The following is a 68031-nucleotide window of genomic DNA, read 5'->3' as shown; positions in this document are numbered from 1 at the left end:
GGCAGAGAGTGGCAAAGCCTCAGACCCATCCTCTGTGCCATTCTGGAGGCCTCCAGGACATGAAATGAACACCCTTATGCTGCCTCCTTGCAAACCTCAAACTCCCCTCCTGGTCTGGTTCTTCTACATCCCAATCCCCAAGATAGGACTTACTCCCCAATCTTCTGAAGATCACCCCCACGGCCAGTGTACAGCGTCAGACAACCCTTGAACACTGAAGCGTACCTGTTGGGGGCAAAAAAAGCAGGATTCAGAATTACAGACTGTTAATCCCACCCCCTTGACTGTTGTTGCCGTTGGATAGCCAAAAGTCACCACCTGGCTTACCCTTTGGTGAGCCGGATAATGTCCCCAGGCTGGATCAGGTTGCCCACGTCGTCCCAGACAGAGATGTTGATGCTGCCAGTTTTGTCTGCCACTTTGCAGGTCCGAACCTCGTGCCCGTCCTTTGTCTTGGTCACTCGGCCTGGAGGGAGCAGATCAGTGGGGGTAGGGGGATGCTCAAATAAGTGGGGGCGTGGTCAGAGGGATGAGGTTTAGATACCGGTGGAGTGAGGAAAAAGGTGGACAAATAGGGCAAAGCCAAATCTCTGGGGCAGGTACGGGGGCCGGGGGGCAGCGGGGGAGGAGGGGCAGCACCATGGAGAGGGCCCTGAGTGGGAAGAGGCCCAAGTGGCATTGGAGGCTTGGATCTGGCCAGAGTTCCATCTACCCTACATTCTGGGAGGGGGCTAGGGGAGAGACTGGGTGTGCGCAGTATCCTGGGGTGCGCCCTGCATCCCAGGTGCAAGCTAAGAATGGAGATGATGTTCTCCCCCTCCTGGCCCCCAACTCCGAGAACCCGCGCAGGGGGCCCACCACCCCAGCATAGCCACCTGTCTCCAGCACAATGAAGATGAGGTTCAGGTTCTTGAGCCCGGGCTTGATATCCTTCACGAAGGTCTCCGTCGTCATGCTGCCCGAGCCTCAGCACCCCACTAGAAGGGGGAAAGGGGGATGAAGTTTCAACGCTTGGAGTCTTTGCCCCCATGTTCACTTCGCAAGGCCTATCTACTACACTAAGCTGGGGTCAGGCAGCCTCACACCCTCTAACTCCTCTAAAAGGTTAAAAACGAACTTCCCCTGGGGTCTCCAACTTAAGATCAGAATTTGACGACCTCCGGATAGGCTGCTGCGGGGCTGGAAGCCCCCCTCACGGCATGCTCTTTCAGTCTCAGACCCCGAGGTGGGAGAGACAACGGAGACCTGATTAGGGAACCTGGTGCAGAGCCAGGGAATGGAATCTTACTCATCAAACCTTCCCGAACCCTTATCTGGACAACCGGGGGCTCGATCCATCCCCTCCCCCACCCACAGCCCACCACCCACCAGCCAACCGGCCGGACAGTGTACGCCGCTGAGCCGCCTGCAGGGGGAGCCAAAAGCCCGGCTACCGCCGGATGCGGACCAATGAAACGCAGCAGGGCGAACATTCCCGGAAGTTTCCCCCGGCGGGCCCCCTCCAGCCAATCAGCACCGCCCTGGCTCGTCCCCGCCACCCCGCGTCCTGCCGCCCGTACCCGCTCAACCAATCGGGATTTGAGATTCACGCGCCCCCAAGGGGGTGGGATTTCAGGCATTAAAGGAGCCTCGGAGAGGGTTGACTCCGCAAGGAAAAAGATAGACCACGAGGGGGCGCATCAGATCCCAATTTTCCTCTACTTGAGTGGGAGAAAGCACTTAGACTAAGATTTTCTCTCCGAGACGTGACACAGTAGAAAAAGGGCCAAAGGTTTTTGGAATCCGGCGGACAAAAGCATGAAACCTGGCTCATCACTTCACTTCTTTTCTCGACAGTTCTTAAATTTGTGATTCCGTTTTGCAGAGAAGAAAACGAAGTTATATAAAAAGCAGTGCCTACCACGCAGCAGGCAGTTTCCTCCTCTTCTGCAACTGCTCTAACCCTCATCTTTATTCCTGATTTGGGGTCTTCATCTTTAATGCACTATCCAGCTTGGTCAAGGTCTCTAGAGAAAGTAGCATTCACACCAGAGACAGACGATAGGCTAACTCCCCTCCCCCTGCAACACACACACCTTTGGAAGTAATGGAATTAGAGGCCCAAAGAGCAACATTCGCATTAGTCTCTCTCACAGTTCGAAAGCCACCTGTTCCTAATGCACTTATCTCACTAGATCTCAGGGTCCCCCCGAGGAGTGAAAAGAGGCCTGAACCTTTAGTTTCCTTTGAGATTTGTTACATAGTCAACAAAAGGTAGCTAGCTCTGTAATGCTGTGTGTAAACCAATTACATACAAACAATGTATATACACGTCCATTACCATTTGCTTAGTGAATATCCATAACAAACAGTGCTTAATATTAGATTAACCTAAGAGGTCATGTAAATGTAATGTCTTGTTTTGGTCAATCAATCCCTTACCTTCTCCTAGAGCGCTTTAGGCTCCACCTGGACTTTTCCTCGAAGATCAGGTTCTCTCCCTCCCACACTCCCAGCCACGGTGTTGTACCCCAAGGAAATCAAACCACAACCCAGGAAGAAGGACATTTTATCTCCCTTCTCTCTCCTTAAGTGTTTCAGGGAGCTGTACGAGTGTTCGGAGAGCCGCCTAAGTATGCCATGAGTGCAGCTAGGAGAGAGGCGGACAACCCATAGGGCACCCTAGATCAAAGTTTTCCGGTCAGACACTCCCGCATTCCCCACCCCTTGATCGCCTTGTTGACTACAGTATCCACTCCCACGACTATGCGTCATAAGATCGGGAGGCTCTGGGATGCTGACCGCGGCTCTGGAAACGGGCGAGGGGCCGGACAGACGGCAGGTCACACTGCAGGCCAGCCTCCTAGCGACGATCTCGCACCAAGCCGCATCAGCCTTAGGGCATGGAACACGTGCACCCCTCCAAAGCCAAGTCTTGCGCCCGGGGGGGAAAGTCGGCCTCCAGCTCTGCCCCTGACGTTCACGCTGAGAAGAACACAGAGTTCGCCCTCCCAAATGACTACACAGCTCTCGCTGGGACCATAAAGATTTCCTGTCTAGAGCGGAGGTCTGGCTAGCCTTCCACTCTCCTCGTTGGCCGCTCGTGGTTTCTAGTCCAGGGCTGAGTTAAACAAAGAGGCGGGGTTTGGTGACGAGCTTCCGCCGGGTTGCGTAGCAGCGGTGGGCGGGGCCAAGGCTCTGTCTCACACCGCGACGAGTGGTCGGAGCTTTCTCCCCTTTCCTTCCCCTTCCCCTTCCCCTCCCAGGAAAGGCTGGGACCCGGCGCCCGGGCTATCCCGCGGCCGCTGCGGCTTCAGCTCCAGCCAGGCCAGGGTACGGAGAGTCCAGACCGCTTCCAGGGCGGTGCGTACGGCGCCTGCGCGGGCTCCCACCTTTAAAGAGGGTGTGGGAGGGGAGGGGGCGATGTCCCAGGGGGATTGGGGCGGGGGTTTGAGATACTGGAGGTCGGGAACAGGAATGGGAGTAAAGATGAAAAATGGAGGAAGGGAGCAGCGATAGGGAGAAGTCCAGAAGTGATAAAGAGGCGCTGGAGGGTGGGTTATTCGGGAGGTTCTGTGGAGTGGGGGAGCCTTAAGAAGTGCAGGAGAGGGCCTGAGCTGGCTGGAGGACTGGGAGGAGGGGACTCAGGCGAACAACGTGGTGTTTAAATGGGCAGTGACTGACGGGCTGGGAAGGGAGGAAGGGAACATTCTGGGGGCCAGCCTGGGCAGGGGCGGCGGAACCTGAACCCCCGCCCTCGAAACGCCATAGCTTGGCTCCTCTCCCATGCCTTGTCTTTGGCAGCCTTGTCTTCCTCCTCCGTTCCTTCCTCCTCCCCCTCCCCCCCTCCATGAAGGAATCTCACATTCCTTACATCCCTGCCCAGGGTTTGCAGCCAGTCCCTCTTCGCAGGCTTCACACACCGGAAAGCCTTCTCCAAACCAGAACGCAGGGGAAATTGAGGAGTGGGAGGAGGGGGCTGGAGGAGTAGAAAGCTGAGAAAGGGGGGGGGGGTGTTTTGCCTGAGGCACTGACAGACATCTTCCCCATTCAGAAACTGATTTCATTCCACATCGTAGCGAATGTGGTCGTTAAATGAGACTACTGAGCCACTGTTCTTGTAGACTGGGCTGTGAGTGATAGTCTAATCCCTTCCTATACAGGTGGTTTTAGTCTGACAATAGAGCAAGAAGCTGATAGTGTTGCAGGCTGATAGTTTCCCCCCAGATAGGTATGGGGTAGACTCGTGGTAGGGAATCTGAGTGATGCAATAATGTTACTACTCTCTGTGTCCCGCCGACTTTGTGGCTGCGTCTGGTTCCCAGTAATGGAAAAGAAGGAACAAGCTTCTTTCAAGCATTTCTTCATGGGTCCTCAGTACTCTAAATTTACTTTACATTGTATTACTACAAATACCTTACCTGAGAACAACAGTATTTGGTATGTTTTCACGTTTATCATGTCATTTGACTTTTCTTAATAATATGGGTAGGTAAGGCAGGTTGTCATTTTCCCTACTTGACAGGTGAAGGAATTGGAAAGTACATAAGGGTTACATGGCATGATAAAAGTCATACAGTTGACAGAGCTGGGACCAGAACCCATGTCTTCTGGTCCTCTCAGTTGAAAAATCCTGTTTTGTTCTGATCAAGGAAGCACTGATGTAGGATTGGTTTTCCTAGGATGGACAACTGTTTGCTTTTTGAGTCTGGAACATTTCACTAGAAGAAGACAACGTAGCCAACAACACTGGTTCCTGAAAGCATTTCTTGAGGTGCAGGTGCATATGCCAGAAGTAGGGTTGGGAAGTAGGGTGTTGTCAGAATGGAAGAAGTATTATACCTTCCTGTGTATTATGGATGAGGGAGAGCCATATCAATTTCCACCCTACCTTCCTTCCCAACCACGGGGAAGAGAAAGTGTATCTGGCATTGCACCGTTATCTCTGATTAGTTTTAGAATACCACACTAACGTGTCGTGGCTGCTGAGCACAGTAAACTTATGAGCATGTATACCAGACTCAAGATGAAATGGTCTCTGTTTTATGTGTAAAGATCATCGTCATCCTATTCCTTCCTAACATAGCCCTTAATCTTGATGGATGTGAAGGTGAGGAAAGGAATTTGAATAGTTTCTATTCTGCATTTGAAGCCTTGTCTCCCTCTTCTTGATTTCATCCTTTTAGTACTGAGAATCTGAGCAGCCTAATCATACTGCTACCTCCAGTCTTCCCAGTTGCCTACCCTGGAATAACTTCCTGATCCATTGCCTCTTCATTTTTTTTTTTTTCTAAACCCAATCCCCTCAGGAATATTTCCTGACTTGGGAAGTAGTACTGCACCTGTACCAACATTCTTGAGTATCCTCTCCTTATGAAATAGTGTTTTCCAAGTGGAGGGTAGGACAGAATTCTTTTTGTACGAAATACTTTATGTGAAAGCACTTTGGAAACCTTAAAGCCTCATCTTGTGCACACAGGGTATGTGGGTCACTGCATTGTATAGCTACAGATGTGGACTCACTGATGTTACTTACAGTTGTGTGCACTGAAGAAAAGACACTTTTTCTATCTCAAACAGCTCCTCCTCACTGCCTCTCTTCTTGTCCCTTTCTTTCCCCCTCTCAGCTATGTTTGAATCTCCTGGCTGGTGTGTATGTGATTCCTTAGCCAATGATCGCACTCCTTAGGGGGTCGTCCTGGATGCCTAGCCCTGAAACCTGTAGTACTTATGGAGTTGTTCATCCTCCTTAGCCGACCTCCAGATCCAAGTCTGTCTAGTCTCACTGCCAAGTGCAGGTGGTTCTCCTGACTCACCTTTTTCTTCCTTGTTCTTATTAATAGAGTGCTCCTGATTGTGACATCACATCCATCCCCTTGGCGATGGAGCTTGTCACTAGGAAGGAAGACTCAGTCGGAGAATAGCCAACAAGATGGGTCACTGGGAGCGTCTCCTGAGTGGCACTGAGTGGAGGCATCAGGGGGTTGGAGCCTTGTGAACAGGGAACCTGCCCCCCAACACTTGGAAGGTAAAGAGCCTTGATTTAGAATCTCATGCCAGGCTTCAGCCCCCTTCTCTGCCAGTCTGGGTTCCTTCTGCTCTTGAAAACCTGATTCTGAAAACTTGTATCATAAAACTTTCTGTGATTAACCCACTTCAGTCTGTTCTTCTTTGCATTTTTATGTGTTACATGAACTATGAACTTTTATTTGTTGGTAAATTGCTTAGTACACTTATGTCTTTTTATGTGTTTTATATCCTGTATACTCACGTATTGGGCTCAAGCCTATAGCTTAGTTTGAGAATAAGGATTATGTTTCTGTTTCTTTTACATGTCTCTACTGGCAAGGGGACTGTGTATATAGGGCGAAGACGAGGTTTGGGGTGAGCGTACAGATAGCGCTGGCGACCAAGTGGGAGGCCCTTGCTGGTAGGCCTCACTTACAGTGTCAGATGACTTCGTGAAGAATCATGTGCCCTCTGGATTCTTTTTTAAGTTGAACCAATTAAAGTTTGCTAAAGAAGCCTAACTTAAAAGACCCCCTGGGGCAAATCCCATATGGGTCACAACATTCTAGACTCAACCTTAGAGGCTATGTACCCCACCTCCTCATCTTAGAAGGGAGGAAGCTGAGTTCTGAGAGCTCAGTTCTCTAAGAGGGGGAGTGGCTTTAAGGACTCTGCTAATTAAATGAAAAAGACCACTTTCTTTCACTTAGAAAGTCGAGTTGCCTAAAGAGAATAAGGTCACACTTTGCTCTGGTTAAGCCAGGGTACCTTTTATAACATAATTATCCCCTAACATAACCTTTTATTGTTTTATATGCTGAATCTTAGAATCATGGAACTTGTATTAGTATTAGAATTAGTAAAAGGGAGACTGTTTACCTGCATTTTAACCTTATGCTTTTTCCAAGAATTGGTGACAGCATGCCCAGTTACCCTAAAATGGGTTGGAGTGGCTTCTCTAATGTTTCTCTTCCTCTTGTGTGTGTGTGTGTGTGTGTGTGTGTGTGTGTATGTGTGTGTGTGTGTGTGTGTGTGTGTGTGTGTGTGTGAATGTGAATATGCATGGTTTGCACATCTGTACATGGGTTCAAGAAGCCCTGAGTAAAGGAGGCTAAATGTTCGGGCTCCTTTAGGAACAGTCTGTTTTGAATTCCTCGCTGTCTCTAGTAGAAGATCAGAGAAAACAACTGCAGCAGTAAGTTAAAAGGGCATAGGAAAGGGTCTAGTAAAGTTCTTGCACTTTTATAATAATGCTGACAAGGAACAGAGAGAGACACCCTAGTGTAACATTACGGAAGTATAGCAACATAATTACCTGGTTATGTTCTGGCCTGCAGAATAGAAGGCTGGGAATACAGTTTCCAGTTTGGGTTCAGGATGTTCAAATCAGGGAAGTTGGCTGAACTATAAGCCTGAAGGGGCACCTCAGTGCTACTTTAGTTCAGCTCCTTAACTTAAGTGAAACCTTCCAAGGCCTTTTCCTTTTCCACAACTCAAGGAGAATATCTAGGAAACTGCTTCCAGTGGTTGTGGTGACTGGCTATCTCTTGAGGTCCCTGGGGTTTCAGTTTTATTAAGGCTTCTGTCCCCAGGGCAGTGAGCAGTTGAGTTCTCATGAGACATCCCCCTTGGAATGATAACACATCCCTATGACAGCCCCGCAGCAGTGTTGAGAGTCCCAGAGAGTGGAAGGAATAGTCAAGGAGCCTAGCCTGTCAGCTGGACTGTCTGCCTAGGGGCAGGGCGAGACAGGGCAAGGAGCTGGCTTCCAAGGTTGTGTATAACCCACGTCAGCTTTTGTTTCCCATAGATGACAAATGGGAAATACCCTGACCAGATTACAAATCTAAATTTCTCCTTAGCTCTTTTTCAGCACCTCTAAAAGGATGTAGTTATAGGAGGGTGGACAAAACAGGAGCATCTCTAAGCAGATAAAGGAGAGGTTTTGATTTAGGAAGAATAATGCCCAGCATCTCTGCAGAGTTTTGGAAACCCTGACTTTACGGTGGGAACCTTGCAACTCCTAACCCTGACTGGTGGCTTCCCACACCCTCTGGCTGTCTCTGCCCCAACTGAGACAAGTTCTTTGCTGTTTCTTTTGGGGACATGGGATCTCCTGAGACCTCATTAAGATAAGTTTTCAGAATTTGTATGCCTCCTTAAGATAACATTATTAGCACTGTTTTAAAACGAAAGTGCAGTGAAACACAGTGCAGACTTACAGCCTGCTTTCTACATTGCCCTACAGCAACAAGGGAGAGAAGGGTAATGTTTGTTTGTTTTTTGAGAAGGGTAATGTTTTCATTTTTGCCCCTTGCTTTAAGAATAACTGATTTTTTAAAATTAAATCTTGCAGAAACATATAACCTAGATCAAAAGTATAATCTCAGCATCTATATTTTTAAAATATCCACACTACATACACTACTTGGAAAAAAAAGTTCTTCTAAAAACAGGACCATAATATTCATACTGTTTTTGCAACTTGCGTTTTTCAGTTTGAGAGGCAGTTTAGCATAGCAGTTAACGGCTTGGGCTCTGGGGCTGGTCTGCCTGGGTTGGAGTCTGGCTCTACCACCTGTTAGCTGTATGATTTTGGACAAGCTTTTTAACCTTTACACATGTTTCTCATCTGTAAAATGTTGATCATATAGTCCCAACCCCACAGAGCAACTCATAAGAGTTGTAAGAATTAGTTAATATACGAGAAACGCTTGGAATAGTGCCTAGCATATAGAAATATTCAATAAATACTGACTTCATTGTTATTTAGTTGTATAAGTAAAACATGATCATTGTTAAAGAAAGGAGAAAAATTAATGAAGCAAAGCTGTGAGTGAAATTACAAGTACTAAAAATTTACATTTAGAGACAGCTTCTCTTGTATGTATCCTTCAGTGTGTGTACACACACTTTTTTAGAACACAAATGGCACTATAATATAATATGTATAATAGTATGTATAGTGAATGTTATTTTACTTACTATGTAAATAATGAATACATTTAAGTAATATAAATATTAACAAGAATCAAAAAAAAAAAGTCATACTGGTGCTACATTGTGTCCCATTTTATGGATACAAGGAATTCTACTGGATGTTTATATTATTTCTGATTTTATTTTTCTTGTATAAACAATCCTTAAACAATCTAGTATATTGTTTTACACCCTTGTGTAATTATTTCATTAGGCTAAGTTACTGGAATTAGGATTGCTAGGTTAAAGGATATATATATATTTTTTAGGACATTTACTGTTTTTTTTTCTTGGTTATGATTCACCTGATCACCTTGATCAACTTTTTCTTGCAAGAGGACATTTTTCCAGACCTTGGTATAGTATATGACATGTTATATGTGTATGTCATCTATGTTTTATTACATAAATGACAGGTATAGTCGGTGACACATTGAGTACTTTGGACATGTTTTTTGATTTAACCTTAATATTCCTTCATAACAGGATAATTATAGCCTCATTTCTTTATTTGAATATTGAATATACACACAGAGAAAAACTTTTTGAAAGGTACCAAGGAATTTTTAATTTCCTTAATTATTTCCCCCACTCCTCTTCCTTAATTACCCCTCCTCAGCAGCAACTACTGTTGGCAGTTTCGTGCGTCTCCTTCTGGAGAGTTCCATGCATATGAAAGGATATACATATACATACTTTTTTTTTGCACTCATGGTGGCATACCTTACATATACTATTATATACCTTAGTTTTTTTCTCTTAACAGTGTGTCTTAGAAGACTGCATACCTGGTGCATTTTAAGGCAGCAATAATTTTTTCCCCTGTGATTAGTTTTATAGATGTTGTAGAGAAACCAACTTACAATTTATTTAATTGAGGTAGATATTGTAAAGTAAGCAGTTCAACAGTTCAGTTATGGCTGTTTGGGGATATTTTTGCAATCGTGTAGAAGCTGTCTCAGGTAGCTCCTCTTCCTGACTAAGCAGTCTAAGGTTGTATTAACTGAAGGAGAGGAGAGGTGGTGATAGTCCCATTATGTCCATGTAGGCCAGCCCACAGGTGGCGCTCTGGGTGCCTTGTTTTAGGGGCCATGGGCATCCTAGAACACTGTGGGAGAACAGAGTCTGGGCTCGGTGTTTCTCCTCTGTGCTCTTGCTGCACCCTATCTTGACCTTTCCCAGGACTGTCTGAGTGCAGGGTGACTGCTGTTGGGTACTGTGGAGAGGATTCTTGCTCTGGGTTGTTAAACCAGATTGACTCTTACGGTCCATTCTAATTCTGAAGGCAAAAATAAAACTCACTTAACAGGGTCAATGGGAAAAACTTCTAGCCATGATCAAATTCTGTCATCTTTTATTCCTGTACTTCAAAGTAAAAGCATTCTTGTATTTTTTTATTCTCAAGTAACTTCTAAATTTAAATTTATATTTTTTCCATATTTGTGGAAGACAGATGTTTAAATTTGAATTATGACTTTTGGGGGATGGTTGGAGGTAATTAGGTTTATTCATTTAATTATTTTTGATTGTGGTACTGGGGATTGAACCCAGAGCCTCATGCATGCTAGGCGTGCACTCTACCACTTGAGCTATAACCTCCCCACTGAATTATGACTTTTAAAAAAAAGTATACTAATTAAAACTTTCGGTAGTTAAAAATAGAAGAAGAACATTATACTCAGTCTTACATCCAAATGAAACCATTGTTAATATTTTGATAATTCTTTCTGGTCTCTTTGTGTATGGATTGTTTATAAATACATGCTTTTAAACAGATCTGTATGTAAATTTGTGTCCTACTTTTTTCACCAATTATTATATCATGTTACTGAATATTCCTCATAAGCATCATTTAAAAGATATGTTATTCCATTAAATGAATTTGCATTACCATAATTGTTTAACTACCTTTACTGTTCATTTAAATGAATAAGTGATTATCTGATTTTTTTAAGTTTACTGGTATGATTTTTGCAAATCTATTTGGACCTCTTTTACTACTATTCTTTCTTCCTTCCTCCTTTAGCGGTGTCCCTCTTCCTATTTAACATAATTCCAGATCTCCTCCCTACCTCTCCCTCAGTGACCAGATTCTTTCCTGTCATTATTTTTCCTTCTTTACTAGTGTTTTCCTCTCAGTACATAAACATCTTCAAGCCTTTCTCATCCTGAGGGAAAACATCCCACACAAGCTACTTCCTCACGCTCCTGTCCTCCTTTAGCTAGTCCTCTCTTCTCCCTTGGAGATCAGCCTTTTGACAGGGTTCTCCTCAGTCCCTGTTTCTCTGTGTCATTTGTTCATTTTGAACTGCTGCAGCCTGGCTTCCACTGGCCACGCGGCACAAAACTGCTCTCCGTGGCGCCACCCAGCTCCCCGGAACCACGGAACCACTCTCTGCTGTGGTCTCCACAGTTCCATGTCCTGACAATTTTCACTTTTTTTTAATCTGACTTGTATTTGCAGTTTTTGACACCTCTTTTCCCTCTAAGCACTCCACTTCCTTAGCATTTTTTTGTGGTAAAAAAAAAAATTCACCATCTTAAACCATTTTTGAGTGTAAAGTTCAGTGCTGTTAAGTATCTTCGCATTGTTGTGAAGCAGATCTCCAGAACTTTTTCATCTTGCAAAACTGAAAACTACTCATGAAAGAAAAATTCCCCTTCCTCCTCCTCCCTCTGCAACTCCCTTGACTTTTGTGAGTGATTTTCTCTTATCTCTAGCCAATCTTTCTCAGTCTTTTTTGCAAGCTCCTTATTGTTTTTTCCCTTTTTTGTCATTGTTAAAGTATCCTCATGCACTGTTAGTGGTAGTGTAAGTTGAAAAGGCTTTCCCAAAGTCCAGTATGGAAGTGTCTAGGGAAAGAAATAGTAGGCACACCATTCAGCCCAGCAGTCCCACCTCTGCGTATCTGTCCTAGGAGAGAGATTTGTCCTTGTGCTCCCAAAAAATCGTATTACAAAGATGTGAATTGCAACATGAGTTGTTCCAGGGGAAAAGTTGGCAGTCAGGTAAACTTTAGTCATGAGGGGAATGGCAGAATACATTGTAATCAAAGTATAGACTGGTGGATTGGAAATTCTTACAATTAGAATGTAAATTACATGAGGGCAAGGACCTTACGTGTCTTGCTCATACATGAATCTTTGTAGAGCAAAGAAGAGCAACTGAAAGAATGAATGTTCACCAAGCAATGGATGGGGAGAGAAAGGTGGGAAGAGAGGCCATCTTCTTTTCAATGAGAATATAGTCATATGTATTTCTTGTGGAAAAGGAAAGACTGAAAAATAAAGCAAGGGTACTATAGTCTTCAGACCCACCTTCATTTTCTGTTTCCATTCTGTGCACTTTCCCTGTGTGGCTTCTCAGAAGTCATCAGCTAGATCCTACAGTAAAACACAATTAAATATAATTCACCATAGCAAAAGTTAAAAAAAATAAAAGAGAAATCATAAGCTATCACCTTTAGGATTCCTACTTGGAATCTTTTTCTTTTTTTAATAGACTTTATTTTTTTTAAGAGCAGTTTCAGGTTTATAGCAGAATTGAGGAAAATACAGAGTTTGCACATATATACTCCCCTACCCTCAACATCCCTCATCAGTGTGGCATATTTGGTACAACTGATGAACCAACATGGACACATTATTATCAACCAAATTCCATAGTTTACGTTAGGGTTCACTCTTGATGTTGCCTACTTGAAATCTTAAACTCTGTATGTCCAAAATTAAGATCATTATCTTTTTACCCCAATCCTGATCTTTTTTTTTTTTTTTTTTTTTTGAAATTCTTATTTTGGTCAATAAGAATTCACCACTTGTTATCCGAGGCAGAAACAAAGGACTCATCATCTTTTTATTGCTTTCTGAACCAATATAGATTCTTAAATGCCTTGGTTTGAGCCTTTATACTTTTTTAAAATCTGAATTTTTACAACAACCTCCTAAAAAGGTCTAACTTTCTCTAATCTTCCCTATCCCCTGTATTTTCTGCATAGGTGCCAGAATCATTTGTGTAAAACAGAAAACTGATCGTGTCAATTTCTTAAAAATCCTTCAGGTGTACACACACTCAGAGAATTGTCCCTCACAAGATTCTCATTAATTACAAAGGAAAAAAGTAGTAACTCTACAGTAGAGAAACCTGACGGACAGCATTTAACCAAAGGGTCAAAGTTAGTATCACCAGGAACAGTACAAATCAACATGTGCTCCGTGGTATTTTTGCCCAAAATGAAACCTGCACTTAATCATGAGGAAACATAAGACAAATCCAAATTGAGAGGACCTTTTTTTAAAAAATTGAAGTGTAGTTGATTTACAGTGTTGTGTTAGTTTCTGGTGTACAGCACAGTGATTCAGTTATACATATATATATGTATATATTCTTTGTCATTATAGGTTATTACAAAATATTGGATATAGTTCCCTGTGCTGTACAGTAGGACCTTGTTGTTTATCTATTTTATGTATAGTAGTTTGTATCTGCTAATCCCAAACACCTAATTTATCCCTCCCCCTACCCTTTTCCTCTTTGGTAATCGTAAAGTTTGTTTTCTACGTTTGTGAGTCTGTTTCTGCTTTGTAAATAAGTTCATTTGTATCATTATTTTTTAGATTCCACATATAAGTGATAACATATTTGTCTTTCTCCTAACTTACTTCACTTAGTATAGTAATCTCTAAGTCCATCCATGTTGCTGCAAATGGCATTATTTTATCCTTTTTTATGGCTGAGTAGTATTCCATTATATATATATAAGTGTGTGTGTGTATATATATGTATATATAATTGTACATATACACACCACATCTTCTTTATGCAGTCATCTGTTGATGGACATTTAGGTTGCTTCCATGTCTTGGCTATTGTAAATAGGGCTGCTATGAACATTGGGGTGCATGTATCTTTTTGAGTCAGAGTTTTCTTCAGATACATGCCCAGGAATGGGATTCCTGGATCATATGGTAACTCTGTTTTTAGTTTTTAAGGAATCTCCATACTATTTTCCACAGTGGTTGCACCAAACTACATTCCCACCAACAGTGTAGGAGGGTTCCCTTTTCTCCACATCCTCTCCAGCATTTATTGTTTGTGGATTTTTAAATAATGACCCTTCTTACTGGTGTGAGGTGATAAACCGCATTGTGGTTTTGATTTGCATTTCTCTAATAATTAGCAATGTGGAGCATCTTTTCACATGCCTGTTGGCCATCTGTATGTCTTTGGAGAAATGTCTATTTAGATCTTCCGCCCAGTTTTGATTGGGTTTGTTTTTTTGTTATTGAGTTATATGAGGTATTTGTATATTCTGGAAATTAAGCCCTTGTCAGTCACATCATTTGCAAATATTTTCTCCTAGTCTGTAGGTTGTCTTTTCGTTTTGTTTATGGTTTCCATTGCTGCGTAAAAGCTTATAAGTTTGATTAGGTCCCATTTGTTTTGTTTTTGTTTTTGTTTTTGTTTTTGTTTTTTGCTATTATTTCTGTTGTCTTGGGAGACTGACTTAGGATAACATTGCCAAGATTTATGTCAGAGAATGTTTTGCCTATGTTCTCTTCTAGGAGATTTATGGTATCCTGTCTTACGATTAGGTCTTTAAGCCGTTTTGAGTTTATTTTTGTGTATAGTATGGAGTATTCTAACTTCATTGATCTACATGCAGCTGTCCAGCTTTCCCAACACCACTTGCTGAAGAGACTGTCTTTTCTAAATTGAGAGACATTCTCATTTAATTGGTGTGTATTCTTAAAACATGTTAAATTTATGAAAGACAAAGATTTAGTAACTTTTTCAGATTGAAGAATTAAGGAAGCTTGACAACTTAGTGCAACACAGACTTGAATGTTCTTTTGCTAAAGGAGATTATTGGGACAATAGGCAAAATTGGAAAAAGGTAGATACAGTATTACATCAGTATTAATTTCCGGATTTGCATAGTTTTACTATCATTATGTAAAATAATGTTCTTCTTTTTAGGAAATACAGTACACATTAAAGTTATCTAGGGTTAAAGGCAGCAAGTCTACAATTTACTCTCAAGCAGTTCAGAAAATTTTTATTCATCTGTTTATGTATATGTATAGAAATTATAAAGTAAATGTGGTAAAATGTTAACATTTAAGGAATCTGGATGAAGTATATATGGGATGTTTCTAAGTCTGAAATTGTCAAAATAAAAAATTAAAACCTACAGGTTTATATCAACAAAAAGAATCCTTCAGGTATTCCTGTAGTTTTCAGGTTAATTCTAGTGCTGGTGTAGTGTCCCAGGGCCTTCCTTACTCTTAATTTATCCATCCCTTTCCGAACCTCTGGTGCTAGTATGCTATTTCTTTGCTGTTGATTGAGCCAGGATTCTTTTGGTTGTAAGATACAGAAAACCAATTTAAAGTAGCTTAAGCAAAAAGAGGATACACAGGGTGGTGTCTCACAGAAACCAAAGGTTGGAAGACAGCAGGGTCTTGGGAACAAATCCAGCCCTCTGAAGCCTCAGGACTTTCCAGCTCTCATCCAGGCCTTTCTCACTGTGTCTGTTTCAGTCTTGTCTTTCGCTCTGTAGATTTGTCTTCCTCAGTCCACATAACAGGTAGAGAAAGAACAACTTCTCTTTCTTGGTGTCAAGCTCAAATTCTCAGAGATAGGATCCTTTGACCCTGCTTGGCTTGCACGCTCACCCGTGGCCCAGTCAGCTGTAGCTTAGGGTCAGGTCTTACTGGTGAGCCATGTGGCTGAGAGAGAAAAGGAGATTTCCTAGTGAAGCACGCCATCGGTACGCACTGCAGCTCTCAATGACGGAGGCACACAGGGCAGTGACACTGTGGGCTGCTCTTGGCTCTCTTTCCACCATCCTCATTGTTCATTTCAGTGAGTTGCAATAAGGAAAATCACAAGGGGCCTTAGTTCTGGGTTTTACATTTCACTTTATGTCTTTAATATCATCCTTCACGTTCTCATCCTAATCCATCACTGTTGACGGATTATTCAAGGGAATGTTGGCATAGGAACTGAAGGTCAGCAGTCTAATGAGAGACACATATATGGATATCCCCATTTTATATGAAGATAGCCAGACGAGGGTGGTTTACAGTAGCAATTTTGGAGGGATTGTTAGTAAGCCCAAGGCCCTGAATTTAGGCCCTTGAGATGGAGGAATAAGCATGCAGAGAAATGGTGGTGACGGAGGTCAGTGTAATTGTAGCAGTGGCATCGGGTATCATTGTCTCTTATAAAACAGGTAAAGAAAGATAAGTGGTTCCAAAGTGAGCCTTGTAATTTCTTGTATCCATCAGCCTTGTGTGTTAATCAGGATTTTTGTCAGGTTAAAGAGATAAACTAGTAAACATACTAGGGAATTTACTGGCTCGTGTAACTTATGTTTGGAAAGTGATTGTGGCTTCATGCGTGGCTAAGTCCAGGACCTCGAGTGATTTCATCTGAATTTGAGTTCTCAGCTCTGCTTTCTGCATTATAGCTGCATTCTATAAGCAGCCTTTCCTCAGTAATGGCAGAGATGGTCACTGACTACTCTTGAGCTGAGCATCCTACCAGCTGTGCACCCCCAGGGGAAAGAGCACCCCTTGAGAGCTCCAGTAGAGTCCTAGGCATCTCTCACTGACCCGGGTTGGGTCACATGTCCACTAGGAACCAGGGTGTGATTCCTGAGGGAAAACTGGTGCTGTTTGCAGACAATAGGGTGTTAAGTAGATAAAATACATGTCCACTCTACCCTGCTTGCTGGGAAGCTTCCAGTTAAAGCAACATTTAATTACACCAAACATTTTATTGTTTTGTAAAGAACTGTGCTTGCTGCAAAATTGGATGTAGAATATGAGTTCCTACTCCTGAGAAATTTTTAATCAAGTAATAGAAATTAGATGTGTACATAAATAATGGTTACTCTCATGTACTGAGTGCCTAGTATGTGCCAGCAGGCACTTTGCTAAATGTTTCATATGCCTTGTCTCTTTGAGGACAACTCTGTGAGAGTCACTTCTATTATTACTTATACCCATTTTATCTATTTAAAAAACCATTTAGGCTTTGGAAATGTGCAGCGCCTACCCAAGTCACACAGCTAATCAGTAGTAGACTTGGGGATGTCACAACCGTCAGTTTTGATTCAATCCAGTGCTGTACTTTGGCTTGCACTTGACCTGTCGAGGCCCTCAGCATCCATCCCATCCTCACCGCCCGCCCCGCCCCTACTGGACAGAGTGATTCTAAATTCCTGAGAACAATGTGATTGACTCAGCTCATCTTTTTCAGGACATCACAGCTGATGGCTGATCTGTAGATTGTCTGCTCATCCTTGATCCAATTAGCCCACTGGTTGGATGTCCACAGGGGAGTTTCAGTTACTGTTAAGTGACCTCTTCATTAGGTTTGGCCTTTAGGAGCCCAAAGAAGGGCACGGCAGCCTCACTGCCCTTTGAGTCTTTGTTCTCCTGAATTTCCCTCCCATTCAGACTCTCACCATTCTCTCCTGCCTAGATGTTCTTCCTGTCTCAGATCTTGCCCCTGTTCACAGACTGATTCTTAAAGGGGACTTTTATCACATCATTCCTTGTATGTCTTTCAGATGCTCCCCATAGCCCTCAGGATGAAGTCCAAACTCCTTATATAAGACTTCTCAGGGCCTGGCCCTTGCTGGACTCTCCAGCCTTATGTTCTGACACTCCCTTTCTGGCACCCTTCATATCAGCCTTTTTCTGAACCGTTTATAATTCCCTGAACTCATCGTATCCCTTCCTGCTCTGGGCCATTAAATATACTATGTCATGTGCCTAAAACTCTTATGTCCCACCCTGGTCTGCCTCCCCCTGCCCCCCTACCCAGCCTAGCTAAGTCTTGTGTGTCTTGCTGGTGACACCTAGTTCTGGAAAACTTCTCAAAACCTCCTTCTCCTTTCAGCCTGGGTTAGGTATCCACATCTCTTGCCCTCATAACGCCCTGTGCTTATCCTAAAAGCATTTATCATTTCATATTCTAAGTGTATACTTATATAATATCTTCTCCCATTAGAATTAAATTTGAGTCAGCTTTATCTACCCCCCCCCCAAATGACTGGCACATAGTAAGCTCTCAGTAAATATTTATTGGACAAATGAATGGATCTTGGCAATGAGAGAAGTTGGCACATATCTGATCTTCTGAACTGGCCTCTTTTTCCTCTGTTGTTCCTTCCAGGACCTGGGTTTCAGTGATGAGACATGGGGTATGATGTAACCCGTTTCCAGGGGGATGTTGACGAAGACCTTATCTGTCCTATTTGCAGTGGAGTCTTGGAGGAGCCAGTCCAGGTGAGTCTGACGGCAGCTTTGGTGAGGCAATAGGTGGCAGTGGAGCTAGTAGGAGATATTCATAGGTGATGGGGCCAATGGGGAAGTCAGTGTGTCCTGGCTCCCGTCCCCACTCCCCACACTCCTGACACACACAGAGGTTTGGTGCAGAGGAGCAGTGGCAGCTACAAGAGGAATGGGGCCTCCCAGAGTCTGTCTAGAGGTGGACGCCGCAGGAGTGCAGCGGTTCAGATTTCCTTCTGAGGTCACTGTGAGACTGCTGTGCTGTGAAGCATTTGTTTGTTTCTGTCCTCTGACAGTAGCTTGGTAGCTTCTTTTCCTCTTCAGGGTCTCTAACTAGGTTCTATCTTCCTACCCATGACTGAACTTCAGGACTCTCCCAAGAAGTTCTCTGCATTTTCATGATGTAGTATTTCGGGTAATCAGCCAGTCTCCCCTCAGGCCTCTTCTGTCTGCCTACTATTTAACAAATAGGAAATAGGGGAACTGTATGTACTGACCTAGTTTCTTCCTGGGATTTATTGAAAAAAAAACAATTTTTGATGTAGCCATATACTCTGCATTTCGGTATGAAAGCTGCCATTTTCATTAGGTCATTTCTCTACCAGCCTTGCCAGACCAGAGTCAGTTGTGTCTTCCTGGGGCAGGTATGAGAAGAAGCTCATGATTAACCAGGCAAGTATAATGAGTGAGATGAATTCTTAACAGTTGTATTCATGGGACATCATCCTGTATGGTCCTTATTGCCCACACTCTGTAAATACCAGTTGATCCTCCATCACTCCTGCCTGGCTGGAAATAATCCCATTTTCCAAACCAGGACACCAGTCAGTGAGGTCTCTTGGCCCTTCGCCTACTCACTGCTTATACAGCTCCCTGGAGCTCTCCTCGATCCTTGAAGTTTATTCTTACTGTCCAGTTTTCAACTCCCCAGAGCACAGATGCCTAAGCTGGATGAAAATCAGACTGCATCAATGACAGCTAGCCCTGGACCTATCCCCTGCCTAGGCCTTTGCCGCCTACTGCCGTTAGAAGCAGATTGGCTGGGTGTGGAGCAAGCTCTCCTGGCAATGTCAAGAGGTCATGGGGTGTGTCAGTTCCCTCCCCACCCTGGCAGGGCCTTGTCTGTTTTCTGGCACTATCATTTGAGGTAAGTCACACGTGGAGAAGTGACTGTCTAAGGCAGAAACCACCCCCAGCCCCCAGGCTTTACCTTCTGAGGTTACCAGATACATTTCCAAGGGTAGAAGGGCCCCTGATAGGGATGCTGATTTCCCTACATGGTATTTATTTATTTATTGAATAGACGAATTCATACGGTTCAGAAATCAAAACAGTATAAAAAGATACATGGTGAAAACTTTTGCGTCCATTCTTGTCCCAGTTTAGCTAATCCCCCCATGGATAACCATGTTTATTGGTTTATTTGGTATCCTTCCAGTGTGTATATGGGCAGAGATAAGCAAGTATGAATGTTTATATATATATTTGCCCACCTTTCTTGCACAAAATGTAGCACATTCTGTATACTTCCACAGAGGTGACAGGTTTAGAGAAGAAGGTCACTAAAGAGGTGCCTTTGAGCTGGAATCTGAATGCCAGGAGGCATTCTGGCAGAGGGGAGCAGCAAAAGCAAGAGCAGGCATGAGTAGGGTGTGGACAAGGAACAGAGAGAAAGCCCAAATGGCCTGAACTCGGTGCTGGGAGCATGGTGTGAGGCGAGGAGAGGCCAGAGGCACAGGGCCAGATCAAGCAGAATTTTATGGGTCCTGAGCAGGAGTTTGGATTTATTTTAAGTGCAATGGGAAACCATTGTAAAGTTCCAAGCAGGCAAGGGATATGATCTAGTTTGCATTTTTAAATGAGTACTCCGGCTGCTGAATGTGGAATGGATTATAAAGGGGCAAGGCAGAAGTAGGAAGACCAGTTAGAAGACATATTTAATAATGTAGATGTGTACACCTGAAACTGACACAACATTGTAAATCAACTATACGTCAATAAAATTTAAAAAAAATAATATAGATGAGAGAAGATAGCTTGAACTGGGTTAGTTGGGGAAAGTGGACAAATTTAGGATTTTTTTGGAAATAGGGTCTATAAGATTTTGGAAAGGATAAAATATGTCTTTAAGTGAAAAATACAATGTACTGACAGTTGGATTAGCGATACTGAGAATGACTTCTTTCGTTATGAAACCTTTCTGTTACAGACTTTGGTGTTTGTGAGCATCTTGAGGGTAGAAACTGTCTTTCTTTTTTTATCTCAAGGACCTCGTGAACTGCAGGGACAGAATAGGCACTCCAGTTACTCATTCATTCATCCACATCTACTGAGTGCCTGCTGTGTTTGTCCCACTGGAGGCCAGATAGTGTCTCCCCAAAGGCCAGGGAATCCTCGCACTTTGAATTATCAGGGAAGCAGGCTGAAATACCTTTATGAAACTGAAAAGAATGTGATTCTACAAAAAAAAAAAAAAGCTTGCCCTGTTTTGGAGCATAGGCCTGCTCACTGGGTCTCAGAGCAACGCCTTAGATGGGCCCTCATGAAATAAGAGCTTGGGCCCACCAAGAGAGGACCCTTAACCCCTCACCAGAAGTTCAAGGTTTTTGTTTTGTTTTACTTTCTTATATTGAACTTTAGCCAGTAAATCTTTGCCCCCCTCATCTCTACTCATCCCTCAAGACCTGTATCAAATTCTATCCTCTTCAAAAAGTTCAAGTAGAAAAATAGACAGTATGAGGTGGTAGAGGAATACCTTCCAGGCCAAGGTACAAGATAAAATCCCAGATGAAGTAAGTGATGAAGATTTAGGCAATCTATCCAAGAAAGAGTTTAGAGTAATGGTGGCAAAGATGTTCAGAGAACTCAAGAGGAGTATAGATCCACAGAGCGAAGTTTTTAGCAAAGAGTTGGAAATAACCAAACAGAGTTGAAGAATAAAATTACTGAAATGAATAACACACTAGAAGGAACCAAGAATAGACTAAGTGAGGCAGAAGAATGGATCAGTGAGCAAGAAGACAGATGAGTGGAAATCACTACTGCAGAACAGAAAAAATTAAAAAAGAATGAAAAGAAATGAGGATAGTTTAAGAGAACTCTGGGACAACATGAAATGCACTAATTGCATTATAGGGGTCCCCGAAAGAGAAGAGAGAGAAAAGACCTGAGAAAATTTTTGAGGAGATAATAACTGAAAACTTCCCTAACTTGGGAAAGGAAACAGTCACCCCAAGTCCAGGAAGCACAGAGTACCACACAGGATCAACCCAAAGAGGGACATGCCAAGGCACACAGTCATCAAATTGACAAAAATTAAGGATAAGGAGAAAACATTAAAATCAGTAAGAGAAAAGCCACAAATGACATATAAGGGAACTCCCATAAGGTTATCAGCTGATTTTTCAGCAGAAACTGTACAGGCCAGAAGGGAGCGGCACAATGTATTTAGAGTGATGCAAGAGGGAAACTTAAAACCAAGAATACTCTATCCATCAAGGCCCTTGTTCAGACTTGATGGAGGATTCAAAAGCTTCACAGATAAATAAAAGCTAAAAGAATTCACCATCAAACCAGCTTTACAACAAATGTTAAAGGAACTTCTCTACTCATCAAACCACAAGAAAAGAGAACAAAAAGAAGAAAGAAAAAAAAGACCTACAAAAACAAACCCAAAACAATTAACAAAATGGCAATAAGAACATTATTACCTTAAACGTAAATGGATTAAACACTCCAACCAAAACACATAGACCGGCTGAACGGATACAAAAACAAGACCAACTGACAGGTATGCTGTCTGCAAGAGACCCACTTCAGAGCTAGAGACACATGCAGGCTGAAAGTAAGGGGCTGGAAGAAGATTCCATGCAAACGGAAACCAAAAGAAAGCTGGAGTAGCAATACTTATATCAGACAAAATCGATTTTAAAATGAAGAGTGTTAGATTTTCTCAAAAACTTTGTGTGGCATCTACTGAGATGATCATATAATTTTGTGTTTTTCACAAAATTAATTTAATTTGGTGTATGTAATTTAATATGGTGTACTATGCTGATTGATTTTCTAATGTTAAACCAACATTGCGTTTCTGGGATGAACCCCATTTGGTCATAATGTATTATCTTTTTATAAACTGAGTTATATTTGCTGAAGTTTGTTAATGTTTATATTTATGTTCATGAAGGATATGGGTTTGTAGTTTTCTTTTTTTATAACGTCTTTTCATGATATTGGTATCAGTGTAATACTAGTCTCGTAGGATACGTTGGGAAGTGTTCCTTCTTCTACAGTTTCCTGGGAAAGATTGTGTGGAATTGGTATTACTTCCTCCTTAAATGTTCAGAAGATCTTATTAGTGAGCTCATCTGTGGCTGAGGTTTACCCTGTTGAAAGACTTTGGGGTATTGTTTTTTGAGTTTTGGGTATTTTTCAACAGCTGTATTGAGATATAATTTATATACTATTAAAAGTACGATTTTATGTGGAAAAAAAAAATCCTGTCCTCTTCAGAAATATCTGCCGTGATTGACCTAGACTGGAAAGATCTCACCCTCTGGATTTCTTTGGCAATTATTGTGTATATAATCCAGTTAGCAATTAATAATTGCCTTATGTCATCTCTCCCATTGTCTTGGAATATTATTTATATCTTTTGTTGTTAAATAACTTTGTTTTTCTTGTGTCACAATCCATTTGGAATCTTGAGCACAGGAAACACATCTGAAGCCTGTCGCCCACAATGCTTGGCCCATAGTAGATCCGTACTTTGCTGTGACCCCGGGGACCTCTGGTCCTAGAAGCTGCTCAGAGGCTTGATTGGCTTTGCAGAGTTAGTGTACCCAGGCTCTTAGCTCCCGCTAATTCTCTTGTGCCCCTTTTGCCCTACTCCCCCTTCTAGGCGCCTCACTGCGAGCATGCTTTCTGCAACGCCTGCATCACCCAGTGGTTCTCTCAGCAGCAGACGTGTCCGGTGGACCGTAGCGTTGTGACGGTCGCCCACCTGCGCCCAGTACCTCGGATCATGCGGAACATGTTGTCAAAGCTGCAGATTGCCTGCGACAACGCTGTGTTTGGCTGCAGTGCTGTTGTCCGGCTTGACAACCTCATGTCTCACCTCAGTGACTGTGAGCACAACCCAAAACGGCCTGTGACCTGTGAACAGGGATGTGGGTAAGATTCCTACCCTCCTCCTGCCCACACAGATAAGGGCCTTCCCATTTATACCCCATCTCTGGATCCCCTGCTCACTCGCTGAGGAGTTTCCTGTGCATGTCGGCAAAGAGTGTTCTTGGCCCCCCTGGCTCCCTGCTCCAGGATCTCACTTTTGTGCTGCTTTCCCAGCTATGGTCTTTTTGCTCTTGCTTTAATAAAAGGAGAGAGACAGCAATTCAGCAATCTGTGTGATAGCACTAAAAACTCGCTTACTTTAGTCCTCCCTTTTGTCCATTACTACTTTTTCTTTGTCAGATTGACTGCTCTAATTTCCAGCCTTCTCATATTCCCTCTGGACCTATTTTTTTCTTTCTTTGGGGTGTGAAATATTTGATTAAGTGCTGATAGCTAGGCCATGAATCTAGGGCTTCTCAGAAGGAATGAGTGCACAGGCAGAATCTAGGGGGGGAAGGAGAGGCACGTGGGAGATGAGCCACTTTCAGAGAGGGAAGGAGCCCCAGAGAAAGTAGACAGCAAAGGGACGGAGGGGAGTGGGGCAGAAGGTGGTGAAGGAAATAAACAAGAGGGAGCCTGAATGTTAGAAATGACTGCATGTTAGAAATTTGGGGTAGGAGAGAGCGCTCTCAGCAGTTGTGCACCTTTGGCCACATGTATCATTGAATGCTCCTGTTGTCCTATTCTTTTCCCACCCTGGGGGGCAGCCTGGAGATGCCCAAAGATGAGCTGCCAAACCACAACTGCATTAAGCACCTGCGCTCAGTGGTCCAGCAGCAGCAGACACGCATTGCAGAGCTGGAGAAGACCTCAGCGGAACACAAACACCAGCTGGCGGAGCAGGTAGGGCCCAGAGGACACAGGGCAGAACATGTCCTCTGTAGGCAGCTGTAACCTTGTGCCTGTGGGTGACAGGCTCCGATGTGAGTGGCAGGTCGGTGCCTGTGCTTGCGAGCCTCGGTTAGTACATACTCTGTGCTTAGCAGCCAATCAGACTGGAGCTCTTCTTGCTTCCCTTCTTCCCATCAGTGACATTCATTAACCTACTGTTTATCAAATGCCTTCCTTTGAAGGCACTTTGCTAAGCACTGGGGCTAGAGCTGTGAATGACAGTCGTATCCCTGTCTTCATGAAGCCTCCAGTCTGGTTGTTCCTCAGATCTCTTGATTTCCCTCATTCTCAGACAAACTTTTGTCTTTAGTCTGTTGTCTGTCATAACCATTATCCCTCATCTTCCTTCCCTCTAACAGAAGCGAGACATCCAGCTGCTAAAGGCATACATGCGTGCAATCCGCAGTGTCAACCCCAACCTTCAGAACCTGGAGGAGACAATTGAGTACAACGAGATCCTAGAGTGAGTGTCGTTCAGGACGTGGAGTCACTCCACATGCTGGCACTGAGCCCTGCGGGGGAGGAGCAGGGCAGTGGCAGAAGGAGGGTAATAAGAGGGCTGGGCTGGGGCCACCGCCTCTCAGATGTTGGGGTGAAGAACAAGGCCAGAGGAGAAAGGGATAATCTTGAGGATCTCATTCTTTTGGGTGGATGGAAGGGGAAACTTACCCAAGAATTAGGTGGGTACCCACATGTACAGAGCCGTCTGTTAAAGGCCTGTGGAGCGCTAGGAGGACCAAAAAGAAATAGAAGATATTGTTCATGCCTTCAGGGGGCTTACAATTCAGAGAAGAAGGTGCAAATCCAGGAAAGAGATGTAAAATGTAGCAAGAATAAGCAAAGTAAACAAGCAAAATCTAAGATCCCTTTCAGTTCTGGGGTTCTGTACAGTTCATAGACTAAACTGTTAAGTGTGAGTCAGTATATACAGCACACAGTGCTGCACGGGACACAGCAGAGGGGGATAGCTGCTCTTTCAGTACATGTTTGTGGAGCGCTTCCTGCATGCCAGGTACCATGTGCTAATAAGTATTGAAATTTTTAAGAAAAATAACAGGGACCCTATAGTCGTGGAGTTTAATCTGGTGAGAAACATGTAGTGACTTAGATGGGACCAACCAGGGAATTGTTTGAAGTTTCTGAGCCAATGATGGAAGGAAAGAAGGACGAATCGGGTTAGGCTGAGTGCAGAGCAGGTGGTCGTTCCTATTTGGAGGAAAAGCCAATGCAGAGAAAGGGGATGAGCTGGAATGACCACCTCCAACTCCCTCCACACAGGTGGGTGAACTCCCTGCAGCCAGCAAGAGTGACCCGCTGGGGAGGGATGATCTCGACCCCGGACGCTGTGCTCCAGGCGGTAATCAAGCGCTCCCTGGTGGAGAGTGGCTGTCCTGCCTCCATTGTCAACGAGCTGATTGAAAATGCCCATGAGCGGAGCTGGCCCCAGGGTCTGGCCACATTAGAGACAAGGCAGATGAACCGGCGTTACTATGAGAACTACGTGGCCAAGCGCATCCCTGGCAAGCAGGCTGTCGTCGTCATGGCCTGTGAGAACCAGCACATGGGTGACGACATGGTGCAGGAGCCGGGGCTTGTCATGATATTTGCGCATGGTGTGGAAGAGATATAGGAGATCTCGACGGGCTATGAGGAGGAGATGAAAATCAGAAAATCCTGTCACTCCAGCAGCGGGGCCCTGAGTCCTCCCCACTTCCCTTAATACCGTGGCTTACACCTGAGCCACACATCTCCCTGCTCTTCTGGCACTGAAGGGGGGCCCCGGGGCACTCTGCTCAGCTTTTCAGGTGGGGAACCCAGATTCCCTTCTTTTGCTTCATTTCTTCTCCTAAGATGTCTGTAAATTTTCCATCTGGTTGGGAAAGCCCCCACCTCTATATCTATTTTCCTGCCTAGGGTCCCTGGTTCCAGTTATTTTCAGAAAGCACAAGGATACTCATTTTCTCCAGAGGATCAGGGTGGAGTGAGGAATCTCTAACGGTTCCCCTCCTCCAAAACCAAGGAATCAGAACAGGCAGGACTATTGACTCTAAACAGCATTTAGAGGGCAGCTCTGGGGAGAAATGGTAAGGGTGGAACAAAACCCTAGAAATGAATAAGGAGGCCAGCCGGTCATTGTTGGTGGCCCTTAGGGGAAGACTGGACCTCTGTGCCAAGCAATACCCCATTCAGCCCACCTTAAAGGTGTGGGCCCCCGCTGGGTCTGCAGGTGTGCAGGTTAGGATGCTGAAAATTTCCAGATGAGCTCTTCTTTCCTACACTTCCTCGTGGTTAGGGAATGACAGGGGTGGGGGTGAGGGGTTAGTCTACTGGGGTGAATATGCTCAGCAGGAAGCAGCTCTCTGGCGTTTGCTGGAATCGGGTAGGCGCTGCCTCTGTGGCACAGGCCCGAATGGTTCCGTAGACCCTTCTCCAGCCCTGTGATTGTAACTAGTTATTTTGATAATTTCCTTTGGCCGTTGTTACTTGTTTATATTTCACTCCCTCCCTCCCCCTTTTTTTTTTTTTTTTTTAAGAATGGCCTGATTATGGCTACCCCACTTTTCCAGCCCAGCCACATTGTTGGCAATTTAATTTATTTACTTTTTTTTTTTTTTAAGAAAGGAAAAAGAAAAAAAATTAACAAAACTTAAAACTTTTGCTCTTCCTATTGTGGGGATTCTGGATAGGGTGGGACAGGGATGGGATCTGTTTTATATTTTTCCTTTTCAGCACAACCTTTGGCTTTAATATAGGAGGGCCAAGGGAGTCCTTGGCTGAACTTATGTCTGTCCCAGTCCTCCATAACCCATCCGAGATGAGGAGCTTCCTCTATTCCAGTGATGGATGTGACAGTCCAGCATCGATGCCTGTGCCCTCTGGAGAACTCTGCTCCCAGCCTATCCAGGGTCTCATTGTAAAACTCTGGACTTAGAGTATTAATTTTGAAGAAATCCTGCCCACTACGCGCCTCCCCCACCCCCCTGGTTTCCTTGGAGATAAACAGCTGGGTTCTAAGCTTCACCAGGCAAAGTGGGATAGAAAGTATGCCCCTGAGTACAGGCTGTACTCTGCCTCACCCAGGCCCCCAAGGACTTGAGCTCCACTTCAGGCTGCCCAGGGCATGCTGTGATCCCTAGGGTGACTGGCAGAGTAAGAGGAGAGGAGATGGTGGGTGTGGGGTAGTGGGTAGTGGGTCTTAATAAGCAGGTGGGAGGTGGGGTTAGAGAGATGGCCGTGTAACAGCTGCTGCTCTTTTTGGAGTTGCTCTCCTGGCCAGCTTGCTGTAGGTCTGGGTAGTTGGGTCATGGCCCCAGTGGGACTGTGGGCAGGAGAGGGATACAGCTTGGAGGGCGTGCGGAACAGTCGTCATATGTTCCAGCTCCAGGACGTTGTGCTCAGGAATTTGAAAACGCTGCTATACTTAGTCTGGTTACGACATTTCTTCCACCCCCACTGCCCCGGCCCGCCTTACCAAGGCCCATACCCTCCTGTCGTCACCCTCAGATGGAGCCAGGAAGCTCAGTAAAGGCTTCCCTACCCTTTGCACTAGTGTCTCTGCAGGTTGCTGGTTGTGTTTTATGTGCTGTTCCACGGTGTTGACTGCACTAATAAACCTTTTACTCAACTCTAAATTCTTAATTCACATCACTCCCCTCTTGAAGGTTCTCCTCTGCCTTGTCCTTTCTCTCGCCTTAATTCCCCTTGCTTCCTCCCCACTTTGTAACCCACTCTTGTCTCAGAGCCTCTGTTTTAGGAGGATGTCTGTCTGGGAGGAGTGCACTTCGTATCTTCTTTGCCCTGCGTGCCCTCCTTTGTCCTTCCCTCCTGTCCCCTGTTTTGTACAACCAAAGCTCTCACTAGTGATCTGAACTGTATTCTTTTCAGGGTTTACCTTTGCTCCAAATCCACATCTTCTTAGGTGCTCTGGGATTTCAGGACACTTTCTATGATGATATGCTAGTAACTTTCTCCCTTGTCCCCCAAGCACCTTTGCTTTGGAGTCTGGGATTCCATCACAGGCAGGAACCCTCCACCCTTGTGTCCTAACCAAGAAGGTAAACACAAGGGAAAGAACCTGGAACACCTGCACCTGCTGTGGTTGCTAAGTCTTGCTAAGCCCTTTTGTAGGCATCTGCTGCCATCTTCCTATCATGAGAAAATAATCTTTTACCGCAGTGCTATATTTTAAATTTCTTCAGCATTTATCATGCACCTAATATAAACTTGGTAGTACTCTAGCTACTCTAGTGGGGCAAAAAAAAAAAAAAAACCCACAAAACACCCACATATGGGCATTCCTGTGCCCACTGGATCTACTACACTTTCATAAATACAAGGTCTGATTTAAAAATGCCAATGAACAAATCACAACCTAGAGCACAAGCAGTAATATTTGTACCCTAGTGATACCAGTAGTGTTTAAAAAAAAAAGCTTCAAAATTACTTTCAGAAGCTGCTGTTCATTCTTTTGAATGTCATGAATGATGCAAAATCTTTTGAGGGTAGATTTGGTTTTTGCAAACTATTCATTGAGTGCCTATTCTACAAGAACTCACTAGAGTGGGACTGAGGGGGCAGTGGTTCATGTAGCAAAATGGCACCTATGTGAGCAGAGGGAAGAGAAAGCCACAATTCTGATGGGTTCCAGGAAAGACTTTTCCAGGAGATACAGTGTTTGCTCTAGATCAGAGTTTGGCAAACTACAGCTTGTATCCTGCTGCCTGATTTTGTAAAAAAAAGTTTTATTGGAACATAGCCATGCCCGTTTCTGTTTACATATATTGTCTATGGATGCTTTTAGATTACAGCAGTAGAGCTGAGTAGTTCCCATAGAACTATGGCCACAAAGCCTAAAAGGTTTGCTATTTGATCCTTTATAGAAAAGTTGCCAACCTATTCTGGACTTTTAAGGTCAGGAGAATGGGCAGGGAAGTGCAGAGAGGGTTGGTTGTTTTGATTTTTCACTTCAGTATACATTTGAAAAGTCAGAACATTTTCCTACCAAAATAACAAATGCTTAAAATTAATATTAAATTAATATTCACAATTCCTCAATTGTCCTAAGAAAAGTACTTTTGGAGCTAGTTTTTGTCCAACCCTGGATCCAGTCCAGGAACCCTGCCATTACACCAGTTAAGTGTTTTAACCCTCTTAGTCTGGATTCCTGGAACAATCTTTTTTTGGTGACACTAATTGAAGAAATTGGGCCAGTTGTCTGGAGAGTGGCCTTTTGGATTTGATGGATTGCCTCTTGACAGTGTCCTTTAACTTGTTTTTCTAACCCCTGTTTCTACTAAACAGAACTAGGTCTAGAGTCAGAGAGATTCAAGTTAAACAGTTCTGGGGATAAAAGACATCACGGGAGAGGTGTTCTTTACGTTGTGAAACATCAGGACGTAGGCCCAGCCGTCCCACCATTACTCTGATCTCTCCACTGTACGCTTGAGAGATGTTTTTAAAGCTGGCAAGGTGACAGACACGTGCCCTGAGACAAGGGGCAGCTGGCAGTGCAGCTCCGCCTGGTTACTGCTATACGAGAACAGGGCCCAACATTGCCCCTATTTTTCAAGAACTTTTGGACACCCTAATGTTTATACTAAATGTCACAACTTTTAAATATTAGCTCAATTTTTTAAAAAATGTGGGCCAAAAAAAGAACAAAACAAAAACATCGGGTCCACCAGTTTGCAACCCCTGTTTTAGGCTAAGATCATAGCATGAATAAGAACAAATAGAGGTGAAAGATTTGTTGAAGGAAGAGACTAGTTAATCAGAATCTGAATTTGTTGAAGGAACTCATGGAAGATAAGACTAGAAATAATTTGGGGTCGATTCTCGGAAGGCCTTGAATACAGGGCAGGGAGTTTGGACTTCAATTTTATAGGTAGTTTTTGAGAAGAGTGACTTCCAACTTGTGAGTCTGATGGCGATATTATTAAGCTTTGCAGTAATTCATGCAAAAGAGAATTAGAGCCTGAAACAGAGCAGGAAAGGGGACAAGAGACATCAGAGGAGAAAAGTCAACGGCTTTAGTAACTGACTAGATTCACTCAGCAAACATTGATACCTGTCTTATGCCAGATGTGGTTCTAGGCATTTGAGATATACAAGTAATTGAGAAGCCTTGAAAGGAATGTGCAGCTTAGTAGTTGACATACACTTGAACAAATAATGGAAAACACAGAATACCATGTTGCTAATAGGTAAGAACTAAGTACAAAGGGACAACAAGGAGGAAGGGGGTCAGCTACATACCTGGTGGGATGCAGGAGAGAAGGTTTCTCAGAGGAATCATTGGAGTTGAGTTCTGAATAGAATCAGATCCTAGCAGTGAGGAAAGGGGCCAACAGCCAGACTCAGCATTTACTGTGAGTCACGCACTAAGTATTAAACATCTAGTCATCCCAACAGCTTCATAAAAAGATGCCATTATCATGTCCATTTTCTATGTGGGAAGACCAAAACAAAGGACAAAATTAGCACAGCTAATACTCAGAACTGGGACTTGAAAGTCATGCCAGAGCCTGAGCTCCCAACCACTGCACATAACACAGGGCAGGTAACCAAAGATGAGTCACAGCTAAAGACGGATTTCTAGTCTGAATGAGAAGATAGGTTCATTAATCTGAATAGGGAGAAGAGGATGAGCAGGTTTTGGGGGTGAAGTAATGAGCTAATTTGGGGGCCAATGGGTTGGAAGTGCTTCCACACAGAGGGGTTTAGCCAGAAAATGGAAATGTGGGTCTAGAGCTCAAGAGCAAGAAGTTAGGATTACAGAGGTGGATTTGCAAGTTATCTGCCCAAAGATGATGAAGAAATTCTAAGAATGAATGCAACCACTAAAGGAAAGAACAGCAAGAAGGCTAAGAATGTGACCTTGGGGAATTCCAGAAGTAATCTGCAACAAAATCTGGAAAATAGATGAGAGATAAAGGTGGCTAGTGCTTCAGCTTTTTTTTAAAAAGAAATTTTGAAGTAATGAATCATTTAAATCTGGCTAATGAACTAGTTGTGAAGGATTTCCAGAAATGTTTTGTGCAATGACAGCATTCCTGAAATAAGCGTAGGTTGAGATCATTTCAGCTGAAGTCCTCTAATTTGCTTTACTGGATAAACTGCAGAGATCCAAGCCTCTTAACATTTGGAACAAGTCAACAACTTGGAAGGGGATAGTGAGTTCCTATGTGTTAGATTTCCCCACTTTAGCTTTTTACTCAGGTAAAAGCAAATTTGATTAAAATCTAAGAAATTGTAGCTGAAAAAAATCAGTATAGGGTGGCATTAGCTAGTCATTGGTTATAAGGTGGAGACAGAAGGAACTTCACGAGAGAAGGAAGGAATTAGGCTGTGACGTGGAGGCGCCTAGCCTGATTAGATTGGTGGTATCTTACTGGGAAGAATTAAGGATTAAAAATGGGTGATTTAGGCAGAGTGTATCGAGAATAGGAGCATGTGTTTGAACAGATGGGGCTCTGAAATTCCTAGACGGGATTAATACGATGAAAGTTGTGTTTTAGAGATTTAAATGGTGAAACTGGGGCACCTGAAAGGCCATTGTAACAAAAGCGTGAATTAGATGATGTGATGGAAGAGGCAATGATTGATGAATGATGGGCACGGGAAAAGAAAATGTCTAGTAATTCTTAAGGCTGAAACTAGACGAAATTAAGGTAATCGTATTAAATGGGAAAAATTGAGAACGTGATTCTGGGAAAGAGAGTTTTGTTTGTGTTTTAGGAGACATTAGCTCAGCCATGCAGATGAACACGCAGACATATAGGCAGAGGGAGATACAGGACCACAGTTTGCCTGAGAGGCCATGTCCGGGATGGTGGCATGGGGTTTTTGTCTTGGGAGGAGAGAGAAGAATGCAGCTTTCATACAAAGCCACAGAGGAAGGGAGAAAACAAATGAGATGGAGAAATAGTGTTCTAAGAGAAAAACAAGAAAGTACAGAGTCTCTGAAGCCCGATAATAAATCAATGGTTTTCAACATAGCAAAGTTTTCTGCCACAGTGTTATTAAAGATAGCATGAAGCTGAGGTAGAAGGTATACATTTTATTTTAAAAAAAAAAGAAGTAGAATACAACATGGTGATTTGGAAGTGTCGGGTGAAGGTGTAGTTCTGTTTGTCCTGAATTAACGAAGGATTGAACCAGTGGGACAGGAGCATCTTAACTTGTTATGGAAGAATATTTATGGACGGTTCCTTAGGTGGTTGAAATGAGTGAGACTGCAAGCACAGGTGGAGAAGGTAACATCAGGGCAGATGGATGAGCAAGGACAAATACTGAGCCAGAAACTAAAGAATGCCCGTGAGTAGAACGTAGTAAATATGTAAGAAGGGGGCGTGTGTGTGTGTGTGTGTGTGTGTGTGTGTGTGTGTGTGTGTTGATTATGCAACACAAAGATACAAGGATAGAGAGACAGGATTTGTTGGGATGGAAGAGTGAAAGGATTGTGGAGTTGTGGGCTTTGAGGATGATAAAAATTTGAAGTTCTCTCTCATACACGAAGGTTCGAAGTCTTAGCCCCTCACCCCGAAAGTTACAAGGGAGGTATTTGAGAGTGAAAGGTAGGATCCCAAGTACCGAATAACCTCAGCCCACTATTCTCGGTCCAGATCCTCCATTTTGTAAACCATGGGGGTGGGGGGAGTGCTTCTTCTCTTCACAACATAGTTGTCGGTTGCCCTCTGCTGGTCAGTTTTGGTCTTGGCTCTCTAGGTGTTTAAATTTGAGAGCATGCGCAAAGTGGGATTTGGTAGGAAGTCCAGTACTGAGCCCATTAGATTCCATCCATTCAGTACGTTTTTGATCACATCTATGTCTAAGGCCTAGTAGTGGAGATGCAAACAAAATACACAGTCTATCTCTCAAGAAGCTTACAGTCCAGTCTTAGTAAAGATTAAAACATGTACACATAACCATGTGAAAAAACAACCATCTCACATAGTAAGATTAGGGTGTAGGATATGGTGGGTGACAGGTGGTCAGAGAAGACTTTCAGGAGAACCAACATGTAAGTGAAGACTGAGAAGGTGAGGATGAGAAAGATTATTTCAAGCAGAGAACAGCATGAACACAGATAAATACTACAGCAGGAACTAAAAGAATACCAGTGGATGAAACACAGTGAATATGGAAGAGTAGGGAGAAAAAAAGGAACCAGGTCGTGGAACACAGAAAGCAGCCATGGTAGGGTTTACAGTCTCTGCTACAGTGTGGATGCTTTATTGCAGCTTTACGTAGAGCAACTCATTAGTCCTCACAAGTACCCCTACCCTCCAAATGAAAGCTCTGGCAGGTTGTAGGTCCATCCTGTACTCACCCCTGAGAAAAGTGGACACAGTTGAGACTATCTATATAGGAAGTAGACACAACATTGTAAACTGGCTATAACTCAATTTTTTAAAATGTTAAAAATAAATAAATAGGAAGTAGAATAAATATAACTTGTTTTTATTTTAATTAATTTTTGCAGAAGCATGTCAAAGGAGATGCCTTGCATGCAACCTAGTGGATGGTGGTGGTAGACTGATCGGTTCCAGCTTTTGTAATCAAGAGCCTTACAGAGGAAGAGTAAACAGACCTGCAGGATGGAAAGTGAGAATGGGAGGTGGAGGGGAGGCAGTGAGGGTGATCTTGGAAAATACAGCATGAGGAATGGTAGGAAAGGGGGAAACTCCAAAGTGTAAATGTGTAAAAAGCTCTATGAACCCCTGCCCTCTGTGGATCCTACTTGGAATTGAAGCTGTGCAAGAAATTAAATACAAAAAGAACATCGTCAACTAGTATCCTAGATATTCCCCACAGTCAGAAATTGGAGATAGTAAAAACTAGCTGAGGTGAGTACAGGAGGGTTAGAGGTTAGAGAAGATAAATTCCCTAGCTAGGAATTTGGAACCCGGAGAACGTAGAACAGTACTGGCACACAATGAGCACTCAATAAAAAGTAAGTTATCTTCCCACACTCTAGCTCCAGCTAGATTGGCAGTGTTGGTATTTCAATAGGCCACTCCTCTCTAGCCCTGTGATACCTGAGGAGGTGCATCTCCTCAAGGAAATGCCGGTGAGACAATGTCTTGTTTCCTGGGTCTTCATTGTAATCAGACCTACAATATGTGACATCTGGTCATGAAAGCCAGCGTGCCCTTTTTCCCCAGGGAACTCCAGTTTTGACTATTGTGGCACAAGAGGCATTCATGTTCCCAATCAACAGTTAACCCTTTCACCAAATCCTTTGCTGTGCCCTCCCAAAATAATGAAACATGCCGAAACTCTGCCTGCAAACCTGAAGTTACAGAATTCTTAAAGTGCTTTGTGTCCTAGCAGCCAATACAGTTGTGCATAATTAAGCTTCCCGTGATCACTCTCATCCCCCTCCCCCAAATCCGGGGGTGAGACCTGGCTTCTATTTCCTAGACAGAAAGGGAGGTGCACGAAAGGCGTGTGAAGACAAGGGATTTCCTTTAACACATCCTGATGGGAAAAAAACGGCCGTCACGAACAGGATTCGAACCTGTGCGGGGAAACCCCATTGGATTTCGAGTCCAACGCCTTAACCACTCGGCCACCGTGACTTCCAAAACCGGTCTTTACCGCACTTACAGAAGGGGTCCGCTTTGCGACCGGGGAGGGAGTGTGGCAGCAGCAGGAAGCCGGGCCCGGGGCCGAACACGCACACCCTGTGACCCCCTCCCATTCGGTTCCTTACCTCTTGCTTCATGCCACCCAAAGGAAAAAAGTCGTGTGGAACGGGTGACACAAGGAGGGAGAGTCTCTCGCCCAGCGAAGATTCGGGGTCTCAAGGAGCGCAAAGCTATTTAGGAGGCGATGGCGTGGCCTGCGAAGAAAGCAGTTGGAGGGAAGAGAATGGGCCCCTAGGGTGGCGGCTAGGGGACTCCTCGAGTGAAGGAGTGAGAGGAGAGCTAAGACAAGGCGTTAGGGGCGAGGGAGGCTCCGAAAGAGTTTAAACGGGGAACTTATGGGGATGGATGAAAGGAAGGAACTTTTGGGGGAAGGACTCGGGGGTTCCTTGGGATTAGGGGCTGCATAGGGTTAGTAATGTGCAGTGGGGTTAGGGCCACTCGGGGCTATGGGCTGGGGGCTCCTCAGGCGACGGGCACCCCCTTGGGGTAGGATAGAGAGGTACCCCACTCCCTGGGCTCAGAGGCAAGAAGAGAACAGGCTTCACGTCAGGTAAAGAGCGATCTCAGGGGAGTGTGCGCCCCCTCCAGGAAGCAGCCTCCGCCCCAATGCTCCGGCCGCCGCGGCCGCCGCCGCCCGGGAGGCCGCCGGGGTCCGCCCCGCGCCCGGCGCTCCGCCGCCGCCGCCGCCGCGCCAGGTCGGCCGGCAGGGGGCGCTGCACGAGCCGGGGCCGGCCTAGGCGGCGGGAGGCGGCGGCCGCGGCGGCGGGAGGCGGCGGGAGGCGGGCGGAGGAGGAGGCGGAGGAGGCGGGAGCTGAGCTGAGCGGGGCGGGCGGCGGCGGCGGGGCCGGAGCCCGAGAAGATGGCGGTGCGGAAGAAGGACGGCGGCCCCAACGTGAAGTACTACGAGGCTGCGGACACCGTGACCCAGTTCGACAACGTGCGACTCTGGCTCGGCAAGAACTACAAGAAGGTACGCGGGCAGGGCCGCGCGGGGGCCGGGGGCGGGACAAAGGGACCGCGGCCCCGCGGCCCCCCCGGATCCTGCCCACCCTCCCGCGGCCCGCGGCCCGCGGCCCCTCCCCCGTGGCGCCGGGAGCAGCCCCAGCGCGCCCTCCGCCGCCCCGCGCCCCTCCCCCAGCCTCTTTTACCGCCCCCCCCCCCTCGGCTCTGATTCCAGCCCCCGCCCCCGCTGCTGCGCCCTCTGCCCCTTGTTTTTCTCCACTGCCCCGGCGGGTCCCGTTGCCAGCTGCCCACCCTCCTGTAAACCATCGCCTTCCGGGCTTTTCCGGGAGAGACGGCCGGGGGCGGACGGAATGCCCCCCCCGCCCCACAGCGTGCCCGCCACGGTGCCCGCCAGAGCTCCCCACGGAGCCAGGTACCAGCAGGGCTGAGGCCTCCCCTGTGCTTTGTGTGTGTTCAGAGAGACGATGAAAGCAAGAGGGTAAACAGCCACAGAGCAGGCCCTTGACTGCTCATCAGCCTGAAAAGGGCCCCCACCCCGGGATCACCTGTCTGCCGCTCGTCCCCCACCTCGGTCCAAGGGGCAACAGAACCTCTTTGGGAACCAGAGTATAGGAGTTCCTGGGCAGCGACCCCTTCTTAAACCACTCCTCAGTCTCACAGTGAAGTCACCCCGTCACCTGGGCGTGCATTGCCTTGGGTTTGGGGTTCAGAAGCTAAGACACGCTTTATGTCTGTAGACCCCCACCCCATAACAGGAGATAATAAGGTAATGAACAAAGGGTTCAAGAAGCCTTACCTGTCTTTTCTACCAGACCTCTTCCTGGTGGTGTCTTTGTCTTTAGGCCTGGTTGAAGGGAATCTCTCTACATAGAATTTTCCTCTGGAAATGATCTCTCTTCCTTCTCACTACCCCCAGTTAGGGGTTCTCTTTATGACTTTCCTTCGCAACCTAGTTCTTCCTGCCCAGCTTTGCAGCCTGCCAGAAATGTGATGGGCGGTTTAGGAGAACGCCCCTCTGATCCTGGTTATGAACCCGGCCCTGCTCTCGGAGGTCTCTCTGGGTGTCAGGATCCTGACAAACAGCTGCTGGATCTGTGGCTTGTCTGTTCCCCAGCGTGAGACTGTGGTTCCCAGGCTTTTACCTTTGACCTTTTGGAAGGAAGATCAGTCTAGGGGCTTAATCAATGGCCTCGGGGGATTGACAGCCTGTGACCTGGTTCAGCTTTCTAGCTCTTAGCTCTTTGTCGTTTACCTTTTCTTTGAGGGATCTCTGTACACCTCCCACTGAAAGGTGCACTTTTCTCTGTGATTAGGGTTGAGGAAAAAGGTGTCAAAAGGTAAAGTGAAAGCTAGCTTCCTGGCTCAGTTTTAAATGAGAACAGAAGGCTAGGATGCTAAGTAGCATACTGTGGAAATGTTTAAGAAGGCTTAAGGTTGCTTGTCTCGGGTACAGTTTCCTGAGAAATGACAGATGTTACCTTGCTGTTTCCCACCAGGCTGGGTAGTAGCTGGTCTTTCCCACCTAGGAAGGCCTTTGAAGACTTTTGTGTCCAGTTCCTCGCAGAAGCAGAGTGTACACTTCACTCTCCATCTGTCCGCCCCACCTTACTTCCTTGCACTTGCCTCATTAGGCTGTATTATAGGGGGAGTCTTGACCTGCCACAAAGTTACCCCAAGAAACAGACGGTTGTCTCGCTTAGAGCCTTGAAGATGTTGCTTCCATCTTCCATTCTGAAGTCCACGAATCTTTAGAATTTTACACCCCTCAGACATCAGGGTCCTGAAACCCCATTTTTAGGGTGTAGCTGAGGAAGAGTAGGAAGCCGCCTTTACCTCCGGCACACAACACTGGCCGCCTAGGCTGGGGGCAGCAGAATTTCAGCTTCCTGGTGAGGGGCATCTAGAGCCTCCCTTCTGCCATTTTCTTTATAGAGACTAGACACATCAGGAAAGAAGACACTATTTTCTTCTGCCCTAGATGCTTCCAGAGCTCCTGAGGAAGAGATAAGGAAGATGGTGGACGACTGATCTGGGGTCTATTTTTCTTTCCTCTCCCTTGTTTCCCCAGTATATACAAGCTGAACCACCTACCAACAAGTCCCTGTCTAGCCTGGTTGTACAGTTGCTACAATTTCAGGAAGAAGTTTTTGGCAAACATGTCAGCAATGCACCGCTCACTAAACTGCCGGTGAGTGCAAAAAGCAAGGGGGTGAATCCTCCAAACCGGAAAGAGAGTTGTTTTCTATGTTTTTGTAAATGTCAAAATTTTGAGATTTGGATAATTTCCTACCATCATCTTTGCATTACTGGCTTGACCGAGTCCCCAGTTTACCAGTCCCTTTGTCCTAGTAATACTTTGTGCAACAGGTTGTCTTGGAGTATCTGAGCACAGTCATGAAACTCATGGAATGGTTAAAACATGTGAGATTTGCATTTGCATAGGCTTGTGTTCAAATCCTGGCTCTGCCACTTGGTATCTCTGTAATCTTGGTCCTTCATCTCTGGATGGGATTAATACATCTACCTTGTAGCGTTTCTGTAGTGGTTAAGGAGGTGACCTAGTAAAGTGCTTGGCACATGACGGGGCTTTGCGAATATTGGTTTCTTTTTCTCCCCTCTTCCGGGCCACGTGATACAATGGCACAGGGGTTAAAGAATTCCAGCTTCCAGAGGGAGATCAGTTCATCATGGGATTTTGTTAAAAGATTGTTAAGCCATAAGACAATTCAGGATGTAATTCTCACATACTTCTCTGTCTCAATTTTGTAGATCAAATGTTTCCTAGATTTCAAAGCAGGGGGCTCCCTGTGCCACATACTTGCAGCTGCCTACAAATTCAAGAGTGACCAGGGATGGTGAGATGCCTTCTCGTCTGTCTTCTGTGCTTCTTATCTTTAGTTTAGAGGGAATCCCCCTTTATGATTACCTGGGGTCTTTGTGGGGTGGGAGAGCACAGACATTCTCGCAAGTCTCTTACTTTGCTAGGTCAGCAGGCCTGACTTGCTAGGTCAGAAAAATGGCTGGAAGTCAGAGCCAACATAGACTCTAGGAATGAGTGAATGTGTGTGTGTGTACATCAGCATGTGTGTTAGAGAGGAAAAGGGATTCTTAGGTTGGCATCTCAAGCTTTTCTTTGTCCTTTTGGACTAAATATGAAGTGATTCATGGAGTTGAGATTAGTGAACCCCAGATCCCAGGTGATTTTGGCAAAACTGAAGGCAAGATTGCCTCCTAATTTCCCATGTTAAAAAAGTCACATACTCTAACCTCGTCCCCAGTCTTGAGCTTTGCCACTTACTAGATTATTGCCTCTTCACAAGGCGGCGTTACGATTTCCAGAATCCATCACGCATGGACCGCAATGTGGAAATGTTCATGACCATTGAGAAGTCCTTGGTGCAGGTAATTGTCAAGAGCCTCCCGCATCCATCTCCCTTCCCTCAGTGAGAATCCGAAACACCCTTTTCCTGTGACCTCATCCCATTTATTTCTTCTCCCCACAGAATAATTGCCTGTCTCGACCTAACATTTTTCTGTGCTCAGAAATTGAACCCAAACTGTTAGGGAAATTAAAAGACATTATCAAGAGACATCAGGTGAGTGGATGGGTCAGGAGAGGTTTCAGAAACTCCATGACCCTCTTCCTGATGTTTTCCCTGCAAGAAGCTGCCCTGAGGTAGCCCTACCTACTTGGAAAAATATTAGAATTAAAGCATTGAGCCTCTCTTTTTGTCTGTTTCTCCATTTCCCAGTCTTGACAGGTTTGGATCACTGTTCCTAGAGACTGCTTGGGCCTGGCGGGGAGGGGCATCTGCTTCCGTTGAGCTAGAGGTTGTCTAATTCCAGATAAATGAAATTTTTGCTCTTTGTAACTCTATAATAACAAGCAGGTGTCGCTGGGACGTACAGGGGCATAAAATTGACTTTACATTTCCCATGTGTAATAGATTGTCTTTTCAGAGGGTTATCTGTAGCAATTTTCAATTCTTTGACTTTTCTCCATTATTAGCACAATCCCAGTTATTTCCCTCTGCCACTCAGCTGATGTGTGCTTGGAGAATGCAAACTAACTTTAATACCATTCTGAGCAAGATCTAATTAGGAAGGCATAGCTGTGGTTAAGTCTTACTTTGGTTTATTTACACCCGTGAGTCATTCGGAGGGGTCCATAACCTCTGCTTTACCTGCTTCTCCTTGTGCCATACAGGGAACAGTCACTGAGGATAAGAACAGCGCCTCCCATGTTGTGTGTCCTGTCCCGGGGAACCTGGAGGAAGGTGAGACTGGGGTTTTCTTGGTCACTGCAGTGGATGGCTTGGACTAGGAAGTGGAGGACAACTCAGCAGCTACATAGGGCCTGGGCTCCTCTCTCCTTTCAACCCTGAATCTTCCTACCATCTTTGTTCCTATTCCTAGGGTCCCTGCTGCAGCAGGCGTTGGGTACAGAGTTATTTTTGGTGCATATCCCTTTAGCTTATGTCTCTCCCTGCTCTGTCTCTGTCCCCAGAGGAATGGGTGCGGCCAGTCATGAAGAGGGATAAGCAGGTTCTTCTGCACTGGGGCTACTATCCTGACAGGTGAGGACGGGTTCCTGGGGCAGGTGTAGGTACAGGAGCCAAACTGAGACGCCCTAGAGCATATAGCAGAGCAAGAAGGCACTCTTTAGGGGTTATTTTTAGGTCTGTTAATTTGTTCTCTGCTCCCCACCCCCCCACCCCCGTTATGCAAATCCTAAGTCTTGGACATACTAGACAAGGCTTAGGCTAAAAGGATGGGGGTTTTTTGTGTGAAATGATTATCATAGTATAATTTTTGATAAGTAAATGGTAGAAATAATCTAAATGTCTAAGAGTGGGAAAATGTTTCAACAAATTTGTGTATCTAGTCAGTGGGCTGTTTTGCAGCTTTTAAACTGATAGACGTAAGATAGATAATTTGTAGGTGAATATTGTAAAAAGTAGGATGTAGTTATTATTGCAGTTATGTGAAAACAAAATTGTACAGAAAAAAGTTACTGGGGGAACAAATGCGCTGAATATCACAAGTATCTGTGTTAGGGTGATCCTTTTCCTTCTTCTGCTTTTGAAATGATTTATGATCATTTGTATTTTATACTGAAAAGAATCCCAATATTAATTGGAAAAATAATCTTGCCAAAAAATAATCCAACAACCCAATACTTTTTCTAAATGGAAAAGGGAAAAAATTTGCGCTTCGTTTTTCCATGACTCCATCCCACTGATTCTGGTTCACGCTTAATCCCCATGGCAGTTATGACACGTGGATCCCAGCCAGTGAAATTGAAGCATCTGTGGAAGATGCTCCAACTCCTGAGAAACCTAGGAAGGTGAGCTTTTCTTGTCCGCCCCTGTCATCCCCCAAGAAGAGTGCCAGGACCAGCCCACTCTTTGGAGGTGAAGCAGAGGCTCCTGTGTTAAGGGTCCACAGACAGAGCTGGGGCCTCCAGGCCTCTCTCCAGCACAGTCTGCCTTTGTGCTTCAGGTTCATGCAAAGTGGATCCTGGACACAGACACCTTCAATGAATGGATGAACGAGGAAGACTACGAAGTAAATGATGACAAAAACCCCGTCTCCCGCCGAAAGAAGATTTCAGCCAAGACACTGACCGATGAGGTGAAGGCTCCTCTTCTTTTCTTCCTTGAGCCTTTAGCTTAAGTCTCAGAACAAGTCTTCGCTGGAGATTGTTGGCTGACATTTGCCCCAATTCTCCAATTTGCAGGTGAACAGCCCAGATTCAGATCGACGGGACAAGAAGGGGGGGAACTATAAGAAGAGGAAGTGCTCCCCATCTCCTTCACCGACCCCAGAAGCCAAGAAGAAGAATGCTAAGAAAGGGTAGGCTAGCCCCTAGCCTGCCCCACCTTCACAGCTCTGTCCATATCCTGTTGAAGGCAGGAAGGACAAATCCCTTCCCTTAACCACTGGGCCCTGACCTGGGTGAGCCTGAGACAGAGCTGAGGAGGCCTTCTGTAGCTGGCCAGTGGTTGGTTCTGGTCCCGGCCACTAGTAAACTCAATCTCGAAATGAAAGGTCTTCACCTCTTCCCATCACTCTGTAGTGATTGGTTTCTCTTTTTGCTCAGCCCTGCCCTCAGGATTCTCTCTCTCTCTCTCTTTCCCAGCTTTATTGAGGTGTAGTTGACATACAGCTTCGTATAAGGTGTACAGCATCATGATTTGGTATACATACATCATGAAGTGATCATCACGATAAGTTAGGTGAACATCCATTATCTCATATAGACACAAAACTGAAGAAATAGAAAAACAAGTAAATGATATTTTTTCCCTTGTGTTGAGAACTCTTAGGATTTACCCTCTTAGCAGCTTTCATGTGGACCACACAGTGGTGTTACTTGTATTTATCACGTTCATCACAGTCCCTTTGGGAATCTCTCTTTCCTTTCTCGAACCTCAACTTCCAAAGGTTCCTTGTCTAAGGAGGACTCAGTTCCCTTGCACTGTCTTTCCTCCTCAGTCCCTCAACACCTTACACCAAGTCAAAGCGTGGCCACCGGGAAGAGGAGCAGGAAGACTTGACAAAGGACATGGATGAGCCCTCACCGGTCCCCAATGTGGAAGAGGTGACACTGCCCAAAACAGGTATGGACCAGGCCGCCCGCCTCTCCCAGTCCTGCCCCTCCTGTGTCAAACCCCTTGGTTAGGCTGACCTCTCAGGCACAGCTTCAGCGTAGAGGACCTTGCCCTTCAGCTTAGTTAGTTATTGGAATCGTTTTCATCACCACAGACAATCCTCTGACTTCATATCCATGTCTGAGTTGAGGACTGTGCTCTATACTTGACAGTAGTTGTCTCTAAACTCAGGGTTATACACTACTGGCAGTAAAATGTATTTGAGCACAAATTATATACACATACTGTTTACTGCTACTTTAGGAACATTATAAAACAGGCAAATGTTATCTAAAAATGGGAAAATGTAAAGAATAAGACTAAAAAGCAAATACAAACAGAAGTCCTAATGCTCTCAGCCTGTGTTCCAGTGGGCCATCTTTCACATCTTCACTTTGGAGACCGCTGATCTGCAGTGCTGCTTACAGCCTATATTCCACAGACGTCCAGGAGTGTGTTTCAGGAGTAGGGCCGGGGAGGCCACTGAGAGAGAGGCCTTCCAGCTCCTATCCCCTCATCAGTCAGGGCAGCTCTCCTCTCTGTCCGTGTTTCCTCCCAAACTTTAATGTATGAATTCAGTTGAGGCGAGTGTCCTTTGCTTTCAAAAATGTTTTAAGATTTGCTCAGACTCTATCTCAGTCTCTTAAGAACTTACAGACACATAGATGAAGACAAGGGTTTATCAAAGACAAGAATGCTGTATGAATGTACATAGAAGACACCTCTTTATAAGAAAGAAGTTGAGTTAAATGAATTTTTGGCAGGAGAAGGGGGGAAGGTGGCCAGGCCAGTGAATTTCAAGCCCTAGAATGATTGTGACTGGGGGAAGTTACTACATTTTGTCATCAGATGGAGCAGGATTTTGAAGAAAGTGAGCTCTCTGAAACTGTTAACAGTGGAGGTGAAGGTCTGATTTAGGCAGAACCTATCTGATAAAGTGACTCTCTCCTCTGGCAGTCAACACTAAGAAGGACTCAGAGTCAGCCCCAGTCAAAGGAGGCACCATGACTGACCTGGGTAAGACGGGGAGCTCGGGGCAAGGCATCCAGAGCCTGAAGGAGGGGAGGGGACGCTGCCACCCGCCCCTGCCTGCTGGGGCCTTTCAGAGAGCACACTTGTCCTCCCCTGCCTCAGGAGGCTCCAGCCTTCTATCTTGATGTCTCTCTTTCAGATGAACAGGAGGATGAAAGCATGGAGACCACGGGCAAGGTGGAGCCAGTTTAGAGAGGCCCTACCTCTCTATGTGATTCTGACTTGTGATTACAAAATTCCTTCTACCCAGAACGTTCCACTGCCCAGACTCTTCCCACCCCAGACTTGTTGCTCAAAAAACTCTGACCCTGTCAGAGTCCTGGGGCCCATAACTGTTGATTCCCACCCCCATCTCTAGTGCCCACATTCCTGGGAGGTGGGAGAAGCACGGGGTTGCTGGGGCGAAATGGAAATGCTGAGAGTCCAGCAGCCTCCATACTCATAGGATGAAGATGAGAACAGCACAGGGAACAAGGGGGAGCAGACCAAGAACCCAGACCTGCACGAGGACAACGTAACTGAGCAGACCCACCACATCATCATCCCCAGCTATGCTGCCTGGTTTGACTATAACAGGTAGCAGTGCTTCAGCGTCTCATTAAACCCTTACTTCCCTGCTGCTGGGGCTCAGCGTGCTGTTCCTCCTCCTGCCTCCAAATAAGTTATTTCTTCCTCAGCCAGACAGGCCCGGGTACAGTTCAGTTTTAGTGGGGCTTCTGGCCTCTTTGAATCATCCAGCCCTGGCGGGAAGTTCTCTCCAAGCGTCTCATCCTTCCTGCCCGCCCCATCTTTGGGCTTTTCCTCTTTGAGGCTCCCGTCTCTCCACTGGCGCCTTCTGAGCACACCCTGACTTCTCTTGCAGTGTTCATGCCATAGAGCGGAGAGCGCTCCCCGAGTTCTTCAACGGCAAGAACAAGTCCAAGACTCCAGAAATGTAAGGAAACCTCAGCTCGTGATTCTCTCTCCCTCCTGCCCCCCATTCACCCTTCCCAATCCAGTTTAGCAAACATTTCTTGAGCTTCTTCCACGAGCCAGGCCCTGTGCTAGGCTTCCAAAGACGTGGTCCCTGTCCACAGACACCCCCAGCCTGCTTGTCTAGGATCTGCCTGGGGGCGTGCTTTTCTGTACAAAACAGGTATCTGCCCCAGTGCCTCCATTTCTTTCAACAGGGCACAGAGCCTTTCCATCCATAATTACTGACGCCATCTAAAATGCACACATCCCTGGCACAAGTAATAGCTTTGACTAAAATGTAAGTGACTGTTACTAGGCTGGTCCCTGAGAATAGGTTTTGATAGAAAAAAAATGGGAGGAGGAACTGTGAAGACCCAAGTCTGTGAATTAAGGGATGGAGAGGGCTCTCTGGAGAGAAGTATTTTATAAAGTGGGGGCTTGGGGTTCAGAAGTTTTCATGTCCTTCAAGGCTCCCCCTCAGGCCAGACTTGCTTGGCTTTGGATGAGTTTGGCCATCTTCTGTGATTAGGGATGCTCCAGGATAAATGTGGTGAGGCAGGTGAGACTTAGTGCTGAGCTCAGGCCCCCTGAGAACTGAACAAGCTTGCTTCCCGGCCGGTCCTCAGCTTCCCCGCTCCTCACTCTGAGGCCACCCTCCCTTCAACTGTGTTTCTTTCCCCGTAGCCTGGTTTGGTTCTCTCCTCCTCCTCTTCCTGGGGAGAGCAGTGTGTGCAGAAGCCTTGCTCTCTCCAGAGAAAAAGGAAGGCGTGACAGGTGACATGAGTTCACCGTGATCTGCAGGCAGGGTTGGAACTTGAGCTGTTCTACACTGTGCACTCTCAGTATGAGATCGTAAATGATGGTAGTTGCCTGCATGCGTGGAGTGCTTTACTGTCTCCCAGGCACTGCCCTTAGTGTCCTACATACCTCAACTAATTGAATCTTCACATCAGCTTCAGAGGTAGGTCCTATTATCTTCAGTTTCCCGATAAGGAAACTGAGGTAGAGAGGGGTTAAGTCGCTTGCTTAAGGTCACACAGCTCGTCAGTAGTAAGACTGGGACATGAATCCTTTAGCTCATGTTCTCAAGCTTTACACCACACAGCAGCTACCATTTTTGGAGCTCTGCCAGCGTGGCCGGCATTGTACTTCATCTTTACAGACCCTTCTGATTCTCAGCAGACACTTTACACGTGAGGAAATTGAGGTTCAAAAAATCTAAGCAACTTGCCCAGGGCTGTCACGGGAGAACTAGGATTTGAACTTAGACGTTTCCACCTTCAAAACGTGTATTCTCAGTACCACGTCATGCTGACTAGGTGGGTGCGCCAATAAGGACTCCCTTCCCTTTAGCATCTGCCTTTGGAGTTAAGGGCACCTTTTCTTACCTTTTGATTCCTTGTTCATAAGTTGGATGAAACATCCCCAAGTATAGCCAAGGAGATAATTTATTTAACTAACAACATCAAGGGTTTGAATACCTTGCGTCTAGCACACAGTAGACCCAAGGTGGGACTTGAGCCAGGTGAGTTCTTCTGTCCCTGTCACCTAGGAGGAGTCCTTAGCCCTCGTGTCATCTTCCCTACCCTCCAGCCCTCTCATCGTTCACCTCTTTCTCTTCTAAGCTACCTGGCCTATCGAAACTTCATGATCGACACTTACCGGCTGAACCCGCAGGAGTATCTCACATCCACTGCCTGCCGCAGGAACCTGGCGGGCGATGTCTGCGCCATCATGAGGTGGGTCTGCAGCTCAGGGGCAGGGGTATGTGAGGATGTCTGCCCACAGATGCCTCTTGGCTGGGGTAGAGAGGCCAGCAAGGAGCATAGGGGACGAGTGGGAAAAGCACCTCTAGAGAAAGGTGAAGTTCAGGTTTGGTCACCTGAGGGAGTGGCAGTGGCAGTCTCTAAAGGGTGGAGGAAGGAAAGGAGCAGGTCTGTGGAGAAGGATCCTGGTTCACTTTACTAGCTATCCAGCGAGATACCCAAGAAGAGATGTTAAGTAGGCGGGTGGATAGGGAGAGGGGCCCCAGCTGTGGTGTAGACTTGGCTGTCACTGGCATTTGGGTGGTGGGAGGAGGTGGGATTTCTCAGGGCGTAGAAAGAGCAGAGAAGAGGGTGCCCCACCTCCACCCCAGCTCTCCTCTGGGTGTGCCTGTCTGGCTGTCCCGTGTGACTCCGTCTCTGCCTCTCTCCTCACAGAGTCCATGCCTTCCTAGAACAGTGGGGTCTTATTAACTACCAGGTGGATGCTGAGAGTCGACCAACCCCAATGGGGCCTCCACCCACCTCTCACTTCCACGTCCTGGCGGACACACCATCAGGGCTGGTGCCTCTGCAGCCCAAGACCCCGCAGGTAGGGTGAGGGGCTGTGGGGACAGGGTGGGGTGGGGCAAAACGGGGCTTCTTTGGACTTTTCTTTTCTGGTTTTTTAGGATAATGGTTCAGGAGTGTTTTGAGGCTTCTTCCTTTTCCATGAGATGCAAAGGGCCACAGGAATCAGCCCCGTGTGTTTAGCACCCTCTCTCAGCCTTTGTACCTAAGACTGGGAGGACGTGCTGAGGGAGAAGAGATGTTCCTTGCCCTCAGGGAGCAGACAGGCTCATGTAGGGGATGAAGCAGATACAGAAAAATGGCTTAAAATTAAATTGCATGAAATTTTTTAACTTTGTCATGTTTCCAACATTTTTTCATTTTTGCCTCATAGTTTTTTTTCACTTCCATTTTTTTTCACTTCCATTTCATACATTACAAAAATTAAGAGGAGAAAGGTTATGTGGCTTGCCCAAGGTCACAGCATATTAAATCCAGGATTAGAACCTACTTGTCCAGCTCCTAAGAGAACTGTAAAGATATGTGTGAATACCAATGGGTAACATGCCAACTACTGATCTAATTAATCATTAAGGGAACACGGAGGAGTGGCATGAGTGCCCCCCGAACTTGCGGGCCGCCCAGCATTTGGTCTTGAGGCCTCCAGGGCCTCGGCCTGCTCGTTCCTTGCCCAGCCTCCATGACGCCAAGCTCTGTCCCCCAGGGCCGCCAGGTTGATGCTGATACCAAGGCTGGGCGAAAGGGCAAAGAGCTGGATGACCTGGTGCCAGAGACGGCTAAGGGCAAGCCAGAGCTGGTAGGTGGGGTGTAGACCCCGCTGGGCTTCTTATTTGCCCCTTAACTGGGGGGCCCCTGCCCGGGAAGAAGAGCCTTGAGAGCAGAGGACCGCAGCAGTGAGGGAGGAAGTCCTGCCCAGGGGTGTCCCTGGCTGCGGGAAGGAAGCTCCTTCTGTCTGTTCTCTCTCTCTGTCTGCCCCTGGCTCCTGGTGGCCACTCGGACTCACCTCTTTCTTTCCCCTCCACAAATAGCAGACCTCTGCTTCCCAGCAAATGCTCAACTTCCCTGACAAAGGCAAAGAGAAACCAACAGATATGCAGAACTTCGGGCTGCGCACAGACATGTACACGAAGAAGAACGTACCCTCCAAGGTACGGGGGTGCGGGCTGCCCGGGGGGAGTGCACCTTCACTCCTCTGGGGCTGTGGGCGCCTCTCTCTGACCTGCCCCTGTTTCCCCTGCAGAGCAAAGCTGCGGCCAGTGCCACTCGAGAGTGGACAGAACAGGAGACCTTGCTACTCCTGGAGGTAACTGGGGCAAGGGGAGGAGAGTCCTTCGAAAACAGAAGTGGCCAGGGTGCTGGATGCAGTCATGAGTAGGGAGAGCATTATCTTGCCCTGGGGACCAGCTCCAGGCCAGGGATTTGGGCCATTTCGTTAACTCCTGGTCCTCTTAGTGCTACTTGGAGGTCCCCTTGGCCCCAGCAGAGTGCACAAATACCAGGACACGGAGCTTTGAAGCCAGACCCGCCTAGCGGGATGGGGGGAGCGGACCTTCAAGGGAAGTGGCTAAGTAAGTGAAGTTGTATTTCCACCACCAGGCACTGGAAATGTACAAAGATGACTGGAACAAAGTATCAGAGCACGTGGGAAGCCGCACGCAGGACGAGTGCATCTTGCATTTTCTTCGGCTTCCCATTGAAGACCCATACCTGGAAGACTCGGAGGCCTCCCTGGGCCCCCTGGCCTACCAGCCCATCCCCTTCAGCCAGTCGGGCAACCCAGTGATGAGCACCGTTGCTTTCCTGGCCTCTGTTGTCGATCCTCGAGTGGCTTCTGCTGCCGCGAAGTCAGCCCTAGGTAACGTGGAGGGGTCCTGGCCCTCTTTGGTTTGCATTTGAAGGGCTGGGTACTCAGGCTGTGAAACCTCCTCAAGCTTGGCTGCCCTCCTGGCCTTTCTGCTGCTGGCATCAGCCCAGGCAGCTGTCCACCTCCGTGCGGGTTTAGATGAAGAGATGGGCTTGTGAAGGTGCTCTTACAGGGAGAGCCAGAACTGCCTACCTGCCCCCTCCCAGCCTCTTCCTCTCTGGGTTTGGGTCTTACAGAAGAATTCTCCAAAATGAAGGAAGAGGTTCCCACAGCCTTGGTGGAGGCCCATGTTCGGAAAGTGGAAGAAGCAGCCAAAGTGACAGGCAAGGCGGACCCAGCCTTTGGTCTAGAAAGCAGTGGCATTGCAGGAACCACTTCTGATGAGCCTGAGCGGATCGGTAAGGCCTGCACCTTCCTGGATTCTTCCCTTTTTACCAAGACCCAGAGCCTCTTGGCCTCCTCGTGCTGTTCCTGCCTCCAGTTGGCCTCAGAACACAAGAGATATGGGGAGAAGTGGGTGAGGTTTTTATTTTCCCTGGAACTTTACCTTGGGGACTGTGGCTCCCCGCTGGTCCTCTCGCTAAGAGCTTAGCTAGGAGAAGAGGCTGTTAGAAAAGTGTTGCAAACAGACTCTGTCAGACATTTCCCATTTCCTCTTCCCCTGGGCCCAGAGGAGAGCGGGACTGACGAGGCACGGGCAGAGGGCCAGGCCACGGAGGAGAAGAAGGAGCCCAAGGTATCTCAGGACTGATGTGGGCTGGGAGGGTGGAGGGGCCAGGCGTGGACCGTGGAGGGGGAAGCTGGCTCTGTTCGGCTCAGGCAGGCGTGGGCTGGGCTTGGATGGGGCCGCGTCCCGGAGGCAGGTCACCTCCCAAGTAAGAGGCATGAACTCAGTTCCTGGTCTGAGCCCTCTGCGTGCAAACCAGCCTCCCTGATGCTCTCCGCTCTCCTTTCCCTGGGACTTCAGGAGCCGCGAGAAGGAGTTGGGACTGTAGAGGAAGAAGCAAAGGAGAAGACCAGCGAGGCACCCAAGAAGGATGATGAGAAAGGCAAGGAAGGCGACAGCGAGAAGGAGTCAGAGAAGAGTGATGGGGACCCAATAGGTGAGCCACCAGTGTGGTGGTCGGGGCCAGAGAATGAAGAGGCTGTAGGGCTGACGACCCCTTTCCTGGCCCAGTTGATCCGGAGAAAGAGAAGGAGCCCAAGGAAGGGCAGGAGGAAGTGCTGAAGGAAGTGGTGGAGTCAGAGGGGGAGAGGAAGACGAAGGTGGAGCGCGACATCGGCGAGGGCAACCTGTCCACCGCCGCCGCTGCCGCCCTGGCCGCTGCTGCCGTGAAGGCCAAGGTGAGGGCCAGAGACCCAGGGGAGGAGATTCCCCTTCCCTAATCTCCCGTCACCTGGAGGAAGTCCTTCCTGGTCGCCCTTCAGGTATTGCTGGCCTCTTTCCTTTTTCTTTTGATCATGAGAGGGGGCCCCAGTCATCACTTCTCTAAGCTGTTTTAAGCCTTTGCCGTTGGGCCTGTTCTCACCCTTGAATTATTTGACGTTGTCTTATCCTTTGCCCCTGTAAAGACAGTCGAGCCCATGCTGTTCTTCTGGGTTGTGACCACAGCAAGTTATGTCTTAAAACCTGCCAGCCTCCGCACTACCCTTCTCTGCCCCAGAATGTCTGCAGCTGGGTCCTCCTGCTGACGGGCCGCCCCACCCCTCCTTCCTTAGCACCTGGCTGCCGTGGAGGAGAGGAAGATCAAATCTCTGGTGGCCCTGCTGGTGGAGACCCAGATGAAAAAATTGGAGATCAAACTCCGGCACTTTGAGGAGCTAGAGACCATCATGGACCGGGAGCGAGAAGCGGTGAGTTGTGTCGCCTGGAGAGGCCAGCCAAGCCCCGGGCCCCCACCTTAACACTGAGCTGGGCCTCAGTTTAGGACGGAGAGGGCAGCAGTTTTTTTGATTAGTTGCAGACTCCTTAATTTGGGATAGCTGACCCTTGAACAAAGCAGGGGTTAGGGGCGCTGATGCCCCCACACGGTTCAGAAATCTACATATAACTTTACAGTCAGCTCTTTCTGTGCAGAGAGCCTGAGGCTGACAGGGCTTCATAGCAGAGCCCAGGCCAGGGCAAGAGGAGCCGGCCCAGGTGGTTAAGAACAAGTGAGCCACAGGTGGAGCCTGGAGACCAAGGTCCTACAGAATGTCTGCTCCATGGGGGAGATTCCAGTCATTTTTTTATTACTTCATCTCCAGGTCCTTGAATGGTGCTTGGCCCGGAGTAGACTCTCAATAAATATTTGTTGAGTGATCGAACAAATCCAAGGGCTTCAGGTCCAGGATGTGAACATAGAAAGGGGATGGGATGGACAAGATGTTGAACCATTTTGTTTTTGAGAAAATATAAACAAAATAGAAGACAGGGACCCTGACTCTGATCTCCTTAAAAACATCAAATATACAGTATGGAGACATCTAAAACAGTGCTTAAAGTGTCTGATAAATGTAAATTAAGAGATTTCTGATCAAGTATAAAAATCCTGGGAGATAACAGAATAAAGGCAAAGCTCAGGGGCTAGTGAGTTGATCTGGGGTGGCTTCCTAAGAGTCGTTAGTTTTTCTCCAGTTTTGAAGGAAGAAAAGAATATGAATTGACATGAGGAACTAGAGGGTTTTCCAAATTAACGTTATGACAAATTCAAAGCTTTGGAGCTGAAATGAGCAAGGGCTACCACCAGATGAGCTCCACCGCAGTGAGAAGCTCTGTGGGCCGCCAGATCTGCTGGTGGGAATTGGTGAGGAGAGGGCAGGGAGGACAGAGGAAGCCAAGCACAAGATTGAGATTTGGCGTGGGAAACTTCCAGAACAAAAGTCTGGGTTTGTCAGGAGACAAAGCAGGGGGCAAGGCCTTTTCCCTTAGGACCTTCTGAACCCGGATAACAGTACTCAATTGCCACTGGCAGCTGGAGTACCAGAGGCAGCAGCTCCTGGCTGACAGACAAGCCTTCCACATGGAGCAGCTGAAGTATGCGGAGATGCGGGCTCGGCAGCAGCACTTCCAGCAGATGCACCAGCAGCAGCAGCAGCCACCGCCGGCCCTGCCCCCGGGCTCCCAGCCCCTCCCAGCTGCAGGCGCTGCTGGGCCGCCCAGCGTCCACGGCTTGGCTATGGCTCCGGCCTCTGTGGCCCCTGCTCCTGCCGGCAGTGGGGCCCCTCCTGGAAGCTTGGGCCCCACTGAACAGATTGGGCAGGCAGGGTCAACTGCAGGGCCACAGCAGCAGCAGCCAGCTGGAGCCCCCCAGCCTGGGGCAGTCCCACCAGGGGTACCCCCCCCTGGACCCCATGGTGAGTGATGGGATCTGGAACTCTTGCTGACTAGAGGGATTGGGATGGATGTTCCTGTCCTCCTCAAAGGGGATATGTGATAGGACTGGAGATCATTTCTACAGGTGGGCCCACCTCAGTTACATCCCTAAGCCAGCAGGAGTCCCTCCTCGACCCAGAGTTTTGTTCTAAGGATTTGCCACTTATTCTAGTATCAGGAAAGAGCAAGGTGGTGCCTAGGAGTGGATAGGTTACCTCACTGTGAAAGTGAGTTGGTGAGCGAGATTTTATGTCTCTAATCTTCTCAATCTCTCCTCTTTGTTCCCAGGCCCCTCACCGTTCCCCAACCAACAAACTCCTCCCTCAATGATGCCAGGGGCAGTGCCAGGCAGCGGGCACCCAGGCGTGGCGGGTAATGCTCCTTTGGGTTTGCCTTTTGGCATGCCGCCTCCCCCCCCTGCTCCATCCATCATCCCATTTGGTAGCCTAGCCGACTCCATCAGTATTAACCTCCCCCCTCCTCCTAACCTGCATGGGCATCACCACCATCTCCCGTTCGCCCCGGCCACTCTCCCCCCACCTAACCTGCCTGTGTCCATGGCGAACCCTCTACATCCTAACCTGCCGGCGACCACCACCATGCCATCTTCCTTGCCTCTCGGGCCGGGGCTCGGATCCGCCGCAGCCCAGAGCCCTGCCATTGTGGCAGCTGTTCAGGGCAACCTCCTGCCCAGTGCCAGCCCACTGCCAGGTGAGAAGGGTCCTGGAGGGGAGAAGGGTGAGGGAGAGGGGTCCATGTGGAGGGCTGGAGGGCAGGTGGGGAGGGGTTCAGGCACTAGAGCTTCCACGATCCTTTTTGAACGCTCTGATAAAATTAGAATACAGGAGGGAAGGGCCTCTCTGGCTGTCCTCCACCATTCCCTAGCCTGGCAGCTGCCACCTCTGGGATGACGTTGGGGCCTTTCACTGGTGGGTCACGGAGGAGTCCTGTGGCACAGAGCATCTCAGTTGTAACTGGAAAAACAGCTACTTGTTTGCATGATGATTGGAGTCCCCTTTGCTTGTTCCCCTCACGTTCAAGTGCCTCATTTAGAGAGTTCCCTTGGGGCAGGAGGATGATTTGGGGGTATACCAGTTTTCCCAGGGTGTGATGGGAGAGGGTGCTGGGGAAAAGAAGTTGTACATTGTGGGTGTTCATTCATTGCCCGTCCATTGCATGCCAAGCCCTGTTGTCTGTCTGTGGTGGTCTGGGTCTGGAGCCCTCTCTCCCACACACCCCAGCTGATGCAGCTTCCTTCTCTCCACAGACCCAGGCACCCCCCTGCCTCCAGACCCCACGGCCCCGAGCCCAGGCACGGTTACCCCTGTGCCACCCCCACAGTGAGGAGCCAGCCAGACATCTCTCCCTCACCCCACATGGAGATCAAGGGTCCAGGAACAGCCCTCTCCCCACCACTGGGACCCTCCCCCAGCCTGGAGAGTTCATCACTACGTAAGGAAAGCTCCTGCCCCTCCAAAGCCCCCACCATGCCCGTCAGAGGCGTGCATTTTTATATCGGATTGTTCAAGGACTCCTGTTTGAAAGATGTTTCTAATGTCTGGGAGAGAAGATAGGACGGGGATGCTGCCCTCAAAGGAAGGGCTGGGGGAAGGTGTTTATACAAGGTTCTAATTAACCACTTCTAAGGGTGCACCCCCTCAAAACTACTGCATTTTTTTATCGATGAAAAAAAGATGAAGCCCTTTAAAAGGAAGTAGAGAGATTTTAAAAAGCCACATTGGAGCTCCCTCCACTCAGTGGAAAAAATCCAACTTTTACATTTTTTGGAGGAGGGAGGGGAGAGTTTTAGGAAAGGGGAAGAGGGTCTGGGGATAGAATAGGGTGCAGAATCTGTCTCCTCCAGCCCCTCATTAGTAACTCAGTCAGCTCCCCCTCAGCCACCCACCCCCCAGTTTATTCCCTCTAAGCTCTCCAGCTGCTTCCTCATTGTTGCTGTTTTAGGCCACCCCAGCTCAGCCAATGACCCCTTTCCCTCTGAATGTCAGTTTTGTGTTTTTTAAAAGTCACCTGCGTAGTTGATGTCAGTGTATGTGTATTTGGTGGGGAAACATTTTTGGGGATTCCTGTGGTAGGTAGTAGAGGAGGAAAGGGCACAGGGGGCTATTCTGTCTCCTTCCCTCGGCTGTCAGCGAGCGGGCTCCCCGAGGACACCGAGAGGGGAGCTGTAAGAGGATGGGGAGTTTTAAAAACCTGACATTGTCAAAAAGCACTTAAGCACCTCCTTCTCTGACTTGGTGGGTTACCCCTCTTGCCTCTTCCGTCTCCCACCAAGACCTTCAGAATCTTGGCTGGTAGCTAGGGACTCCCTGGGATTTAGGGGCAGCGGTCAGGGGCCGGGGGATGGTGCCTGACCTGGGGTAGTGCCGACCACCAGCAGCTCGACCACCAGCTTGCAGCTCGGCTCTGCTCCCCAGATTCCAGCGCCCCCGGTTCCAGCTCTCCCCTCTTCATCCTTGTGTGAAGGCAGAAGTGATTCCAGGCTCTCCAACCATTCTTCTAGTTCCCTCCCACCAGGCCCTTTGTTCCTCATGTCCCCATGTTTCTCTTCCTCTGCGTCTTGGCACCTTCTGTTCAAAAGTTTTCTGTAAATTTTTTTTTCTTTTTCTTTTTTTTTTTTTTTTTATAAATTAATTTGCTTTCAGTTCCATCTTGTGGATGCCTTCTGTGTTCTCTTACCTGTGGCTGTTAGGCAGGGGGACTGGGCTGGGGGCAGCATCCCTGGAGTCCTTCCCAGGGGCATTCACTGGGGCTAGAGGCACTCGGCAGGCCATAGGCCCGCAGACACTGGGCCTCTCTCCACAGCAGGCCAAGAGCAGCACAGCTGTCAGGACCATGCAGCTGGCACAGGAGCTGGGCAGAGGCTCTCACCTGCCCTAAAAATAGCCATCTAAGACTTGGAAGGACATCCTCACAACCTGGAGATTTTGTCTATTTATCCTTTCAGAAGCACTGGCTTCATTTCTTCCCTTATTAGGCGGGGAGAAGGCAGGCATCTCACTCACTAGTTGTTATTATTGGCCCCTAGCCCTGCTGAGGTGACAGACAGGCTCAGGCAATGCTAATATGGCCTGGCTTTCGCTCCAATAAACACTCTGGGCTCCCTCACCAAAGGCCTTCAGTGCTGGGGAGGGCTAGGAGAGAACTCAGCCAGATACGGGATGGAACAAGGGTCCTACAGGGATTTAAGGCTTTCCTAATCCCCAAGGGGTAGCCTTTGTAGCATCAGTGAATGGGGCCAGCACTTCTTAAATGAGGCAGAGATGGCTCCTACAGGCTCTTCCCCAGCTGTCCCCAACCTCCGGTCCATTGACCCTGGACAGTCTCGCCTCGCCTTCACTGGCTCAGGAAGGAAAGGAGACCCGCACGTAGGGCACAGAGTTTATTTGGTGACTGCTGATGGCAAACATCATCCAAAAGAGACAAGTTGGGAAAAATACTGTGATGACAAGGGAACCTAGGAAGCCTTCGGGGCCACATACACAGCCTCCCACAGGGGAAGGCACAGTCTCCGGGCACACGGGGAATGTCCTCAGCCATTCAGCACCATGCGGACGAGCTCTGTGGAAAGGAGAGAGGGGTGAACCGGCGAGCAGGGCCAAGGGGAGGGGTCCGCCAGGGGCTAGGAGACCACAAGACCACGAAGGCAGCCTAAGAAGGAACGTGCCCACAGCAACCAACCTGGGGGGTCAGTCTGCAGAGGAGCCACCTTGAGTCTGACCGGTTCCCTCGGCCCCCAGCTCCCCTCCCGCCAGCTGTTAGTTCCCCACCCCACCCTGAGCAGCAAGAACACAGCAGAGGCAGAAGGAGTTCCAGCTACACCTACAGCTACTGTCAGCCACTGGTGGAGGAGAAGACAGAGTTTGGGGTTAGGGTACCTCCAAGCTGCCCAGCAGAAGGAAGGGAAGAGACTGCAGCTACAGCAGCACAATGGGGCACACAACCCACCCCTCTAAGCCAAAACTGCCCCTGCTCCCGGGCCAGAGGATCACCCTAAAGCAAGAGGGGACAAGCTGGTGTGAGTTCCCAGACACCAGTGCCCTATAAGCCAACCTCAGAGCCCATTCTAGGAGAGGAGGTACCACACCCCCAGGCTGTCTTCCTCTTTGAGGAACCCCTCCCCTCCCCAGTCAGCTCCATGCAGAAGCATGCCAGGAGAAAGTCAGATGGGAGTAGGGGGAGGGCAGGGGCTAGAGAGCAAAGGCCAGGAAGAAAAACACTGGGGAGGTCAACTAGAGAAGGGGGGGGCTGGGAGGAGCCGTACCCGCCCCATGGGCCCGTCACCCCGACAGGATATGCCTCACAAATGCTGCAGGAAGGAAGAGACATTAATGGTGAAGACAAGACACAGACATGGGGTGAAGGGGTCAGGCGTTGAGGGAACAGCCATCCATTTACTTCCCATCCCTTCCCCACCCTTCATGCCACATGACCCCTTCTTTTCTTGTCACACCCCCCTGGCCTCCCACCCCTAGGCTGGGCTGGGCCCTGCCCCTTGCCTCCTGGCACTTTCTGGAGCCCAAGTCCAGGGACAGGGAAAGCCTCAAAAGCTGTGCTTGACCTGCCCTGTGTGGCTGCTTCCTCCATGAGAGCCCCACTTCGTCCCTCACCTTCATAGTTGATACAACCATTGCTGTCCTCATGTCCTGCCACCAGCATCTCTACTTCTTCCTCTGTCATCTTCTCACCTGCAGAGGGGAAGAAAGAGTGACCACGCTGGAATCAGGTAACAGATGAGGTGTATCAGGTGGCATCTCAGCTCAAAGAGCAAGGGCAGAGCTTTACCCAGAGTAACGAGAACGTGCCGAATTTCAGCACCCATCACGGTGCCGTTCCCTTCCTTGTCAAACACCCGAAGGCCTTCGACATAGTCCTCATAGGTGCCCTGGTCCTTGTTCTTGGCCACAGTCTGCAGCATGGGTAGGAAGTGCTCAAAGTCCAGCACCTTCACGTTCATCTCTGCCGAAAAGGAGGTGGAAGCAAAGTCACACGCGTTCTCAGGACTGGGGATTATGGGGCTCGCACTCAAGGCAGGAGAAATCTGTGGGATTTGTTAGTCTAGATAAGACCCGCTTGAGTTCAGGGCCTAGGAAGATGAAGGGAAGCTCTTAGCTGAAGACTGTGGGCCCACTTCCCACACTGAGGAGTTGTACTTAATGACCCTCACCATCACTCTTGGGGTTCCCCAGGACTTTTAGCACCTCGGCGTTGGTGGGGTTCTGGCCCAGGGCCCTCATCACGTCCCCACACTGGCTGTAGAGGATCTTGCCATCCCCTGTTCGGTCAAACAGCTGGAAGGCCTCCTTGAACTCTGAGGATTCAGATAAACGTCAGCACTGGGCATGCAAGGGTTAACCCAAACCCTCCCAGGCAGTTCCTACTGCACATTCAACCAGGATCATGCTGAGGAAACCAGATATTTATACCACTGTACACCCAAGTCCTCTAAGAGGGATCCAGTGTCTCTTACTCCCAACTCAGATATCCCACATAAAGAAACAGCCTTCCTCCCCACTTTGGCAGAGTGGCAACATCCGTTCACATACCCCCTCCACCCTCAGCAAGCCTGCCCAGCCTCCTCACTACACTGCTCAGGGCAGGAATTTGCCACCGCCCTGTCTGGGCCCTGTCCTTATAAGGAAGTGGGAGCAGCAGCCTGGGACTGGGGTCATCCCAGCCTGCCGCTTCTCACCCCTCTGGTCAGAAGGAGAGGGCACAGCCCTCTTTCAGAGGGTACAGCTACAAAGAAGTACCCTCAGCAAAATCCCCTTTTCACAAAATAACAGGTCGCTGCTTTTTACAACCGTCACAATTCCAAGCTGTGGGAGGAGGAAAGTTATCACAGGAGGAGAGGAGAGGCAGAAGTAGCTGATGAAGGAACAGGGGAGCACAGGCAGCTTAATACACCGCCCCCAAACCTCACACACAGCAGGCATTAGGTGACCAAGTTGTTTCACATGCCCACACCACCTAAAACTCACCCAGTGCTTGGGGCTCAGATCTAGAGTAGAAGGGGAGGGAGGAAGAAAGAGTGAGAAAAGAAAATGGAGGAACCAGAAGGAGGGAGAAGGGAATCCACGAATTACTCCCCTAGGGGTGCTGAAGGGATGACAGGTTGGGGGGTAGGTGCTAGAGGCAGTGTCCCTCTCCCTAAGCATGACCTCAGTGGGTCGGAGATTACCTACCTGCGGTCTGGTCCTCGGTGAAGTCACACTGCTCAGAGAAGAGGGGAGCGGTCAGCATCTTAACTCCAATCCCCCAAGCTTCTATCCCAGTCCCACGAACTCTGAACCACAAACTCCTGTTCCATGCTTGGGTCTCACTTCCCAGCAGGACAGGATGCCCGACTTTACAACCCCACCTCCAACCTTCGAGGCCTTCAGGTTCCTTTGCCCGCTACCCTCTACCTTCCCCTCACCCCCTACACCCGGCTTCCCGCCTCTCGCCCCAAATCCCGCTCATCCTCCCGGGCCCGGGCCCCACCATCTTGACTGCTCAGCTCTGCGGGACCTTTTCCTGCTGTAATGGCTCCGGTTCCTGGCCCAACCCTAGTCTTAGTACGTCTCAATGACGTCATCCCCAGCGGACCCAGCCAATAGGAATCTTGGCCCTGGCTTATGCAGATAATATTCCTACATTAGTAATGAGGTGGGCGGGGCCCGCTGTTCTTCATTTCTCCAGAAGAGCCCTACCTGGGGCACAGAATCCTCAGAAGAGGGTGGAGTGGGGCGTTAGCAATCTGCTCCTCCGAGCAGCAGGGAGATCCCAGGATGTTAGATTGGGGAGAAGAGAGTCCTCCCTTCCCTTCCCTTCCCTCCCCCACCTCTGAAGAAAGCAAGAGTCGGAGGCCAGGGAGGAACCATCTCTTTATTTTCAACAAAAGGTGGCCTCCTAGTGGCAGGAACGTGCTTTCGCCTTTGGGGGCCGGGGCGGGCAGTGCTCGACCCACTGCACCTGTGGAAAAAGAGGAACTTTGCCAAACCCTGGCGTTTGCGAGCAGCAGGACGTGAAAACGTACTTCTCGGCTTTTCTGCCCTGGCGGAAGAAAAGGAAGGAGGCTTGCCTTTCAAGGCGGAGTGGGATGGCCCTACCTGTAATGCTCAGACGCTTAGGATGTGCTTCAGGAAGGCTGCAGAGAGAGGAGGCAAGATGGCCTGATGATAATCCATCTGATTTTAGATAACCAGGCCCCAGGGTGTCCCCACCCACACACGCGAGCCTCCTGCCTCCCTTCCTCTCTTGTCTCTTCTGCTCCTCTGGTCTCTCACCTTCATAGTTGATGCAGCCATTGATGTCCTCATGTCCTGCCAGAACTGTCTCCACCTCATCTTCAGTCATCCTCTCTCCTGAGCCCCAGACACAGCGTTTTAGCCCCAGCCTTCCCTCTTTCACCAACCCAGGCCTCAGTCTTCTGGGTGGTATCTCCTTTTTTCCCACCCTGGAGACTTGCCCATAGCAACAGTCCCCCAAGAGAATCCTCTCTTTGTAATGGTCATGCCTTCAATGTGTCCCTGAATCTTGCTTGCCATTTCACCTCAATTACATCTGGTGAAAACTTTGACAGACAAGAAAACTGACCTCCAGAGGGTTAAGAGACATACCATATCATAGAGTATAACCATCTATTCCCAAACAGAAATTCAGGTCTCCCACCTCATCCCGTTTCCTCTGCCCTCTGGGGAGGCATCTGCATCCCCCTCACTTTAGCCTCTACAGGAGGAAGACCTTCAGATTTGGCCCCCAAAGTTCTGACCTTCTCAGTCTCCTGCCCATGACCTACAGGACAATAATCACTCCCTGACTCTGCCTACTTGGCTAACCTTTTTTTGGTTCACCTCCTCCTCTCCACCCCACAATTTGGTCCCTGCCTCACCCAGGGTGGTGAGGACATGTCTGAGCTCTGCTCCCATGACTTTGCCGTTCCCCTCTTTGTCAAACACCCGAAGCCCCTCCAGGTAGTCCTGGTATGAGCCTTTATCCCGGTTCTTGGCCACCGCCTGGAGCATCGGCAGGAAAGTCTCAAAGTCCACACGCCGGGACTTCAGCTCTGGAGATTAAAGAGGTAAGGGAGAGGTCACCGTGGTATCACCTAGAACTCAGCTCTCATCCCCACCACGAACGGTTTTATCCGTTCAACATTCAGGATGTACTTCTGCCCCTGGGTTTGACAGTTGTTGAAGTCCTGGGACCCACTTCAACATCCTTTGTTACCTTACCGACATTCCTCAGTTCTACCACCAAACTGAAAACCTGCATTGTTCCAAGGGGTCCATTACCATCACTCTTGGGGTTCCCCATGACCCTGAGCACCTCGGCGTTGGTGGGATTATGGCCCAGGGCCCTCATCACGTCCCCACACTGGCTGAACTGGATCTTGCCATCTCCCACTCGGTCATACAGCTCGAAGGCTTCCTTGAACTCTGAAGTATAAGGAAGGGTCAGTGTTGACAAGGAGTTCCCATTAGCATCAGAAGAAAGGAGATTCAGAAACTGTGTGCTTGAGCTGGGTAGAGCACGGAACACAAAGAACACTAGTGTAGGAGGTTTCAAGGTCGGGACCAGAGTTAGGGGAAGAGAAAGAGGATCTGACCAGGGGCTTGGGACTGGATAGTGGGCTCAGGGGACCAGCTTCTCCTCACCCTCCAGCTGGTCCTTGTTAAACTCGATCTGTGGAAGAAAAGCAGGTGAGGAAGGATGACAGGGCTCATTCCATCCCTCCCCAGCACTCCTCCCCACCAACTGGCAGCCACTTCTGGGGAGGGGCCCAAAGGGACCAGGCCAGGAGCCCAGACACCTCAGTCCCATTCCCAGCTCCAGACCTTGGGAGAATCCCAAGAGGAGGAATTATTGGGGGGAGGGTTTCCTGGGAACAGGGTTAATCCCATGCCACCTGTTCCACTCCCTCTACTGCCCTGAGCCCTGCATCCCTCACATAACTGGGGGCTGAACAAAGGCTAAATTTACCCCTGGCCCCCAGCTGTGATTGTCTAACAAGTCTGTCCTCTTCAGCCTTCCCTCCTGGGGTTCAGAGCTGTGGACTTTTGCAGTGAACAGTCAGCCAGGCACAGACACAGCTCCCTCCCTTCACCTTGAAACTGTCCTCAGAACCCAGATGTTCCCCATCGCACAGTCCCTGCCTCCAGCAAGAGGGTCAGTGAGAATGTGTGTGTGTGTGTGTGTGTGTGTGTGTGTACACACGTGTTATAGGTTAGAGGAAGAGAGCAACAAACACAATAGCACAGTCATAAACCTGGATTGTTCCAAATGGAGGACTAAGGGGAAGCCCCAACACCATCCAGTGCTTACTGATTCCCTACCTTCTGGATGACCCCTAATCTCCTAGACTATATCCCACCCTTGTACCACCCCCTCCAAACTCTTTTCTCACTTCCCAGAGACTCACCACCACTTTGGAGAGATCAATGGGGGGCTCCTGGACTTTCGGAGGGGGTTGAGGTACAAGTGGCACTAGTGCTGGCGCTGGCTCTGGTGCTGGCTCAGCCTTGGGCTTGGCTGGAGGGGCCCCTGCTGCTGGCTTGGCAGGGGGCTTGGAGATTGGGGGTCCCGCTGGTTTCTTCACAGGAACATCCTTCTTGGGAGGCATGATGTCCGGTAGCCAAAGGACAGTGTGCCGATGGGGGCACCCATCTCTGTTTAAATAGCCAGGGAGTCTGGGATGTCAAGGGGCGGGGGCAGGGGCAGGGAGCCAGTTGGCGGTTGGGAGGGTGAGATAGAGGAAAGATATGCCGGCCTGTCCTCACTCCCCTGGGCTCCTATGGTTCAGGACTCCTGCCCCAAGGTCTTCTCCCTTTGGATCACCCCGCCCCAAAAGCTGACCAGAACAATGGCCCCTTTGGGGGCAGGGGGAGGAAGCTAGCGACAGCCCAGAATGGAGGAGTTAACCTCCAGAGTGTGGAGAGGATGCTTGCCAGTGACAAACACTGACTAGGGGTGAGGCAAAGAAGGAGATCCAGGTATTCCAGGCCCTCAACCCCCTGATTCAGAACAGCCCTTTTTCCTAGCAGCTTTAGACACTTGAAGGTTGAGGCAGGAATGGGGGTCTTGTGAACTGGGATTGTTAAAGTGGGGTCTGGGAGCAGTGAAAGATGGGGGGAAAAAAAAGCAGTCCTTCCTCTCCACTGACCATGGATGAATAGAGCAAGGGTAGTTGATCCCACAGCCTAATGATACTCAATGCTTAAAGTCTCTGACCCCCTCCCTCCCAGCCCAGAACTGGAACTGTGCACAATATAGAGAAAGAATAGTAATAGAAGAGTGTGACACACACCGCGCATTGTCTCCTGTGCCTAGTGTTGTTTTAGGAGTAGGGATGGGGGCAAGGACCAATTTTAACACCCACCACCCATACTCTCAAGGAAGAAATTCTTGTCCACAAGCGTACGGTCATTCAAGTCAGACAAAGGTAGGCTGTCTGCTGAACCTGTAGAGACTCCGTGGTGGCACCTGGGGGGAAGGGCAGGCTCTAAGAGGCAAATGACCTAATTTCTAAAATCTGTAATCCAAAAGGTTGTGGGAGGTCCTCTGGGCTCCATGAGTACTCACCCCCAACCAGAGGGAAAATAAAACCCTGACTCGGTAGCCAGGTTACACACCTTGCTTAGAGCGCTGGAGAAGGGTCAAAGTCGGGGGCGTGTAGAAGAGGGGAGGGGTTGCTGGCTTTTTTCTTTTGGTGGGGGTAAAGAAGGAGATGATTTAGGTAGCAATCGGAGGAAGATAGTAGTGATTCCACTTAGGCCCTAGGGTTCAAAGAGTTGATGCTGGATCTCCCACCCCCAAAAAGCGTCTGAATCTCATGACGGCAAATTGTCTCATTTTAGGAAAATCAGAATAATTCCTCCAGCCGGGTTTACATCACACACACACACACACACACACACACACACACACACACACACACACCCTTGAGCCTTAAATAAAAGAAAGAGTCCCTCCCCAGCTCCCCAAAACTCACCCCGCGGGGTCCAGGTAAGGGGCGGAGGCGGGGCGCAGGGCGGCCGCGGGCCCTCAAGGGTTAATTCCGGCGGCCAAGGAGCATGCTGGGAGTCGTAGTCCTCGCGCGCCCGCGGGCTCACGGGAAACGCCGTCCTCCGGCGCCAGGCGGACGCCCGCGCAGTGAGTGGCTTCCGGCCCGAGGCGTCGGTTGGTGACTCAGGAGCTTTGGGACCCGATTCTTGTCCCGGAACCAAAAGGCAATGAGCACTTTACAGTCCCTATCCCTGACCCTAAAACCGCGTGCGGCCCCTCAGGATATCTCCCTTGCTTAGCCTTGAGTTCCCCGTTTAGCGTGGGCGGGGATATTTTCCGGGATTCACCGGTGAGGACGCAGAACCAGGGGAAAGGCTGAAGCTGCAGCTGTAGCAGGCCAGGTAGAGGTAGATAGTAGGAGGCAGTTACTGCCCCCGCAGAGTGGTTCGGTCTCTTTAGCTTCTCTTGCGGTTTGGTAGAGAGAGAACAGAGGCTATTGAGTTGCTGTGTGACTTGGAACAGTTACTTTAAAGTTTTTTGAAATGAATTTCAAGTACATGTTAAGGAATTTATGCCGAGTCACCTGCCCCAGTCTCACCAATTGAAGAGACGCAATTGAAATTCTCAATTGAAATGCAGCTGAAGCCTCCGTTGAAATTTCTCCATTCTGCGGCCGCGTTTGCGCCAGTCACCCTGTTTGCTGCTGACAGGTCTTGAAATGGAGGGCTGGGTTTTTCTCTGATATATAATTCTCCCAAGGTGTTTGGGGGTTTTTTAGATTTTTAAAAATGGAGTTGTAGTTGATGTACAATATTAAATGTTTCAGGTGTACAACATAGTTTTACAATTTTTAAGGTAATACTCCATTTATAGTTATAAAATATTGGCTGTATTTCCTGTGTTATACATACCCCAGATGTTTATCAACAGTCTCCTCTGTGCTGGGAGAGAACCAGCCCGGCCAGGCCCAGCCTCGCTCAGTGGATCCGTAAATGCCCGTAGGCACATACTGTGCTGGAGACGGGGGCTTGCATGGGCGTTTAGGCGGTGGATCAGAGTGGAAAAGCCGTGGGAAGTCAGAAAGGTGAAGGCATAAGTGAACTTTACGCTGGAGACGGGGGCTTGCGTGGGCATACAGGCAGTGGATCGGTGTAGAAGAGCTGTTGGAGATCAGAGGGGTGAGGCTTAGGTGAACTCTATGGGCAATGCAGTAAGTGATGTTTGCTGTTTGGGAAAAGCTTCTTGGAAGAGTGGAAATGGGTTGTATGATAGAAACAACACTGGTGATGAGGATGTTAGCAACCATTCCGGGAAGCCTCCACAGAGCAGGTACTGCATGAACCACAGTGTGTGTTAGAGTATGGATTCAGACCAGCCTACTTAAGATTTGAATCTAGGTTTTGCCAGGTACTTGCTGGTAACCTACAGCAAGTTTAGTTATCTTGCTGTGCCTCAGTTCCTTCATCTATAAAATGAGAATAATAATACCTACCTCTTAGTGCTCTTGGGAGGATTCGATGTGTTGATAATTTATAAAACAGAATAGGCCAGGTACAGTAAGTGGTATATGAGTGTTAAATTTCCTTTACTCTTCCCGACACATGAAGTAGTTGGTATTTCCTCATTTTACATCCGTAAAGGATCACTAGGCATGAAGAGATGGAGAGCAAGAAAGAATACATTTCTGTTTAAAGTGTTTGGTTATAAGACTCAGGGAGGGCCACATCACAGATGCCTTTTTATGTCTTTCATCACTTCCACAGAGGTTGATTTCGAAGATGTGGTTTATCTGATTTTTTCTCTCTTCCTCTCCTTTAGCTAGAGCCATCTCTTTGGCAGTTTGCCAAGTAGAAGTGGTTATGGCATCATCTGACTTTCTAGCATTTTTTGTCTGCTTTATAGAGAAGTAGTACAAGGAGAAAAGATGAAGACCTTTGGCAGAAATATAGGTTGGAGGACTGTCCTTCATTTTCCATATTATCTCTGCTTTTTAATCATAAATAATGTTGACTAGGTTGAACATAATCTTAACTAGGCATAGGTGATTTATACATCATGTGTGTGGATTTTCTGTGACAAATGCCTGTCTCCTCTCATGTGACTTGTATGTTCTTAAGGATTAGGTATTCTAATATTAGTCAACATAAAATACACTGTTGGTAGGAATGTAGTTTGGTGCAGCTATTTTGGAAAACAGTATGGAGATTCCTCAAAAAACTAAAAATAGACTTACATTATGATCCAGCAATCCCACTCCAGGGCATATATCCAGAGGGAACTCTAATTCAAAAAGATACATGCACTTTAATGTTCATAGCAGCACAATATACAATAGCCAAGGCATGGAAACAACCTAAATGTCCACTGACAGATGGCTGGATAAGGAAGTTGTGTTTGTATACAATGGAATACTACTCAGCCATAAAAAGAATAAAATTATTACATTTGCTGCAACATTGATGGACCTTGAGATTGTCATTCTAAGTGAAGTAAGCCAGAAAGAGAAAGAAAAATACCATATGATATCACTTATATGTGAAATCGAAAAAAAGACACAAACTTACTTACAAAACAGAAACAGACTCACAGACATAGAAAACAAACTTATGGTTACTGGGTCCCGGGAAAGGGCATGGGAAGGGATAAGTTAGGAGTTCAAGACTTGCAGATACTAACTACTATATGTAAAACAGATAAGCAACTTCATACTGTATAGCACAGGGAACTATATTCAATAGCTTGTGGTAACCTATAATGAAAAAGAATATGAAAAGGAATGTATGTGTGTATATGTATTACTGAAACATTATGCTGTACACCAGAAATTGACACAGCATTGGAAACTGACTATACTTCAATTTAAAAAAGGAAAAAAAATTTTAATTAGGAAGGGCACATTTTTTATACAGTTTTTAAGGATTACTTTCCATTTACAGTCATTACAAACTGTTGGCTGTATTGCCTGTGTTGTACAGTATGTCCTTGAGCTTGTCTTACACCCAATAGTTTGTACCTCCCAGTTTCCCACCCCTGCATTGTCCCTCTGCCGCTTTCCCCACTGGTAACCACTAATTTGTTCTCTGTATCTCTGAGTCTGCTTCTTTTTTGTTATATTTACTAGTTTGCTGTATTTTTAAAATTCCACATCTAAGAGATATACAACATTTGTCTTTGTCTGGTTAATTTCACTTAGCATTATGTCTTCATGCAAATGGCAAAATGTTGTACTTTCTAATGACTGAGTAGTATTCCATTTTGTGTGTGTGTGTGTGTGTGTGTGTGTGTGTGTATGTATACACACCACATCTTCTTTATCCATTTGTCTGTTGATGGACACTTAGGTTGCTTCCATGTCTTGGGAATTGTAAATAATGCTGCTATGAGTGTCGAGCTGCATGTATTTTTTTGAATTAGTGTTTTTTTCAGATATAAACCAGGAGTGGTATTGTTGTGTCATATATCAGTTCTATTTTTAGTTTTTTGAGAAACCTCCATACTGTTTTCCACAGTGGCTACACCAATTTACATTCCTACCAGCAGTGTACAAGTGTTCCCTTTTCTCCACATCCTTGCCAACATTTATTATTTCTGTTGTTTTTGATGATAGCATTCTGACAGGTGTGAGGTGAGGAAGGGCACATCTTTAAAAGGAAAAGAAGATATACACTAAAAACCTAATAGAGGGGTGGGTATAGTTCAGTGGCAGAGCACATGCTTACCATGCCCCAGGTCCTGGATTCCATCCCCAGCACCTCCATTAAAAAATGAAACACAACAAAAAACGTGATAGAACAATTTTTGAAATTACATGACACTATAGATCTTCAGTAACTTGAAAAATTGTGGGTTCACCCTATACAGCTTAACTAGCTCTTTCACCACTAGCCAATGTGTTAAGATGGATGATAGTTTAGGTGGAGAGAACACAATCTCAACCATTAAATAGAAACGTCTTTGGTCCTCTGGTGTTTTGACCAGAAAGGTGGTACTGGTGGTAACACAGAAGAGGCAGGATAATGAGGATGTTTTATGATAAGTAGGGGGTTTATAAAGTTGTTTTCAAATCCCATTTTTGTAGACACATACTAGATGCAAGATATAAACAGGAAAATAGATTTAATGGTAAATAATGCTAATTTGATTTTTGTAACGTTCTAAAACAGTGGTTCTCAGCTGTTCTTCACAATCTACCTGGAAACTTTCTAAGCAGACAAACTTCCAGATTCTGCCCCCAAAGGTTCTGACTCTAGGTTTGCATTGGGGCTTATTTTATTTGAAATATTTTTAGCCTACTGGAAAGCACGAGAATAAACTAACAGACATTGGTAACCACAGCTTTAATAAAAGGAGTAATCTTTTTAAACAATGCATTTGATCATGTCATCATCCTACTTAAACCCCTTCCATGTGTTTTGGTAAAAACTAAATCCTTACATTGGCCCACCAAAGCCAGCACAGTTTCAAACACTCCTTGCCTGGACCAGCCACACCTGCTAGCTTTCAGATCTTCAAAAGTGTGCTATGTCCTCTTTGCTCAGGTTGTCCTTTTATGTTTCTGCCCCCTCTCTACCCACCAACACACTATTTCCAGGGCCAAGGAGAGCACAGTGCCTTGCATATACTGGGCACTCAAATATCTGTAGGATGAATGGCTATCTGGGTGAACAGGAAGAATCAAGGATGGACACTGATAGGTTGGGGATTCAAGAGATTGAGAGAGTTCCCATGTATTGAACTCTTTGTTTTGTCCTGAAATAGAAAGTGAGGTGATTGATTTGCTAAAAGGGGAAACAGAAGGAGGTGACCTGAGAAAGTATGAAGGTTTTTTGTTTGTTTTGGGCAGGGAGGCAATTAGGTTTGTTTATTTTTAATGGAGGTACTGAGGATT

The 68031-nt window shown here is 47.4% G+C and overlaps 5 protein-coding genes, 1 long non-coding RNA gene and 1 other non-coding gene across 19 annotated transcripts in view; 2 read left to right on the top strand and 5 right to left on the bottom strand.

Annotated features, from left to right (window-relative positions):
* Positions 1 to 3040, bottom strand: part of NABP2 (nucleic acid binding protein 2) — a 5061-nt gene extending 2021 nt beyond the window's left edge. Inside the window, exons 1-4 of one of the 5 annotated variants that reach the window (XM_010963864.3) lie at positions 2782 to 3040; positions 876 to 977; positions 328 to 466; positions 154 to 225 (exon numbers count right to left, since the gene is read on the bottom strand). In XM_010963864.3, the coding sequence (XP_010962166.1) occupies positions 154 to 225; positions 328 to 466; positions 876 to 954 (290 nt within the window). In that variant the 5' untranslated portion in view covers positions 955 to 977; positions 2782 to 3040. The other 4 variants (XM_074374682.1, XM_045523274.2, XM_074374683.1 and 1 more) reach the window with 4 other exon arrangements.
* A 15004-nt stretch (positions 3041 to 18044) lies between these two features.
* LOC105075894 (uncharacterized) lies at positions 18045 to 35667 on the bottom strand. Of its 2 annotated transcripts, none has more exons than XR_006727999.2 (2): positions 35051 to 35667; positions 18045 to 19220 (listed from the first exon to the last, which is right to left on the bottom strand). It is a non-coding gene; the product is annotated as an uncharacterized LOC105075894 (long non-coding RNA). The 2 variants fall into 2 exon arrangements; XR_012510561.1 differs by having other exon boundaries at positions 18045 to 18315; positions 35051 to 35652.
* On the top strand, positions 18156 to 27965 carry RNF41 (ring finger protein 41). Its single transcript, XM_010963866.3, has 5 exons — positions 18156 to 18270; positions 23174 to 23445; positions 24150 to 24285; positions 24693 to 24796; positions 25612 to 27965. Exons 1-5 carry the CDS (start codon positions 18181 to 18183, stop codon positions 25961 to 25963), a joined length of 954 nt encoding a protein of 317 aa, XP_010962168.1. The 5' UTR covers positions 18156 to 18180; the 3' UTR covers positions 25964 to 27965.
* Positions 34835 to 34916, bottom strand: TRNAS-CGA (transfer RNA serine (anticodon CGA)). Its single transcript has one exon. It is a non-coding gene; the product is annotated as a tRNA-Ser (tRNA).
* A 77-nt stretch (positions 35668 to 35744) lies between the features above and the next one.
* On the top strand, positions 35745 to 54807 carry SMARCC2 (SWI/SNF related BAF chromatin remodeling complex subunit C2). 7 transcript variants are annotated; one of them, XM_074374677.1, is made up of 30 exons: positions 35745 to 35955; positions 38017 to 38136; positions 38718 to 38803; positions 39269 to 39350; positions 39452 to 39544; positions 40156 to 40225; positions 40456 to 40525; positions 41220 to 41295; positions 41451 to 41582; positions 41689 to 41804; positions 42447 to 42571; positions 43559 to 43618; positions 43773 to 43810; positions 44079 to 44209; positions 44496 to 44567; positions 46213 to 46326; positions 46789 to 46942; positions 47624 to 47716; positions 47952 to 48068; positions 48161 to 48223; positions 48517 to 48775; positions 49021 to 49182; positions 49456 to 49520; positions 49752 to 49887; positions 49962 to 50128; positions 50504 to 50638; positions 51739 to 52120; positions 52428 to 52511; positions 52785 to 52850; positions 53407 to 54807. In XM_074374677.1, the coding sequence occupies exons 1-30, from the start codon at positions 35845 to 35847 to the stop codon at positions 53481 to 53483; spliced, it is 3456 nt and encodes a 1151-aa protein (XP_074230778.1). In that variant the 5' UTR covers positions 35745 to 35844; the 3' UTR covers positions 53484 to 54807. The 7 variants fall into 7 exon arrangements, with proteins under 7 accessions (XP_074230778.1, XP_074230774.1, XP_074230773.1 ...); XM_074374676.1 differs by having other exon boundaries at positions 35746 to 35955; positions 47949 to 48068; XM_074374673.1 differs by having other exon boundaries at positions 52428 to 52850.
* A 719-nt stretch (positions 54808 to 55526) lies between these two features.
* MYL6 (myosin light chain 6) lies at positions 55527 to 58767 on the bottom strand. Of its 2 annotated transcripts, XM_010963871.3 has the most exons (7): positions 58641 to 58767; positions 58343 to 58370; positions 57325 to 57468; positions 56943 to 57116; positions 56768 to 56845; positions 56422 to 56466; positions 55527 to 55718 (listed from the first exon to the last, which is right to left on the bottom strand). In XM_010963871.3, the coding sequence occupies exons 1-6, from the start codon at positions 58641 to 58643 to the stop codon at positions 56438 to 56440; spliced, it is 456 nt and encodes a 151-aa protein (XP_010962173.1). In that variant the 5' UTR covers positions 58644 to 58767; the 3' UTR covers positions 55527 to 55718; positions 56422 to 56437. The 2 variants fall into 2 exon arrangements, with proteins under 2 accessions (XP_010962173.1, XP_010962172.1); XM_010963870.3 differs by lacking the exon at positions 56422 to 56466.
* Positions 58768 to 59006: 239 nt separating this feature from the next.
* MYL6B (myosin light chain 6B) lies at positions 59007 to 63277 on the bottom strand. The gene is made up of 8 exons (XM_010963868.3): positions 63130 to 63277; positions 61561 to 61807; positions 60797 to 60824; positions 60434 to 60577; positions 60031 to 60204; positions 59426 to 59503; positions 59249 to 59286; positions 59007 to 59111 (listed from the first exon to the last, which is right to left on the bottom strand). The coding sequence occupies exons 2-7, from the start codon at positions 61759 to 61761 to the stop codon at positions 59258 to 59260; spliced, it is 654 nt and encodes a 217-aa protein (XP_010962170.1). The 5' UTR covers positions 61762 to 61807; positions 63130 to 63277; the 3' UTR covers positions 59007 to 59111; positions 59249 to 59257.
* Between the last annotated feature and the right edge of the window lie 4754 nt (positions 63278 to 68031).

The sequence above is a fragment of the Camelus bactrianus genome, chromosome 12 (assembly GCF_048773025.1).
Source record: "Camelus bactrianus isolate YW-2024 breed Bactrian camel chromosome 12, ASM4877302v1, whole genome shotgun sequence".
In the NCBI taxonomy this organism is placed as follows: Eukaryota; Metazoa; Chordata; class Mammalia; order Artiodactyla; family Camelidae; genus Camelus; species Camelus bactrianus.
This window is presented reverse-complemented; position numbering and strand designations above follow the sequence as displayed.

Excerpts from the sequence above, each read along its gene's own strand:
- RNF41 (XM_010963866.3), top strand. The coding sequence starts at position 18,181 with ATGGGGTATGATGTAACCCGTTTCCAGGGGGATGTTGACGAAGACCTT. Across the intron at positions 23,446-24,149 it reads ACCTGTGAACAGGGATGTGG|CCTGGAGATGCCCAAAGATG; the intron begins GTAAGATTCCTA and ends CCTGGGGGGCAG. Across the intron at positions 24,797-25,611 it reads GAGTACAACGAGATCCTAGA|GTGGGTGAACTCCCTGCAGC; the intron begins GTGAGTGTCGTT and ends CCCTCCACACAG.
- SMARCC2 (XM_074374672.1), top strand. The coding sequence starts at position 35,845 with ATGGCGGTGCGGAAGAAGGACGGCGGCCCCAACGTGAAGTACTACGAG. Across the intron at positions 39,351-39,451 it reads TTGAGAAGTCCTTGGTGCAG|AATAATTGCCTGTCTCGACC; the intron begins GTAATTGTCAAG and ends TTCTCCCCACAG. Across the intron at positions 46,943-47,623 it reads TGCAGCCCAAGACCCCGCAG|GGCCGCCAGGTTGATGCTGA; the intron begins GTAGGGTGAGGG and ends TCTGTCCCCCAG.
- MYL6 (XM_010963871.3), bottom strand. Across the intron at positions 57,117-57,324 it reads GGGGAACCCCAAGAGTGATG|AGATGAACGTGAAGGTGCTG; the intron begins GTGAGGGTCATT and ends CCTTTTCGGCAG. Across the intron at positions 56,846-56,942 it reads GCACGTTCTCGTTACTCTGG|GTGAGAAGATGACAGAGGAA; the intron begins GTAAAGCTCTGC and ends TCCCCTCTGCAG.
- MYL6B (XM_010963868.3), bottom strand. The coding sequence starts at position 61,761 with ATGCCTCCCAAGAAGGATGTTCCTGTGAAGAAACCAGCGGGACCCCCA. Across the intron at positions 60,825-61,560 it reads TTGATCTCTCCAAAGTGGTG|ATCGAGTTTAACAAGGACCA; the intron begins GTGAGTCTCTGG and ends TTTCTTCCACAG. Across the intron at positions 60,205-60,433 it reads GGGGAACCCCAAGAGTGATG|AGCTGAAGTCCCGGCGTGTG; the intron begins GTAATGGACCCC and ends TTTAATCTCCAG.